At 38.4% G+C, this 72,089-nt stretch overlaps 1 protein-coding gene across 1 annotated transcript; it reads right to left on the reverse strand.

Moving 5' to 3' along the window:
- Positions 1–9,480: 9,480 nt before the first annotated feature.
- Positions 9,481–58,788, reverse strand: FAM91A1 (family with sequence similarity 91, member A1). The gene is made up of 24 exons (XM_011949273.1): positions 58,452–58,788; positions 53,088–53,172; positions 51,957–52,108; positions 49,938–49,995; positions 49,183–49,250; positions 48,503–48,616; positions 47,224–47,314; positions 46,752–46,814; positions 41,150–41,256; positions 40,600–40,638; positions 39,986–40,098; positions 38,807–38,922; positions 38,044–38,156; positions 37,664–37,750; positions 35,660–35,792; positions 26,750–26,898; positions 25,315–25,449; positions 25,086–25,199; positions 19,564–19,636; positions 18,675–18,824; positions 16,552–16,656; positions 15,903–16,026; positions 14,559–14,628; positions 9,481–12,413 (listed from the first exon to the last, which is right to left on the reverse strand). Exons 1-24 carry the CDS (start codon positions 58,521–58,523, stop codon positions 12,228–12,230), a joined length of 2,517 nt encoding a protein of 838 aa, XP_011804663.1. The 5' UTR covers positions 58,524–58,788; the 3' UTR covers positions 9,481–12,227.
- Between the last annotated feature and the right edge of the window lie 13,301 nt (positions 58,789–72,089).

A 72,089-nucleotide genomic window follows, 5' to 3' on the forward strand; every position in this document is an offset into this window, starting at 1 on the left:
AGGAAAGGGAATAAATCAGCAACTGAAATCACTCATTCATCCACTTCCACATACTGTTCTAGATAGTGAACATGCAGCAGAGAGAAAAGCGATGAAAACTGCTGACCTTATGGAGCTTACATCCTACGCGGGGAGGCTAACAATCAGCAAGACACAGAAGTGAAACACATGCCATACCAGGCGGGGACAAGTGCTAAGCAGGAGTGGCAGGGCAGTCGCAAGGGGAGGTTTCAGTCAGCGGCTAGCTGTCTAGTTTCCTAGGGCTGCTGGAACCAAGAGCCACAAACAGAAATTGGTCCATCTAAGAGTTCAGAAGGCCGAAAGACTAAAATCAAGGTGTCAACAGGGTCGGTTCCTTCTGGAGGCTCTGGGGAGAGTCCCTTTGCTTTATGCCTCTGTGTTAGTCCATTTTCATACTGCTAAAAAGAACTGCCCAAGACTTGGTAATTTATAAACAAAAGAGATTTAACTGACTCACAGTTCTGCATGGCTGAGGAGTCCTCCGGAAACTTAAGTGCATGGCATGGGAAGTAAGACACCTTCTTCACAAGGCAGCAGGAAGGAGAAGTGCCAAATGAAGGGGGAAGAGCCCCTTATGAGACCATCAGATCTCATGAGAACTCACTAACTATCACGAGAACAGCATGGGGGAAACTGCCTCCATGATTCAATTACCTCCACCTGGTCTCTCCCTTGACACGTAGGGATAATGGGGATTATAATTCAAGATGAGATTTGGCTGGGGACGCAACACCTAACCATATCAGTCTCTCTCGCAGCTTCCGAGGTTCCCATAAATCCCTGGCGTTCCTTGGCTATTGGCAGCACAACTCTATTCTCTGCCTCTGTCATACACAGCCTTCTTCCCTGTGTCCCTGCGAGTCCTCTCCTTTTCCTTCAAGAACACAGTCATTGGATGTAGAGCTCACTCTACTCCAGTCTTAACTAATGACATCTGCAAAAACCCTATTTCCAAATAAGGTCACATTCTGAGGTTCCAGATGGACATGAACTGGAAGTGGAGGCAGGCTGGGGGTGGGGTGAGGTTACATGACTCTACCCCAATACTGCAACATTTTATTTTGTAAAGACCCGAAGCGAGGAAACAATCATGGCCTCAGCCGGGAGAGAGTATTCCAGACAGGGAAAAGAGGGAATGCCAAGACTCTGAGTGAGTGGGTGCCTGGCAATCCCTTTGGAAAGGAAGTGAATAAAATGGAGACTCCTCCGGGTTGCGCTGTGCAGAGTTGTGGGGATTCGAGGGAGAAGGAAGACTCTACAACTTCCCCATCATCACCACCTCTCCATCTGAAATTAGAAGTAATTTTCAGAATAAATCAGGTAGAAAGAAGAGGCAGAGGATGCTGAGTAGACCAACAAAATGGCCCACCTTAATCATGCCACCCAAATCCGTTCAAGTCACTTTCCGAGAACGTTCCCATGGTATCCTACATGCAGACACTCCCGGGATAGGGCACTTTCCCCTGGAAGTGTGTTCACCATCAACCTGTCCTGTTAAGTCCTGATGTTCTCCAAGTTTCCAGGTGAACTCACCAATGGGTTAACAAGACTGGGGAAGGAGTGGTAGGGAGGTGAAGGGAGTGGAAATATAAATGAATTCTGCTTAAGAAAAATCTATGCTAGGCTCATGCAAATTGAGAAGTCCCTGATAGAAACGAGGGTTAAAAAGTGAAATACTGGCTGGGCACGGTGGCTCATACCTGTAAATCCCAGCACTTTGGGAGGCCAAGGCAGGCAGATCACAAGGTCAGGAGATCGAGACCATCCTGGCTAACATAATGAAACCCCATCTCTATTAAAAATATAAAAAACTAGCCAGGCATGGTGGCAGGCACCTGTAGTCCTAGCTACTCAGGAGGCTGAGGCAGGAGAATTGCTTGAATCCCGGAAGCGGAGGTTGCAGTGAGCTGAGATCACGCCACTGCACTCCAGCCTGGAAACAGAGTGAGACTGTCGCAAAAAAAAGAAAAGAAAAAGTGAAATACTGCCACCCACCGGAAGAGAAAAGGCTGCAAACGGAAGGAAGGACAGAGATGAGGGCTTCCCAAGCTGCTATAATCCCCAGATCCTAAGCTGTCAACAGAAACATTGGCACCTTGCCAGAGTCCTCACCCCAACAAGCCAGGGAGTTGGACGGTGACATTTTTTAAACCAGCGATAAGAGATAGAATTTTTTAAAAAAGTTTAATCGGGTAATTGTGCCCTCTTGGTACTTCTCTTGGTTGATTAACAACACCGTTGTAAATCAATGGTGTTGCTCGAAGAACAGAGAGCAGCAATAATGTAAAGATACATTGCTATTTCAAACTTCTGCCTAGAATTAAGTGGATGCCTGCTTGGAAAACTAAAACTATGCATTGGTTTCTCTCTTACGTAAAACAGACAAAAACAACAAAACACTTTAAAGAGACTTAGAATTTACAGAGCTTTATCCCTTTTCTCAGACACTAAGAAAAATCACACATTTGATGATTTAAGCCTAAACAATGAGCCTCGAAAGATTTATTCAGACCAAAGTTCATTATACTTTAATCTGGAGACTTTTGTATTAAGAAAATGAGCGACTCATTCATAGACTTTATTTTAAAATAGAACAACTTTTATTTTATTCTGTTGGGATTAGGATGCCACTAATCTTCAAGATCTTTGAAGACAATTTACTTGGCTGGAGCTCATAGAATACAAGGTATATTAATAAAAAAAATTTTCTGTCAACTTTTAAAGTACAAAATACTTGATATATTTTTTAAAACTAACTTAATTTTCCTGACTAAATTCTAACTTTATTTCTGTAAAGTGGAAAAAGCCAGAGATCAAGCTTCACATAGAGTATTCTAAATTGTTTCAGGTGTTGACGTGTGCCTGTGCATTTCTGTTTTTGTATGTGGGTAGGGATCACTGGGGGAAAAGTGCTGCATAGAAATGCACCAAAATGTTTATCTCTGAGTAGCAAAATTATGGTTGATATTTTCTTCCTTTTTTTTTCATTTTGCAATTTGTCTATACTGACTGCTAATTATTTCACAGTCAAAAGAACTCTGTAACTTAACAAGCTTTCTAAAAATAAAAAACTTAAAGTAATTGTGTAGGCCATGGCTGATGGCAATTTTTAAATATTTGCACATTCCTAATTGCTGAAACAGCCAGAATTGAAGGTGAACAGTTCTCAAACATTTTGGTCTCAGGATTCCTTTACCAGCTTACGAATTATTGATTATCCCAAAGAGCTTCTGTTTGAGTGAGTTATAACCACTGTTATTTACTGCACTAGAAATTAAAACTGAGAAAATGTGTTAAAATATTTAATTTAGTTAAAAATTACAAGAAACCCATTACATCACGTTACCTAAACAACATATTTTATGAAAAATAACCATATTTTCCAAAGCAAAAGTAACTTCATGAGAAGAACAGCGTTGTTCTACATCTTTGCAAATCTCTTCAATGTTTGGTTTACTAGAAGATGGGGATTCTTATCCACTTCTGCATTTCATCTGTTGGGATATGTGATTTTGATTGACATATGTGAAGAATATCTGACCTCATAACAAATATGTATTTGTAAAAGGCAGGAATAATTTAGTAACCCTTTCAGATAACTCCGGATCTTTCTTTCTTCCTTCCTTTCTTTCTTTCTCTTTCTTTCTTTCTTCTTTCTTTCTTTTTCTTTTTCTTTCTTTCTCTCTCTTTCTTTTTCTTCCTTTCTTTCCTTTCTCTCTCTCTCCCTTTTTTTTTTTCTCTTTTTTTTCAGAGTTTTGCTCCTGTTGCCCAGGCTGCAGTGCAATGGTACAATCCTGGCTCACTGCAACCTCTGCCTCCTGGGTTAAAGCGATTCCCCTGCCTCAGCCTCCCAAGTAGCTGGGATTACAGGCATGCACCACCATGTCCAGCTAATTTTGGAATTTTTTTAAATTATACTTTAAGTTCTGGGGTACATGTGCAGAACATGCAGTTTTGTTACATAGGTATACACATGCCACGGTGGTTTGCTGCACCCATCAACCTGTCACCTACATTAGGTATTTCTCCTAATGCTCTCCTTCCCCGAGTCACCCACCCTCCAACAGGTCCTGGTGTGTGATGTTCCCCTCCCTGTGTCCATGTGTCCTCATTGTTCAACTCCCGCTTATGAGTTGAACATGCAGTGTTTGGTTTTCTGTCCTTGTGTTAGTTTGCTGGATAAAGAAAATGTGGCATGTATACAACATGGTGTACTATACAGTCATGAAAAAGGATGAGTTCATGTCCTTTGCAGGGACATGGATGAAGCTGGAAACCATCATTCTCAGTAATTTTGTATTTTTAGTAGAGACAGGGTTTCACCACGTTGGCCAGGGTGATCTCGAACTCATGGCCTCAGGTGATCCACCCATCTTGGCCTCCCAAACTGTTGAGATTACAGGCGTGAGCCACCACGCCCAGCCGGATATTCTTTTTTTACTACACCACTGTAGGGTCACTACACATTCATGTCTGTCCCAGGCCAAAGGTGGGGTGGAAGGGAAGTCTACTCACTGAGGTCACAGGGCACCCAGGCTGATGAGGCACCCATCATCTTAAATGTTGCCAGTCACCTCCCTAGAGGGAAAGGAGAGTTCTAGAGGATCTCATATTGGTAATTCAATCTTTTGTCCAGAAATGACACCATTACTTCTACTCCTACCATAGGAATCACTTGGCCACATCTAACTACACAAGACTGGACCACCTACCATGGCTCAGGAAGGGCAACAATTGGAAATAGTTGGCAACTAGTCCTAATGGCCATCACGACTGTATTTCAAACGAATTTTCATGATTATATATGTGTATATACATATATATAACAATTAATTGTTGGAAAAGGTACCCAAACCGAAGCGATCTGATAAAATTAAAGCCACATCCTTTGCCCTCCCAACTGAATCGAACACCCTCCCCAGAGATAACAACGCTAGTGTCCATGAACTCTCTCAGTACTTACTCTATTCAAGACCAGATTCACCATCCAGCAGCAACAAGGGTGGTTATCTGGCAACCTCCCACTGTTCATTCCTTCAGGATTGGCCTCAGCTTTCCAGCCTGGGCCAGTCTTCCCAGGGTAGTCCCCAGCCAATGACTGAGCCAGAGGAAAGAGGATCCAAAGAGAGTAGGAATGAGATGGGCACTCTATGTCCAAGCAGAAGGCAGAGAGGGCCAAGTGGAAGGTAGAGACAGCCCACAGGCATGCCATCCCACAGGCATGCCAACCCTCTGATCCCGGAGGCTCCATCCAGCACATCCACCACCCCAGTGCCAGTGGCTTTCTCTGAGAGTGGAACTGCTGTCCCCCGAGGAAAGAGGAGGGAAGGAAGGTGGCGAGCCTGTGCTTTCCTTAGGGAGCCCTGAGTCTCCAGGACAGGACTGCCCTCACAGGCCGTCCTAGTAGGAAGTTTATTGGTGTGGGAGGTCCACATCCTGGTCCCACGGCTCTCCATGCAGACTCTGCTCCTTCCCTCTTCCTTCCCAGACGCTACTCCCCAGCAAACCTCCCGCACTCTTAACTCTGTCCCAACATCTGCTTCCTGGAGAACTCGACCTGTGACAGGAAGAAAATTAGTCCATGTCGTATCCAGAAAATATTTTATCTCAGGTTGAAGATTTTCTTCTGACTCCATTTACAGAGTTCTGGCAGGAGGTTTCATTTTTATTTAGTAGTCATTACCAGTTTTCTTTTTAAATCTTCTGGGGTTGGTGTCATCCTTTAAAAAGTCTTTTTGTATGCCAAACCTATGAAAAACAACACGTTTCCACTTTTATGTTAACATTTTAAAATATTTAAACCTTGATCCCTCTTTAAGTTTTTGGTGTAAGGATTGTGGCAGAATTCCCCCTGTATTTTCCCCAAATATCTGCCAGTTATCCCCAAACCAGTTACTAAATGATCCACAGACATTCCTGGATACCAATCTGAAATGCCACATTTGGATTCTTGTGTGTTTAGTTCTGGTTTTTAGTTTTCTGCCTGTATCTGAATAATCTGTCTGTATCTGAATTAGTACCATACCGTTTAATCACTTTAGGCTTATAATACATTTGATTACACCTGCTGGGATACTTTTAGATTTTTCTTTTACCTTTAAGTCTCCACTGTTTCTTCTTCCAGGTTGAGCTTTAGAATCATTTTGCCAAGTTCCAAAGTTGAAAGACGAAAACAAACAAACAAAAAACCACCCACTGGTATTCTGAAGGAAATTGTGCTTAATTCATAATATATTTAGGGGGCATTGATAACCTGACAATATTGAGGCTGCCTCTCAAGAACAGTTCTGATTTTCTACACATTCAGGTTTTCTTTTTTTGTCCTTCAGGAGTGCTTGAAAGTGTTCCTCAAGGATATCTTGCAAATTTCTCACTAAGCTTCTTGTCAGGTGCTGTGATCTGAACGTGTCACCCCAAAATTCATACATTGAAATCATAACCCTCAACTTGATGGTATTACGAGGTGGGGCCTTCAGAAGGTGATTAGGTCATGAGGGCAGAGCTCTAATGAGTGAGATTGGTGCTCTTATGAAAGAGGCTTGAGGGAGTTCATTTGACCCTTCCACCGCGTGAGGACACATTGAGGAGATGGCCATCTATGAACTGGGAAACAGGACCCTCATCAGACCCTGACTGTGCCAGAGCCTTGACCGTGGACTTCCTAGCCTCCAGAACTGTGAGAGAAAAATGTTTGTTGCTTCTAAGCAACTGTGGACTTTTGTCTACCTGAACTAAACTGAACAAACTAAGACATCCAGTATTTCACTTTATTTTATATTTATGCATGGGTACATATTTATTGAGATTTTTGTTCTATTAAGATGTTTTTCTTTCATTATATATATAATTTTTGCTATTAAGGTAGCTGTTTTCTTTCATATCAACAATATAACTGGCTACTTACTGAAGTCTCTGTTTCTAATGTTTCAGATAACTTCTGCATCTTCCTAGTACACAAGTATCTGGAAAATTGTAGTTTTTCTCCAACCCTTTAAATGTGACTACCTCTTATTTTATTCTTTTGCCTAATTTCATCAGCTACTAATTCCAATGTTACATGCCTAGTAATGGTTTGGTGGGGATATTTGTGCTTTTGTGTCCTGGGAGACTACTGATTCCAGAAATTCAGAGTTAAAAATGATTCTGAATTGTTTACAGAGTAAACTATGTGGTATCCAAATTTTGCCTTAAAATAATCTAGTGGTTGGGGAAATAGTATTGTGTGTATGTTTATACACAAACATAGATACACATATAAGTAGTCTGTTTTGTATATATGAAATGAGGGGGCTACACATGAATCACTGTGGAAACTGGGTGATGGAATGCATGAAGCTTCACTATACTATTCTCCCTTCTTTTGTACATGTTCCTTAATAAAAAGAAATAAAAACATGAGGCTGGGAGGATTTCTGCTTTGAAAATGTTTAAGAACTTTCTGCTCTTCTCCTCTTGGCAACCACCCACTAAAACCACAAGGAGAATCATAAACAGAAACAATCACTGATAAAACTACGAGGGGTTTGTAATCCAAACCACAAGACATGAAGACGGAAAGCAGATACCTTCAACTGGAAGATGGCTTTGCAGAGCACAGGAAGAGGAATTTAGCAGAAAATAAGAGTTCATTATTAAGAGCATTTAATTCCCTAAATCCCACCTCTTCTCCATCCAGCTAGGATACTAAGGGAAAGCTGAACCAGAGAGGCTGAAACGGAGTGAGGCACAGGACTGGAAAGTGAAAACACTGAAGCTGTACCTGTGTTCTTTTTAAATTATAACATGTTTTATATGTATGTGTGTATATATATTAACGTTTAAAATATATATATAATTAAAATATAACATGTTAAATTTAAATTATAACATCCATTTAATGGATGGTTACAGTATTTTCTAGTTTCTAGTGCTCCCAGCTGTGCTGGGAGTGCTCCTTACTGACATGTAGGCTTGGGTACAGACTGCGGAGACTTCATTTCCCTCCCCAGATCCCAGAATTTTGTAGCTGTTCTTAGAATGCCTGGAAAAGGAAGCCAAAGGCTCCCTCCTTGATGTCTCCCTTAGCCTAGGAAGAGCACAAATACCCCGCATTATACCATTCTTATGGACATCGCCTGGACCCATGTGACACCTGCAGATTGTAACAGCTGGGAGCACCAGAAACTAGAAAATATTGTAACCATCCATTAAATGGATGTTATAATTTAAAAAGAACACAGCTATAGCTTCAATGTTTTCACTTCTGAAGTGTATCTAAATATCTACATATAAATGTAACACAATCATTTGTTCATTCTTCTATTTTATGTTCTAAATTTTTAATCGATTTTTTTAGAGCTGAGCTCTTGCTATATTGCCCAGGGTAGCCTCAAACTCCTGGGCACAAAGGAGTTCTATCTTCAGCCTCCTGAGTAGCTGGGACTACAGGTGCACGCCATCATACCCGGTTCTCCTTTCTATTGACTTTTGGATTGTTTCCAACGTTTTGCTACAATTACACATGATGCTGCTACTTGCCTCTTAAGACTTTCTTAGGATCAGAACTGCTGGACCTCAGGATATGCAAATGCTCAACTTTACAAGATTATGCCAAACTGTTTTCTACAGAGCTTAAACCAACTTATAACTCACCAGCAATAACAATTTATAGCTCTCTCAGCTCCGAGAGTCTCACACATGTGTATATCTGGGGATCTATCTTAGAGCTATTATACGGTATATGCCTTGAATCAGTGACCAGCAAATGGTGCTGCCTCTCCAGGTATTCTCCATAGCCGGAATACACAGGCTCAGCAATAGAAATGGGAGGATCTTACAGTGGAAAAACCTAGCAAATACCATCTTACCCAATAAAGAAACATCACCAGTGATATTGACATCATGTACCCTATGATATGTTGTACTGGTGGGAAGGGCACATCACCTTTGTAGTATCCTTTCTGATAAAACATAGCCTCAATCTGATCACACGGAAACATCAGACAAACCTACATTGAAGGACGTCTTACAAAATAACTGACCGGTACCCTTTCTAATGTCAAGGTCATGAAAGACTGAGAAACTGTTACATACATTGGAGGAGATTAATGAGGCACTGATGACTAAATTCATGCAATGTGGTATCCTGGACTGGGTCTTGACAACAAAGAGACATCAGCGGGAAAACTAGTAAAAGCCAAATCAAGTATACAGTTTAGAAAATACTAGTACCAGTGTTAATTTCTGAGTTTTCACAGACCTGCCACAGTTTACAGAAGGTGTCCATATTAGGGGAAGCTCAGTGACGGGTACAAGGAACATCTATCTTTGCCACTTTCTGTAAATCTGAAATTACTACAAAATAATTAAGTTTTTTGTGGGTTTTTGTTTGTTTTGTTTTTTTTAAGTACAGGAAAGCCACAGCACCAAATCATGGTTGTATTTAAAATTAAGACAGGAACTTTCAGAAAATTAAACACATTTTCATAGTAACTTGATCAACACCACAATTTATTTGTAAACATGTTATATGTGTCAATAATCAAATTGACAACACTTTATAGATTTCATTGTATAATATTAACATCCTAACAGAAAATGATCCACTGTACTCAAGTTACAGTTTGGTATTTTAAAATCCTTAAATACAAATTGTATTTGAAACACTGAACACAAAAAAGAAACATGAATGGCAGAGAAAACTGAAAACATCAAGTAAAAGAAACCAAGATTCCGTCCCCCAGCAAGAAATATAAAATCATCTGATTACACAATTTAAAAAAGAAATAAAAGGAAATCAGATATTTTTTAATGATATAAAGTTGCATTTCTTCAAACCCATTTTAGACGTGAAATTGTACCATATTAAATTCTATATCTTTTTTGATATTTGTTCTTTTTTTTCTCTTGGTTTCTAAAGAATGTTTGCCAGGGTTTAAATTACATTAAAGAAGTGGGGAAAGAAAGGAAGGAACGTGGTAAAAAGTCAAATGAAATTAACTATTTGCAAAATAATTGGATATAAATTTTTCATGAAATTTCTTTGGCAAGTAACAAAATCTGCATTTTCAATTTACCTTTTTGTTGAAATGGATCAATACTTGTAAGAGTTAAGAGATTACATGAGTTAATGTATAAGTAAAACAAAGCCAAATTCACAAAGCAAAGCGCAAATATCAGTTTTTCACATTTTGCTAAAAGCTCTAAAAATGCACTCTCCCTCCTTAAGAGTACGAGAGGTCTTCAGCTCGGAATCAGATGACTGCTCTTGCCTCATTCAACACAAGAAACCAGAGGGGACCCCAAGGTTTTTCAGTACTTTCCCTAAAATTCATGATCACTATTAGGTTCTATTTCTTCCTCCTTTATCTCTCAAAGGAAATATAGCAGCAAAACACTCCCATATTTTAGACTTTAAATTCACAAACAACTGGGGTCACTGCCAACAACTACAAATGTTCAATTGTTTATTAGTGTACATGTCATTACAGTTGGTTTAGATGGTTAATATAGGAATAAATAAAATAACTACATTCAAACAAAGGAAATTAAAATGAGATTAAAGAGCCCTGATCAAAAAAAAAAACACTTACAACTTTCAGCTGAAAAACTGTAAAAGTTACACACATACATACCTAATGGCACTAGGAATGTACAATATCAATTATTGGAAAAATAAGTGAGTGACTCAGAGTCATAAGAAATTATTTAATATTAGTATTTTTTCTTTTATAGACAAACATAACATACACATGGTTTCTACCTTTATAAGACAAAGTAGAAAAACCGTTACTGCATTTACCTCAAACACAGCACTGACTGTGCCACAGATACCATGGTCCAAAATATTCAATTCTATAGATAGGCCATGGTATTGAACGCATGGTTAAGTTTTAGGAAAGGCATATATTTCCAGAAGTAAGTATGTTAAATACACAAATATCTATAAATAACAAAAAGTTATCAGCAAAAACGTTTAGGTTATAACATTCCCAAACTTCCTAACATTTTAAGTGTTTTAGATATATGTTGTCTGACCAGTTCGTTTGGTTACAGTTTTAAACTAGCAAACCATTACCCTACAGGAGGAGCTAAACTAAACTATAACACTGCACAAACTTCCCAAGGAAGGTAACTTGAAAAGTCTAAAAAGTGATTCCAATTATTCTAATTAACACTTGAGATGCTAAAAGAATCAATGACTCAAGAAACACTTTGAAATAATTCCATTTTTCTTTATCATTTTCTAAAAAAGTACTCACACAAATTTAAGATCCAGATTGCTTAAGAGTATGTTTTCAAAGTAGGTTTATCACTAAAGCATTCTGATCCAAAGACATAGTCTTAATGCTTCCAATATGTAATTCTAACCTAAAATCACAATCCTTGGTTTGAAAACATCGAAGCTAAGAAACAAAACAATAAATCAGGGTGAAAATGTGCAGCAGCTATAGCTACAAGAGTGGAAAATAAACTCTATTTTTTTCATAAAGACTCTATGAAAATATAAAGCCCAAAGTCAGTGACAACAGAAGCCCACATATAAATGGTGTTTAAAAATAGAAAGTTTTCTAAAGCGTCTCATGAGATGTCAATGAATAGTCATAATCTGAGTTAAGACCTTAAAAATCAAGGTTAAGTTATTACATAACTATGCTGATTTACATACCTTCTACAATGTCCAACTGACATACATAATTTACAGACACCCACAGGAATTCATAATGCCCTATCATATCATCTCTCAATACTGGATGTTTATTGTTTTATAGTTTTACTACTTTAAGTACCAAGAAGCCTTTTCAGAGGAAGAGTTCCATCTCTTCCCTTGATCCCCCAAAGTATAGGTAACAAAATATAAAATTAAACAAGATTTATGTTTGATAAACTAACATACAAAATTACCATTGCAATTTTCATAGTGACTGCTTATAAACATAACAGTCATCATAAAGCCTATAAAGTATATACTTAGTTTTATAAAAGAAATGCAGATTGTCTCAAGGTAAAAAACATAGTGCTGGCTGCTAAAAAGCACTTTGTTGCAATAAGATGTGCAATAATGAGCAAAACTTCAGAAAACATGAATATGTTCCCCAAACTTTTTAATATTAGTTAAGCAAGAATTGCACTGCAGCAGCAGGATGCTTTTTAGTGGCTGACACTATAAAGCTAACGTTAAGAAAGAAAAAAGGCAGAAAGTGTGAGCAACAAATGGTGTAACCAAATTATTGCAAATGGAGATTAGCAATAAGAAGTGAGGAAGGTGACCGTCCACTCCATTCTGATAAGACACCATCTTTAAATATTAAGTTTTTCGCAGGAAGTGGAACACCCATATCAGCATACGATGACTGTGAAAGCAAACTTGAAAAACCAGGCTCTGTGTGAATATCCAATGTTGAAGCACCTTCCTAAAAGATCAAGAAACAAGAGAAATGATATTTAATACTTTACCAAAACCACTTAACTTATGAGAAAGAGAGACCTTGATTACCTGAGAAGTGTTAATGGATTACAAAGCAGTCCAGGAGATGCACAGATCTACACTGTGAGCCCAAAGCAATCAATGACAGGTATGAATATGTGCAAAAATGACTAGCAAAGTAAAACTACAGTAAGTCCTTTTAAATAGAAACAAGAGGCTATGAGACTGTGGAAAAAGCCAAAGTTCATTTTTAGAAGACCTGACCTACCCCAAAGTGTTACCTAACAGGAGAAAAGTCTCTTTAAAAAAAAAAAAAAACTTAACAAAGGCCAGGTGCAGTGGCTTGTGCGCCTGTAATCCCAGCACTTTGGGAGGCTGAGGCGGGTGAATCACTTGAGGTCAGGAGTTCAAGACCAGCCTGGCCAACACGGTGAAACCCCTTCCTACTAAAAATACAAAAAAAATAGCTGGGCATGGTGGCAGATGCCTGTGATACCAGTTACTCGAGAGGCTGAGGCAGGAGAATGGCTTGAACCCAGGAAGCAAAGGTTGCAGTGAGCCGAGATCGTGCCACTGCACTCCAGCCTGGGCGACACTGTCAGACTCCATCTTGGGGAAAAAATAAACAAACAAAAAAACCTTACAAAACACTAAGCACCAGAATAATCCATCTACTCCACACTTCTCAGATTCATATACTCTGCACAGATCTCTCCCCAGGACTCCAGGCTCAAACATCCACCTATCTGACACTTCGTTTCAGATGCTTCCCCATGCACTCTATACTTAGCATGCCCATCACTGAACTCTCAAATTTTTCCCTCACCTCTTCCTCCCCAGTCTTCTCTATTCACATATCCAGCTAATCAAGAAACACAAGAATCATTCATGATCCCTCCCCTTCCTTCCCTTCACAGCCCTAATCTTTTCCTCACATTTAATCACCATCAAGTTTTATCAACCTATCTCCAAAATATATCCAAATTAGTTTACTTTATTATGGCCAAGGCCTTCACTGCCACAACAGACAGCCCAGTATTGACAGAATTTTGAAATTTTTCAATTTATTGCATCCTTATAAAACTTCCATTTTTGCCTATTTTTATAAAATAGTCCATCAGAAATAGCATTTCTCCCCTGGTTAAAAGTCTTCAATCATTTCTCTTTGCACTCAGTGTAAAATGCAAGTTCTCTAACATATGCCAGAAGGCCCTGCACACCGTGCCCTGGCCCTCTTCTTCAACCTCACTTCTTGCTTCTACCTCTCTTTCATAAGGTTTCTGCCACACTGGCCTTCATTTGTTTCTTTGTTCACTGGACATTTCCCAGACACAGGATGTACAGATCTAAGTTCTGCCGGAATATTCTTTTCCAACTTTTTGGATTTAGCTTGTATGTTATCCTGTACCTACTGAAATTAGTTCTACCTGCAGACTTCATCTCAGTTGGCTCCTTCAAAGTACTTATTAAAATCTTTTAGAACTTATGTATCTTAATATTTATCTGATTACTGTCTCCCACAACACTCTAAGGTCCATTAGTATTTTACACATCACTGTTTCCACAGCAGTCAGCAAAGAGTCTGGCATAGGTCAGAGTCAAGCATTTACCAACTGAATGAATGAAGTAAAACTCCAAAATATTGATTTCATAATGTTGAATCAGATATTCTGAATAGAAACATTCTATTCTAAAAGTTTACCTATAAATCAAATCTAGAATATTCTTTCTTTCCTTGGGGACGGGGGGAAGACAAAAAGTCCAGAGCACTGGCCTTCGCTGCCACAACAGACAGCCCATCCTGGCAGCGGAGACTCACTTTAGTTATTGGGAAGTGCACTATAACCAAAAACTGGCACCTAGCATGGTACACGGCCCATAACAGACACTTAACACATTTCTGTTGAATAAAGCACCAGCACAGAACAAAGAGATCAAGCTTTGGTCTCCAAAGACCTGGCCAGTGAAATGTGCAAGTAAATTAACTTCCTGAATCTCAATGTCTTCATTTGTACAATAAAATTAATGTTTATTTCATATCTTGCTGCTGTGGTGATCAAAAACAAACAGAAGTGTTGTGCATACTTAAAGCTCTGTACAAGTACCATTTGGACTTTTTGGTTTTTGTTACCTGGAATGAGTGAACAAAGTTAAGGACTTGCAGAGAGAGTTTTCTACTGGAATGTAAGAGGTTTTGAAGGCTGGAAAAAAAAGGCAAGAAAAAGTTTAAACATAAAGGCAAGAATGAGTTTCTCAGAAGAGTTTAATTTTTAGCAATTTAAATGCATCTATACATCCTGACCAATCACAAAACATTTTAAAAAACAATTTCAATGTTTCTTATCAATGAAATTTTTGCTTGTTTTAACAATAGGGAGTAGTCATACATCAAAAGTCCATTTTGAAATAAAACATATAATGTAACTGAAATCAAAGTTATTGTTTTAAAAAAATTCAACTATTAGTAAACACAAATGTTAAATGAAAGAAAACTTTTCAAATGAAGATTCAGGCACTCTGAGGAATGACAACTACGACATAACCTTCAAACAACCAAAGTAATTGCAAAAGACAGCCTGATAACAGATTAAACACACACCAACCCACCTAAATATTTTTCAAATATGTAAGTCAGTAAAAATTATAGTGGTAATCTTTAAAGTTCTATAGTATTTCCATTTTTTATTTATGTATATTATTTTGTTTTCAGAGAATAGACGTTGAAATTGTCAACTGAGTACTCTTCATTTTCTGATAAAAGCTACATTACGCCACTTAAATGAATTATTGTCCAACTTCATTTTCTGAAATAAGTCAAGAAGATATTGACTTGTGGATTTCACCTCTCCAAGCCACCTATCGTGACAATTAGATTCCATTATATTCTTTCCTGCTAACCCAGTTTGCCTCAGAACCTTTACAACATTGCCTCTTAGCAGCTACTCACAACAGATATGTGCTGGCATGTAAGATAAAACCTACATGTCATCTTTAAGGAAGAATACATATTCATTTTAGAAAATGTAGAAAGTGAAGCAAATTTTGTAAAGTCACCATAATTCCACCTCAAAAACCAATCACTATTAACAGAATATAACATGAGTGTGTGTATGTTAGGATTGAGACAAATGCAGAGACATTTTCTGCAGACATACATTTTTTAAAACTTAGGTTCATACTCCACATCGGCATGCCCATTCCACCACACCCTCACCTCACCTAGATTACTAAATAAATATAATCAAAACATGTGCCCAAAATGTTTGCCTGTGACTAATTTCTGATCTAGTGAAATTTAATTTTGAAAAATACAGCAAAACCCTTAAACTAGTGATCTCTATTCAATCAACAAATATATACAGAACAATTACTGTGTTCATGTGTGGAATAAAAGAAAGTAAAGATATAGTAACTATTCGCTGACAACTTAAAAACTGATATGAAAATATGACAGTGAATATAAGCAAGCCCTCACCTCTCTTTTCTGCAAAGGCCATGTGTAGCAATTTTCCTACAAACTTTCCGGTTTAATTCAGAACTGAACAGTGGAATTCCAAAGCACAGCTCAAGAGGAACCCAATCTGCTTCTGTTGTGGCACCTAAGAAAGGATACATAAATTTACTTTTTTATCATATATATCTACTTATATATATTATATATAACTGACAAGGGTTTCTTAACCTGAGGTTCATAGATTACTCCTGCCCCACTGATATCTACCAGTGGGCTTGGCAGGGGAGGAAGAAATTGGAAGGGGCCAGTTAATCTCTAAACAGGACAGGCATATTTTGGGTATAAACATGTCTGAGAAGGTACACAGCTTTCATCCAATGTTCAAAGTAGTCATTTGCCCAAAAAAGAGTATTGCAAGACATCTGTAAGATGAGAGAATGAATCAAAACATTTACCACAGGAATAAGGTTATTAATAAGTTATTTTCAAGTCATAATTTTATAATACTTGAATTATTTTTCTAAGTATGTAAAAAGGCTTCCTAGAAAACTCTTATTTAAAAATCTATTATGAATAATAAAAACAGACAAATGGCATGCAAATATCTTAACATAAAAGTTAAACCTCAGAAATTAGTCCAATAAAATTGCAAAAAGTTTTAGCACCATACCAGAGGTTTGCTTCGTTGCTGACTCTATAGCTGCTTCCTCAATGACCATTTCAAATGACTCTGTACTCCCATTTACATCTGAGCCAGAAGCCAAATCAGGTTCTCCTTAAAATTAAAGTACACACACAATATTAGGATTCTAGCAGTTAGCAGAAGCTGCCAATAAATCAGTCTTAACATGGAAAAGACTTCAGACAATAATAATGATGACAGAAAGAAAATGCATAATCCTTGGCTTAAAGAAGTGGTTTTAAACAGGGGAGCAATCTTGATCCCCAAGGGACATGAATGAAGACACGGATGCTATTCAATGAATGCTAAACATCCGACCATACACAGGACAATCCTCCACAAAAAAGAATTATCCAGCTCAAACTGCACATAGTGCTGAGGTTGAGAAACCCCAGCCTAAAGAAACCAAAATTCAAAAAGAAGGACACAAGTTACTGAAGCCATTTGCACCCCTGTGGAAATACATAGCCTGATTATGTTATTACTCTTCAAAGTTCTTTTCTGACTTGTATCTTTAGCACAGAAGATCCTCCAAGACCCCTCAGACCTTACCTACTTCTCTACTCTGATATTCTACTACTGTACAACAAATTCTTTCTTTTGGCCACAATGAACTACTGTTTCCTAATTCCCTCTGCCTGAAAGGCTGCCATCCTCCAAAAACACATTATCTTTTGTCTACCTAACTCTTCAATTTTCAAAACTCAAACTTCACCTTCTCTAGGAGGCCTTCTCTGTGCTGTGTTAGCGCTTTATGCAGACCCCATCATAGTCAGTAACACCACACTGTATACTGACTCATGCATCTCCTCTCTAGGGTTTTAATTCTTGGAACAACATTGTCTTTTTTATTTCTTTTTTGTGTGTGTTTGTAGAGACAGGGTCTTGCTATATTGCCCAGGCTGGTCTCAAACTCCTAGACTCAAGCAATACTCCTGCTTTGGCTCTCACAGAGGACTGGGATTACAGGCGTGAGCCTGTACCTGGCCTGGTCTTATTAAATTGCTCCAGTACCTAAGCAAGTATTCCATAAATGTTTGTGGAATGAATGACATAAAAAAGGACAGCTGTAATAGACATACTTTGAAATGACTGCTTAATTAATAGTCCTCTTCTCTAGAAAATGCCCCTACAATATTTGGCAGTCAACTATTTGGCCAAAGACAAATGAGATGGGGTAAGTACCTACCTCGACGGGAGCCAATCCAATCTACTGGATGGCAAGTAATCAATCACATTTTCTCAGAATTTCAAACTAAGAGGCTCATGAAATACTGTCAATCAATGGGAGATAATGAAAGATCTCCCAAAGTCAATGGACAAGAACTGGCACCATGACAACCCAAACCACATATATGCCAATATTATGCCAGAGCAGAAACAACTAGTAAGCATGAGAAGGTGATTTGGAAATGGATTTTCAAATTAAAAAAAAAAAAAGTAAGTGGTATCTAAGAAAAATTAGCTATTGTCAATACGTAGGACAGATTGGAGATAGAAAGGAGAGGCCGGAAAGGCTAAGCAGGGAACGGTTGCAACAGCAAATGTTAAAGGTTTAAACTTCAAGACCCAGACAAGAAGAGCAGTCATAGAGAATTTAAAATGAAGAGAAAGGGGATGAAATGGACATGAGAGACTTATCTAAAGCCTAATCCACAGAACTTGGAAACTAACTGAACATAGTGGAAAAAAGGAAAGAATGCGACAAAGGTAAGATTTTAGACCTAGATAATTAAGACAATGGTGCCTTTTGACAGAAAAAGGTGAAAGGGAAAACTATTAAGTCAATTTTGGAAACATTTGTATAAAGAGACTAGAGTTTTGAAACCATCACCCTATAAAGCTAACTTAATGCAAAGCCTTATAAACACAGATATGACAGTAAAGCGCCCAAAAACCCCAAACCATTCTGTACCCCAATCCTATTTTCTTCATTTGAACAACTGATATTTGTCCAAATGATGTTCTAAAATATTTCCTCATGCTTCAGTGAAAGAATATTGAGTATTCAATAACTCAACATCCTCACAAAGGTCTGCAGCTTTTCATATAACACTGGGTTAAACTCAAAACCAATTATCTTAATTCAAAGAATCCAACTATTGGCTAACCTCTCTCATCAGAAGCATCACTGAGTTTTCTATTTGCAAGTTGGCTGGAAGCATTCAACATGGTGACATATCCACAGAGATGCTGTAAGTCCACTCTGTTCCTTAGTATCTGCAATGCTTTATGAACACCCATATTGACATGAGTGAACTCTACGAACAGAATGGACATCACATTAGTGAACAGTTTCTAATAACACGCCAACAGCTTAAACATACTTTATTAAACAACTCTTAGAACTACTTTTATACTTTAATACATCATAATTGATTCCAATAAAGAAGTATATAAAGTTGTTATTCTTACTGAAACTAAAGCTAACAATGTACTTGAAATCACATGCCTAAATTAATTGTATCTTAACTCAAGTTCTCATAAATATGTGAACTTATAAAAAAGAAAAATGCTCTATATTCAAATATAAAGAAATCTCTTTTTTATAATTCACACAATAATCCCCCATGGCAAAGGATCTACTAAGCAGTTTTTGAGATTTTATAAATTTTCAGATCCTGTTGTCACTATCTGCATCTCCAGGTAAACAATTATTTTTTTTCCTTAGACTTTATGAAGTATTAGACAGTTGTGTGAATGATAAAAAAGGAGAAATAGAGAAAAGTCTTCCGTCTAGGCAGATACCTACTTATTCTCTTTACTCCCAAGACAGACTAGTAGTCTTTCAAAAATCCTAAATGGGTCTTATTCTAACAGTTCTTTGTGGAGAGCAAAGCACACGACAAAAAACTACCTTTTGCCAACACTCTTTAATAGCAAAGAACCTAGAACCTAAAAATTTTAAGATTTCCTGCCATGTTTTCCACCAAACTGTTGACATGAGTAATAATTTAAAAAAAAAAAAAAAAAAGTCAATAGATACAATTCAAAAGGTACCTCCTTGTAGTTCTGTTTCATCAAATGGAAATGGGACATGGACAGTTTCTCCTATCCCATGCAAACCATGCCCCTAAACATAAACAAAAGTTAAAAGGTATACAAGAAACCTTCACTTCCAATCACTGATACTCAAAAGTAAATAAGATTGTGTCACATAATAGTATATTCCATATTAATACCTCATCAAAATTCTTTCAACAATTTTCTATTTTTCTACAGCAAGCAGTGATAATCTTACATGTGTAATAACCTACAAGGCAATGTTTCTCAAATTGAATGTATAGGCCAATGCAAAAAAAGGAGGCTAATTTAACAGGTAAATCAGGTGTTAGCCAAGTGAAGAGTGAATGAGACCAAGTTTATTCACACAAAGGTTAGCTAGAGTTCTAAGAAGGAAAAGTGGCAGAAGAATCTCCATAATCACATAGCGTACCACAGGTTAAGAGTGCAAAACTCAAAAACCTGCCCTGAAATAAAATATATTCAGAATTACTTGCTACAATATTATAATTACATAAAATTGGAAACAACCAAAATGTCGACCAACAGGGGACTGGTTAATTAAATTAGGAGACATAACTTCAGTGGAGGTGCATAAATGAAAGAAAACTATGACCTGCAATGGAAAGATCTCCAGCTGCTAAATGGAAAAGGTAAGGAGCATATCTGTGTGCAGATACTTGCATATGCATAAAGACACACTGGAAGGATACAGGAGAAATGAACAGATGAAATTATCTGATTTGGAAGAGAGATGGGGAGTGGAAACTTGGTAGACAGGGTTAGCAGGGGAGTAATACTTTGTTTTTTTAAAACAGAGTCTTGCTCTGCTACCCAGGCTGGAGTGCAATGGCACAATTTTGGCTCACTGCAACCTCCACCTCCCAGCTTCAAGCAATTATCCTGCCTCAGCCTCCTGAGTAGCTAAGATTACAGGCACCCGCCACCACACCCGGCTAACTTTTTTTTGTATTTTTAGTAGAGACTGGGTTTGTCCATGTTGACCTGGCTGATCTCAAACTCCTGACTTCAGGTGATCCACCTGCCTCAGCCTCCCAAAGTACTGGGATTACAGGTGTGAGCCACTGCACCTGGGCTCTATACCTTTTAATAATATTTTATTTTTGAATCATGTGAACGTACTATTAGTTCAAAAATTAAAAAATCTGAGTCTACCCACTTCACTCTCATGTTGCAAATGGTAACTCAGTTTCATGTATCACATTCAATTAATATTGTTCATTTGAGTTTTGTTTTAAAGCTTTGCTTATATTTAATTCCAAAATTTGACTTGAATTTGTAGTTGTGTAATAACAACAAGCATGAAGAATTTAACAACGTCTACATGTATTTAGAACTGTTATAACAGAAATTTAATACTGAGGATCTGTAAATTTTTCCCTTTAAGAGAGACCCATACATTATTCAAGTTCAAGAAACCCTGATATATCCGAAGGAAAGCATACTCTTTCCGTTGTTTCATATAACAATTTAAATATATTTCTCAGAGCTTTCTTTGATTCCCTAAACCAGATGGCTACAATAAATTATGGTTTTAACTAAAAATCTTAAATTTGTAACACGTTTAAAATTCCAATAAGGTAAATTTATTTCCATCAAATTTAATTAAAAAGGCATTTTTCTTTAGCAAAAGCAAAACTCCTTAATAAACACTTTAAAAACAGTACTGTCAGCCTGGTGTGGTGGCTCACACCTATAAGCTCAGCACATTTGGAGGTCAAGGCAGGTGGATCACTTGAGCCCAGGAGCTCAAGACCAGCCTGGGCAACATGGTGAAACCCTGTCTCTATAAAAAGTTAGCCAGGCATGGTGGTGTGAGATTGCAGTCCCAGTTACCACGGAGGCTAAGGCAGGAGGATCTCTTGAGTCTGGGGAAGTCAAGGCTGCAGTGAGCTGTGATCATGCCACTGACTTCAGCCTAGGTGACAAAGTGAGACCCTGTCTCAAAAAAATAAATAAAAACAGGTACTGTCTGCTGATTTGGTTGTTTTTCTATCCATATTTTGCATTAGCCCCCACCCAAAAAAAAAAAAAAAAAACACCTAATTTAGCTTGACCTACAGAGTACCACCTACAGAAATGACCTTGGCAACCACCACTCTCATTTTACTTTATTCAAAAAAAGATTTGTTACTATAAATTAAGACAGGGTTTCACTATGTTACCCATGTTGATCTCCAACTTTTGGACTCAAGCAATTCACCTCAGCCTTCCAAAGTGCTGAAATTACAGGTGTGAGCCACTACACCCAGCGACCCTTCATTTTAAAGGTAAGGAAAACTGAAGCTCATAGAATCACCCATTGTTCCTTCACTCTACTTCTACTGCCACTACTAACACAGTAACATTTTCTGAGATCCTCTCATGTGCTAAACACAGTGCTCAAGTCATTCTTTTCAAAAACCTTAACAAGATAGGAACTTTATCTCCAGTTTATAGGTAAAGACACAAAAGGTATTTAACTTGCCCAAGATTACTAGTAAATGATGGAACCAAGATCTGAGTTTAGGCAGTCTGACTTAAGTCCATGTCTAGCCCATTCTATGATGCTATCTCCCATGACTACCCCATACTACATATTTTCCCTAGCTAATTTCATCCTCTCATGGTTTCAACTACCATCTACCAGCTGATGCTGACACACTTCATCACTCTTGTCTAACCTCTCATTTGAATTTCAGAGTATTTCCAATTATCACAGGCACCACATAAACACAATGCATCAACTGCCCCATAAATGTGCTCCTCCTCCTGTGTTCCCTACAGTAGTGGTATCACCACCTCCCGTGATATCACTACCTCCCATGTTCCCTAGAGTAGTGGTATCGTGGTAACACCACCTTCCGTGATATCACCTCCTCCCGTGTTCCCTAGAGTAGTGGTATTACCACCTCCCGTGTTCGCTAGAGTAATGGTATCACCACCTCCCGTGATATCACCTCCTCCCGTGTTCCCTAGAGTAGTGGTATTACCACCTCCCGTGTTCGCTAGAGTAATGGTATCACCACCTCCCGTGATATCACCTCCTCCCGTGTTCCCTAGAGTAGTGGTATCACCACCCTTCTACTGTCACAAGCCAAATACCTCAGAATCTTTCTTCCCTCTTCCCATCTCTTTCTCAGATACCTGATCAATTCTACTAATTGTATATTTGCAGTAGTTCTTAAATCCATTTTTCCTTTCAATTCTTATTACCATGTCCTTGATCCAGGCTATCTTTATCTCTTATCTAAACTACTACACACAGTCCTAACCGGTCTTCTTGTTTCAGGTGTCTCCCCACTCCCTTCCATTCTCAATATCATCCCAAGGTTGATTCCTAAAACACATTTGACCATGTTAATCCCAGTTACCCCCCTGCAATTGCTACCATCAATCTACAGGTCAACGTCTCAGCTCCACAGAACACTCAAGGCATGTGGCACTGCAGGGCCCACCTACTTCTTCAGACTCATCTCTGACCATAACTCCCTCATGCTCCAACTCACCCCTCAAAAACACTGAACAGCTATTGCCCCTGGCATGCTATGTCACTTCATATTCTTATTTATTTATTCCACAAACACTAACTGGACAACTACTATGACCTAAGCACTGTGCTGGGCACTAGAAAAATAGCAGCAAATTAAAAAAAAAAAAAATTCTTGCCCAGAGATTTAATCATCCTGACCCCTCCTTTTGTATTCAGCCTGGGTCTCACTTTCTCTAAGGAACCTCCCCTAAGCCCTTCTCCTTGCCCCAAGGCTGGACTGGATACTTCTTTTTAAGTCTTCCACTATATGTAATTCTATTCGATAAACTGAAACTGAGTGCTTATGCGCCTTTTCCCACCATCCTTAAATTCCTTGAAGATGGTAGGCCCTGTCCTATTTGCATATTCACATTAATTAGCACAAAATAAGCACATTCAATTGTTAAGATGAACTGACGAAATCTTTACAGAGAACCTATTATGTGCCAGAAAGTGTGCTACACATTTGATACGTACATTTTCATTTCATTCTCTCAATTCTATGAGCATAAACTGCCTACCCTACCATTAGTGGCTATTATTGTGTTTGTTATTATACAATAGATATTGGTATCTCCACGTTATAGGTGGGAAATAAAGTGTAAGCTTTATCACAAAAATGCCACACAGCCCAATAAGCACATGCAAAGAGGCTCAACATCATTAGCCACAGGGAAAACGTAAATCAAAACTATAATGAGATACCACTCCACACCCCCTAGGGTGGTTATCATCAAAAAGCCACATAATATCAAGTGTCTGTGGGAATGTAAAATGACGCAGCCACTTTGCAAGACAGTCTGGCAGTTCCTTAAATGCTTAAACATAGAATTAGCATATGACCCAGTAATTCCATCCCTATATATATATAGCCAAGAGAAATGAAAACATATGTCCACAGAAAAACTTGTACACAAATGTTTATGACTGCATTCTTCATAATGGCCAAAAGGTGAAAACAACCCACATGTCCACCAACTGATGGAGGAATAAACAAAACATGGCATATCCATACAATGGAACATTATTTGGCCATAAAAAGGAATGAAGTATTGATACAACAACACGATGAACCTTGAAAACATTATGTTAAATGAAGGAAGCCAGTCACAAAAGACCACATGTTATATATGATTCCATGCATATAAATGCCCAGATTAGGAAAATCTGTAGAGACAAGCAGATTAGTGTTGTTTAAGACTGGGGGGAAGGAGGGGAGTAGCAGGGAGAAAATAGAAGAGTGATCACGAAAGGATGCAGGGTTTCTTTCTAAGGTAATGAAATGTGCTAAAATTGAGTGTGGTGATGGCTGTACGTATCTGTGAACACACTAAAACCCACTAAACTGCACAATTTAAACTGGTGAGTTGTACAGCACGTGAATTATATACTCAATACAGTAGTCCCCTTTTATCTGAGGTTTTGCTTTCCATGGTTTTAGTTATTATCTGTGGTCAACCAAGGTCTGAAAATAGCTGAGTATAGTATATAACAAGATATTTTGAGAGAGACCACATTCATATAACTTGTATTACAGTATGCTATTTTCTTATTAGTAACTGTTAATCTCTTACTGTGTCTGATTCATAAATGAAACTTTATCATAGGTATGTATGTACAGGAAAACACATACTATATATAGGGTTACTATTGGTGGTTTCAGGCATCCCCTGGGGGTCCTGGAATATATCCCCCCCAGATGGGGAAACTACTGTAAAGCTATTATTAAAAAAAAAAAATCATTGTCACGCAGCTAGCAGAAGTTAGGCTGCAATGCAAACCTGGGTCTAACCTCAAAGTTCATGTTATTTCTGCCACTCCCACACTGCCAAAGGGCCAGGACTAAAATCCACATCTCTGATTTTTTACATTCAATTTTATAAATTTCAAATGACTGATATTTTATTACAACTCAATATAGAAAGCTAGAAAAATTATCTTTATAATAAAAAGTCAAAACTGATTATTTCAAATAAGATGAATGTACCTGAATTAAAACTGCAGAATGTGTTAAAGCATCATTCAACATCGTGAGCACATTTGAGGTAGGAACTACTCCAGGATCATGACCCCAAGATGTTATTAGCAATCGATCATAACTCTATTGAAAAGAAATTAACAGGTAAAATGGCATTCAGAAATAAGGAAAATATTAAGAAGTTATCTAGCGTACTGCTCATATACACAAAAAAATCATCCAAACCTCACACACATACCTGAAATATATCTGGCAGTTTTCGAAGTCTTGTACCTTTGGACAATAAAAGGGATGGTGGTCCCTGTCCAGTGATATGATAAATGTACAGTTTAAACCAGACAGAGCTGACTTCTGGGATAGCTGGTCCAATATGCTACAATCATAGAACAGTTAAGATAAAGTTATAATAAAGTGTTACATAAGTGACCAAGAACAGTCTTACAAACAGCAAATCCCTTCACATAAAGGTTAACTGTAATTATCCTCATGAAAGTAAATTTTAAATGTTTCATTAATAGTTTCAATTTTATACTGGAATTAAGAAATTATGTCTTGTCACTTCAATTAAGAGAATGGACTCTGGAGAAGGCTGCCTAGTTTGGAATCTTGGTTTTATCCATCCAGCCTTAAGCAGCCTTTATCCATATCACCTTAAGAAGATTACTTAAGCTCTCTGTGCCTCATTTTGCTCAATCTATAAAATAGCAATAAAGAATCTACCTCAAGAGGATGTTGTAAGGTTGTTGAAAAAGCTTAAAATAGTACCTGGAATATAATAAACTTGATATTAAAGTGTTAGCTATTATTATCATTAATCACATAGAATTTTCACAAAAGGAATCACCTACCCTTCCATCCATTTTACCATTTATTTGGCAGTTCATGGATTCCTACCATGTCTGGAGGTTGTGTTAAAGAATTGGAGGAGGTTGGGGGGTGTGCACAAAGAATTATTTTAAAAAGGTTAGTTAGATGCAAATCTCTTGCTGAATATTAAAGACAAAATTGGTGTGAAGACAGGATCCTCACTGAGGCAGCTAGAACATAGGCAAATTAACTGTGTACAAGAATCCCTTCCTTTCTGCTACACCATTAAACCCTGCATTATCTAGGAAACCAGGTAAGATGTAGCACTGAAGAACAGCAACATAATCTCCACTCTGAAAATGGCACAGGCCACAACTTCCTTGTTAAGTATACATATGAATGCAACTGATATATATATATATTTATCTTAAGTAAAAGTCCAGAAGGAATTTTCACATATAAATTATACAGTCAGCCAGAGTTCTAGCTTTCAAGCACCATCTTTTCTTTTCAGCTTATTCAGAATCACAGCCCCACTTCGAAGACATTTAACTTTTCCTAATTAAATTTATCTGATCCCTCAAAATGATGCCAGCTTCCTTTTTGGAGCATCCTAAAACCTTCCCTTTAAAATATTCTGTAAATGAATAAATTTTAATCTAATGTGTCACAAGTCACTAGGTGATACATATATAAAATATATCAATCACACTCCACAAATTGAACATATCATCTTATAAAGACATAAAATACAAAATTGCTTTCTATGATTCAGTGATTTTAATAGTTGGTATCTGCAGATAGAGAACAAAACAAAACTGACGGGACTCATGACACTACCAAGTGTCCTCCAAGTAGGTCTTTACCTGAGGGGTGCAGCTGCTGACAGGCCGGATTTCATTGGTGAGGGGAGCCATGGAAACAAGCAGTGTGTAATTTTTGTTTAGAACTCTGCTGCAAGTTGCAGGGTCCAGACCAAGAAGGCTTTCACAGCGTAAGAGATCCAGAGGAAAACCTGAGTTATGATCAAGCACACACAGAGAATAAAAGACTGACAGTGTGAAACAAAAATGCTGAAGATGCAATATTGATAACCGACTTAAGATTTTAAATTTTCTTTTTAAGGTAGAGTAACTCTATTAAGAAGTACCAAATTTCCTAGGAGACCACCAAGATACTTTAAGATGCAAAGCTAAAACATTTTATTCTTTGGTCTAGACAGACAATCATCTACTTCAGGTTACTTTTTACTGCAACAAGATGTACTTGTTTTATCGTACTTCCTCTCTCCATCCAGAGCCACTCTACAACAGTGGCATACCACTGACCCTCGAACAGAGGAGTTACAGATGCTGATCCCTGGCACAGTCAAAAATCTGTATATAACTTCACACTTTCCAATGACTTAACTACTAATAGCCTACTGCTGACTGGAAGCCTTACCAATAACATGAACAGTTGATTAATACATATTTTATATGTTATATGTACTATATGCTATATTCTTACAATAAAGCTAGAAAAAAATCATAAGGAAGAAAAAATATATTACTATTAAGTGGAAGTGGATCATCATAAAGGTCTTTATCCTCGTCTTCACAGCGAATAGGCTGAAGAGGAGGAAGAAGAGGAAGGGCTGGGCTTGTTGTCTCCGAGGTGACAGAGGCAGAAGAGGTGGAAGGGGAGGCAGGAGAGGCAGGCATGCTCAGCATAACTTTATGGAAACACACTGTAAGTTCCCTCTAACTTTCTTGTTTCTTAATGTATCTAAAAATGTCTCTATACAGTACCAATTCTTTTTCTGCCATCTGCTTTAGTTTCAGTGTCTGTATCATAGAAGAGTGCACAGAAGTCAAAAGCAGTCTTGAATAATCAGAACCCTGCCAGATGCTCTAATGTTGATTTGTTTTCTGGCACTGCTTTTTCTATGTCTTCCTCATTGTCTGGCAGTCATTTGGAAGCACCCATCTCCAACAAGTGTCTATCTATTAGCTCTTGAATTTCAAGACCCATATCTTTTTTTTTTTTTTTTTTTGAGACGGAGTCTCTCCGTCGCCAGGCTGGAGTGCAGTGGCACCATTTCAGCTCACTGCAACCTCTGCCTCCCAGGTTCAAGTGATTCTCCTGCCTCAGTCTCCCGAGTAGCTGGGACTACAGGCGCCACCACCACGCCCAGGTAATTTTTGTATTTTTAGTAAAGACAGGGTTTTACTATGTTGGCTAGGATGGTCTCTATCTCCTGACCTCAGTATCTGCCCGCCTCGGCCTCCCAAAGTGTTGGGATTACAGAGTGAGCCACCACGCCCAGCCAAGACTGGTATCTTAAAACGCTTCAGGCTGGGCACAGTGACTCACGCCTGTAATCCCAGCACTCTGGGAGGCCAAGGTGGGCGCATCATGAGGTCAGGAGATGGAGACCATCCTAGTCTACATGGTGAAACCCCGTCTCTACTAAAATACAAAAAATTAGCCGGGTGTGGTAGCACATACCCGTCGTCCCAGCTACTCGGGAGGCTGAGGCAGCGGAATCGGTTGACCCGGGAGGCAGAGGTCGCAGTGAGCCAAGGTTGTGCCACTGCACTCCAACCTGGATAACAGAGTGAGACTCCATCTCCAAAAAAAAAAAAAAAGCGCTTCACTCCCCACCTTTTAGCCATATCCAAAATCTCTTTCATTATTTCCTAGATTAGCTCTGTTGTAAATCCTGTGAAGTCAGGTACAACATCTAGACAGTTTTCTCCAGCAGAAATTTATTATTTTAGGCTTGATGGCTTTCACAGTTTTTTCTAAAACAATGATGGCATCTTCAGTGGTGTAATTCTTCCAGACTTTCATGAGGTTCTATTGGAGTTCTCTTCCATAGCGCAGACAATCCTTTCTATAGAGTACTGTGTGTAAAGAGCCTTAAAGGTCACTATGACCCCCTGATTTAGAGGCTGAATCAGAGACACTGTGTTTGGGGCAAGCAGATCACTTTAATGCCTTCAGTGTTGAACTCATGCGGGTTCTGCGTGGGTTAACCAGGACCACTGTCCAGTACCAAAAGAACTTTAAAAGGCAGTCCCTTACTGGCAAGGTACTTCCTGACTTCAGGGACAAAACATCAAAGGAACTAGTCCAGAAAAAGGGTTCTTATTGCCCAGGCCCTTTTGCTGTATAGCCAAAAGACTGGCAGCTGGCATTTATCTTTTCCCTTCAAGGCTCAGCAGCTTTTTTTTGAGACAGAGTCTGGCTCTGTCGCCCAGGCTGGAGTACAGTGGCCGGATCTCAGCTCACTGCAAGCTCCGCCTCCCGGGTTCACGCCATTCTCCTGCCTCAGCCTCCTGAGTGGCTGGGACTACAGGTGCCTGCCAACACGCCCGGCTAGTTTTTTGTATTTTTTTTTTTAGTAGAGACGGGGTTTCACGGTGTTAGCCAGGATGGTCTCGATCTCCTGACCTGGTGATCCGCCCGTCTCGGCCTCCCAAAGTGCTGGGATTACAGGCTTGAGCCACCCCGCCCGGCCTCACCAGCTTTATAGATAAGGGCAGTCCTGACCAGAAACCTGACTACATTTGCACAAAACAGTAGTAAGCCTGTCCCTTCCTGCCTTAAATCCTGGTGCTCATTTCTCTTCCTTACTAATAAATGACCTTTATACCATTTTTTTCCAGAATAGGACACTTTTGCATGCATTAAAGACCTCTTCAGGCAGATATCCCTTCTCCTCAATGATTTTCTTAATGGAATCTGTATTACTCCATTCTTGCATTGCTATAAAGAAATACCTCAGACTGGGTAATTTATGAAGAAAATAGGTTTAATTGGTTCATGGTTCTGCAGGCTGTACAGGAAGCAGAATGGCCTCTGCTTCTGAGGAGGCCTTAGGAAGCTGACAATCATGGCAGAAGGTGAAAGGGAAGCAGGCACATCTTAACATGGCCGGAGCAGGAGGAAGAGAGAGATGGGGAAGATGCACACACTTTTTAACGATCAGATCTTGTGAGAACTCACTATCGTGATGACAGCTTTGGTGGGCGGGGGGGGGGGTGGTGTTAAACCATGAGAAACTGCCCCCATGATCCAACAACCTCCCACCAAGCCCCACCTCCAACACTGGGGATTACAATTAGACATGAGATTTGGGTGGGGACACAGATCAAAGCATACTAGCATCTGGGAACTCATCTGCTGCCTCTCGGTCAACAGAAACTGCTTCTCCTGCTATCTTAACATTTTTTAAGCCAAACCTCTTAAAATTACTAAACCATCCTTTGCTAGCATTAAATTCTCCAGCTTAAGAGAATATTAATTATCTTTCATTTGCTTTGTCATAATGACTTTGCTTTTTCTCAAATCATATTAGAGTCTATAGGTATGCCTTTCTTACAGCAATCCTGCACTAACATAAAAGCTGTATTTTCAGTATGAGAAAAAGAAAGTATTTTGCAAAAAGTGCAATGTTTTCATGCCTGTTGGCACAGATGTACAAACAGCTTCATAAATTTCCTTCTCTTATTTAACAATCGTCTTTTACACTGATTTACTTATCCTGAAATGATGGGCAACTGCAGCTGCAGAGCTCAATCTGCAGTACATACCATGCAACTCAACTTTTTCTTGTAATGTTACGACTTTTCTCTGCTTCTTGGGAGAATTTCCAGCATCACTAGTGGCTCTCTGTACGGCTCCCCTAGTGTTATTTGCGGTTTATGGTACTGCACTAAATTGATGAAAAATATGAGAGAACCACGAGAGATCACTTTTAACTGTGATGGGCAATTTAACGTAAAGACACATTGCTCACCCAGAGAAGATCAGTGTCAGAGTATTTTAAGCAGGCACTCAAGTAGATAAAACACTTGAGCTCACCACAAGAGCAACAAGAGATACCTACAAAATTATTACAGTAGTATAATATGTACTACAGGTAATTTTATGCAGTTATGGCTTAATACTATATGTTTCCACTTATTTACATTTCTCTCAACTGCAATGTCGCTGTGCAATCTGTAAATGTGTGCATTAAGTTCTGATATGTTTGAATGTTTTATAATGGATCTGTATATATTTTATGGTAATAAATGACAAAATAGACTAGTATCTACATGTATTTTATACATACATGATACATCTAACTTTTCCTTAACTTCTTCGACATCTGGTTTGCCTGCAAGTTTTTTCAAATTATCACAAATTTCCAAAAATTTTCTAATACATTTACTCATAAAAATCAGCCCATAAGTGGATGTGTGCAATTCATAGCCATGTTGTTCACTTGTCAACTGTATTACGAAAGCCTAAGTCCCAGGAGAAGCCATGTGCTTCTCTCCTCCAGTTTCCGATCTGTACAAAGAGAATCATGGCCAAGTCCTCATTTTAGTATAGGGGCAAGAGCTCCTCATTTGGAAATGTGTACCCTAGATTTCCGGTCCATAACGCATGAACTCATTCAACATACAACAGATTTTAAGCATCCTTATTCTTAATCCTTTTGAAAAATAGCAAATCCTATTGCTCTCTAAAAAGAGATATTTAACGTTAAAAGAAACTTCCCAAGATCAAGGTAGCTATCTCCTCCTTCAAGCAAGAATACATCTAAAAATACAGATACATATACATATATAACGGCCTCCTGAAAATGCCTAGAAGCAACGAGCACAACTAACACCAGTATCTTGGTCTCTAATAGCAACCCCTAGTAAAAGAAATTAGGCTCCTAGGACAAACGGCTGATTCCAGGACTGAGGCAGAATAAACACACAGTAAGTAAGATCTTATTGCTTGGCTAGAAAGTAAAGAATTGCTTAGGGGAGAAAACTGGAGACATGTCATAAGGAGAAAGGAGACAGGAGCAAGCTTAAAGGAAATTCTCACGGCAAAATCTGAGAAAACTGGGGCACAAAAATAATTGAGAGGCAATAATGACTAATCACAGACTACTGAAAAAATAAGAATTCCTAAATTTATACAGAGAATACGAGAGAATGCCTTACAACTGTTAAATACGGCAGAAGTGCTAAAGTGGGGGAAAAATTACCAATCTCCAACCATCGAAGTGCAGAATGGTTCAGGCAAGAACCACCAATGGATTCTAAATCTAGGAGGAAACACTGATGAGGAGTGGGATATCTGCATGGCCTCAAAGTATCTCCCCACAGATTGCTTATCAGTTGTGAGGGAAAAAAATAGTTGACTATACAGTTGAAAAATCAGACAATCCATTAACTGGGTGATCAAAATTAACATCACCAATGAAGGGTAGATGGAAAGCATTGGGTGTGAGGAAGGGGGATGACAGAGTGAGGTACAGGATAGCAGATCACAGAATGTTTAACCATAAGGTCAGCATATTTTCTGGGCGGGGTCCTAAAGCAAGGGATACACCCTGCTCAGGTTGAGGGTGAGACAAAGTTCATGGGGCTAGAAGGACAGAAGCTTAAACAAGCTTTGGCTAACAAGCATTTTGTTCTGACTGATAATTCAGAACAGGCAGTTGAGCCCACAGCTTATGAGGCAAAGCAAGGGAATCTGGAGGATCTGTTTCTGACCTTGTCACAGGTGAACGGAAAGGAGCGGGGAATTCACCTGTGAATCTCATCTAAGTCATATGGGGAAAAAGTGTGTCCTTGCACTAAGCCCCTTCCCAAAACACAGAAGGGTGAGGGGATGTCTTAACTTTCAGGCAAAATTCAACATTATCAATGTCAAGTATAGATAATACTTAATGTATACTAAAACAGGGAAAGTAAGAAGTCTAAAGATTTCATGGTGGTTAGAACACATTTCTGATAGCTTTACAACTGTGATTGCTTTCCTACAAATGTGGTTTAATTCCTAAACATTTCCACAGTAGTAGGCTGCCAAATTATAAACAGTGGTTTTTATGTCTGACTTACACTAATCACAGTTAAACAATGTCTTTTTAAAGACAAAGATATCTGGGGGGGAAATCATGCTTATAAAATGAGAAAAAAATAGACCAAACATCACTTTTATTTATAAGTAGTGCCCCATGCTATTTGAAATCAAGGGATTAAGGACTCTTAGGACTAAGAGACTAGTTCCATGTATAACAGAGTTTGCTTGTATAATATCACAGTGCTTTTGTTTTATAGTGGATAACAAGTACTACATGATATACTCAAAGTATAAATTATTAGTAACATAAAAAGAAAATTCCTTTTACTCAAACAAGATGCTTAAAACACCAACACTAGAGAATTTCTTTTTTTTCTTCTGAGACGGAGTCTGTCTGTTGCCTAGGCTGGAGTGCAGTGGCACCATCTCAGCTCACTGCAACCTCAGCCTCCCAGGTTCAAGCAATTCTCCTGCCTCAGCCTCCCGAATAGCTGGGATTACAGGTGCCTGCCACCACACTTGGCTAATTTTTATATCTTTAGTAAAGAGGGGTTTCACCATGTTGGTCAGTCTGGTCTCAAACTCCTGACCTCAAGTGATCTGCCCACCTCGAGCTCCCAAAGTGCTGGTATTATAGGCATGAGCCACCACGCCCGGCAGAGAATTTCTTTTCTAAAAAAGAGTAAGGTTCAGTTACCAAGCCCAGTACCTGCAGAAAGCAACATTTCTCAACAGGGTGAGCACGAAGCCTTAATGCCCTAAGATAACCTCTATATGGAACGAATGACCTTTTTCATGCATTGAGAATGGTACTAATGTGCACCATCATGAGAAAAACTGAGAAATAGTCATGGCAATCAGTTTCCATGTTCTGCAATTCAGATGAGGAGCTCAGCTAAGAAGTGCTGGTAGCAAAAATGAAATTTCATAAATAATTGCAGGTTTGGTCTTAAGGGGAGGCATTCATCAAATTTAACTTTGGAGACCCAGCAATTATTCTAAGCAATTAAATCTCCAACTAGTGTCAGGAACAGTCTAACATTAAACCCACCTTAAAGGTTAGGATTGCACGGGACTATTTTCATAGAGAATAGCTTTAGATTTACCATTTAACTTACTTCATGGTACACTGACTATTCATGGGGGAAAAGTTTAGCCCAGATTACTACGCAATAAATGTTTGAGTAAATCAATACAAAGCTTAGCGTTCAAGAGAAGGTAATACAAGGGACAGGGCAATGGAAAAAAATTCAACAGACACGGATTCAAGTCTTCCATTCCTGGCTCTTCCATTTACTAATAATATGGGCTTTGATGACTAAAAACAAGCAGAAGATTTAGCTAATATAAACTCCAATTTCTTTATCTATAATAGGATTTACACTTCACGGCTCACCAGTACTCTCTAACATTCTCAGATTCTGTGATAGGCAGCAAAGGACAATGTATTTCAAGACAGCTTTAACAGAATATTTCAAATCATCTAACGCATTACGTCCATAAAGCACTAAAAAGTCCCAGAAATTCCAGGAATTTTATATCCAAAGACATCTTCAAGACTGTGCCACTCACCACTGCTTCATCACATGATTTATTATTTATTAACCAAAAATGGTTATCCACCAACAAATGCCTACCCATAAGTGCTTCAGACTCTTGGCATTTGGTGATTTAATATTCTCAGTTTAAACTATTTATGAATAATCTCAAAAAGAGCCCCAGTATGCAACAATTTGTAATTCTTCAGATAAGGCATATTAAGGCTGCAGAAGTGTATCACTTGATACCAAGTGAGTCTAGCCTCACTCAAGTAAACTACCCAGCATGTGCTTCTCCTTCACCAGTGCTCTGAACCTAAACCAAGAGAAAATAGACTTTGCAACAAAACTACCACTTTTATGCCATTCACTCTAATAATCATATAATAGAGATATAAGACTTTATTCAAAAGTAGTAAATCAAAAACTATGTGACAGCTTGTGAAGTAACAGCTGAATCCTCTCTCAATATTAAAAACTGAGCTGAAAAGAAAGCCAGATGCTAATGAGAGAATAAATGAAAATGGAGATGATTAAGAAACTGATGTTCTTGGCTAGAAAAATAGTCTTTAGGTAAATGAAACTAAGCAAAATTAAATGTTACAGTGGTATTGAGGACCCATGAAGCCCCAAGACACAACAACTCTTGTGAATGTCTAAGAACTTGGGCCAAGTGCTCATGCGGTGGTGCCCAAGCCTAGCTGAGCACTGGAATCATCTTTCAAAAACACAAATTCCTGGGGGCCACGCCACACCTCAAAACCGACTGAATCCAAATCCCCATCTGGGTAGAAATTCTGACACCATCAATTCAAGTAAAGTTTGGGAACCCACAACTATCACAAAACCAAGAGTGCCCAGTAGGGCAACAGCTCCATTAAAGTTCATCAATACCTTAAAATTGCCACTACTTCTTTTACTCTTTAAAAGGAATTATCTATTTCCTTTTTAAAAGTAAAATCTTTTGGTAAGTATTATAGTAGCATTTGAACAGAAGGCTCCTCTTTATTCTTTTCATTATGATGGAATCTTTCATTCTTGAAATTTTATGCTTCCTACATTAACTAAATGTGTGCCCTTGTTCACCCCTCAGAGCTGATGCCTGTTCTAAATTCCATCCAGCTACTTACATAAATTAACATTCTAACACTTTTGTAGGTACTGAACAGATTTAAATACTACAAATGTTAGTGGCACATGAGAAGAGAAAAACTAAAATAAGGTTAAGAAATAGTTAACAAGCAAGAAATTCACAAAACAGGTCTCTAGTTTTAAATTCAATATGTTATCTATACAAGATATATAAGTGATGATTATATAAGTGAGCATGATCTGTTTAATTTCTTAGAAAAAGGTTTCATATGATCATGTCTTCAAAATTAAATATATTTATCATACCATAATTGGGTTGGTCTGGCTGTGCAGTTTGCGCAACGAGGTCTTTGTTATGACGCAGAAACAGTATTGTGTTTCTCAGAGTAAGTGCATGATCAAAATATCTCTGTGCTTCTCCTTCACCAGTGCTCTGAACCTAAACCAAGAGAAAACAGATTCTGCAACAAAAATACCACTTTTATGCCATTCACTCTAATAATCATGTAATAGAAATATAAGACATTATTCAAAAGTAGTGTATCAAAAATTTGCCCAGGCAATACCGAAGCAAGTTATTAACCTCAGTTTTGGTTGAGTTCCCAATTTTACTGCATCTATGAAGACAGAAATTACTTCAATTAAGACTAACAATTTTAGCAATTGAATAATGCTAAGTTATAGCATTATATGTTACGTGTTCCATATAGGATTCAAACAGAGTGCCTGAACAACTCTAAAACCCATATTCTGCTCCATCTAGGAAAGTACCCCAATCCAAGGTCACCAGTTTTACCTATAATTCTCATCACTTTGTTCACAATTCTGCATTACCAGTTACTAAGGACACTGGAGTCTGTGATTCAACAAAGCTGTTTACCATTGCTGAACACACAGCTTAAATTCACTCAACAAAGATTTACTTAGTGCCTCCTATGAACGATGACCTCCCTAGGAGTAAGGATAGAGTAATGGACAAAACCCCTGCCTTCGTTGGCCTTATAGTTCAATGCATGCTCTTCTGAGTAAGGCACCTCTTAATATGTAGAGACACATATATCCCAGAAACAACACAGAAAATGGAATGATAGGTCTACCAACGGGAAAATAACTATATTAGATTTGCATAAATTTTAAAAAATCAATCTTAATCAAGATCAGACTACTTAAAAAATAGCTAAGAATCCACTTTAAAAACTAAGCCTCAGACTGAAAGGCTTTCCCCAAGAATGACTTTGTGATGAAAAAGAACATAGACTTATGCGTGAGTACAAGAGCAGAAGTGATCTTACAATTTGCTACATTTGATAAAAGACTAGCTGAGGTGAAAAAAAGAAAAAAATCAGGAAACCAGGACTTGAAATGTGCAGTAACATAGTAAGAAATTTATTAGTAAAAGATAATATACAATAAGAAATGGGATTAACAAATAAAGAAGCATGAAGAAATAAATGGCAGTATAAAGGTAAAAGTAAAAGAGACCAATTAATAGGAAAGGATTATCTCACACATATTTCTGCACTTATAAAAGTAAAAATCCTACAGAGGAAGAGCAGTGAAAAATGTTACGGTCTTTTTTTTTAAGATATAAAAGGAATTACAGAATCATTACAAATTCTCTAAACAGCACATTTAATATACAAAGTTCATCACTAAAGCACAAAAGGCACCAAAATTATTAGTCAAGGAACAGATTAGGCACACAAACTATTTGAATACAAAGAGGACAGAATAAAATATCCAAAGAATGAAAAACACCAATAAAGGGCAATCAGATTTATTTAGAGCTAAGGAAAACTAGGGCTGTACTCACGGGGAAAAAGGTGGTTAAGAGCAAATATGGCTGAAGTCTTCAAGATGCTAAAAGGGATAGTGAGAGCGGACATAAATATGATACCCAGGGACATTGTTCCAGATTCAAGGTAAATGGAACAAAAACTTCAAATCAAACTGCTTAAGAGGTGATCTTAGAGAGTCATACCAGAAAAAAAATTGAAAAGCTATTTTAGAAAAAAGTCAACTTAAAAAATTACAGACTAAAACTTCCATACCCCATTTCTTCATTATATCAAATTACGTTAAGAATTAGATGAGGTAGACATATCACTTTAAAAATCACAAAATCAATTCACCCACTCAATATGTTTAAGTCTAAATGACTGTCAGAGTACTAAGTTGGGGAATGAGGTAGGAACGAGCAAGAATACACCAAAAGCCCATCCAAATCAATAGACTGCATAACTGGCATTCTGCCAAGCAAGGAAAGATTCCAAATGCCCTAACATCCCCTAACATGCAATCTAGATTTACCTTTTCCAGTTCTATGAGAAAGCTGTCCAGAGACTCATCTGAGAGTTTGCCTACTTCAAACATTGTGACTGCATGACTTTTCAAGTTCTAAAAAAAAGAAACAAAATATTAAAGTTTTACCTCTCCCTTTTTATGCTAAGCAAAATATCTAATATTTATATTATCCTTTCAAATATATTTAAACTTAACGATCGGGGTGGGGGTGAGGGGCTAATTCTTCCAATTACAAAAGGACCCTCCCGAAAGTTATCATACTCCTTTAAGCCAGTTGTGCTTCAGGAATAAATGTAGTACTTTAAAAAAGATATAAAAGCATTAAATTATTTTATATCTAATATCTACTTTAAACACCTTCATATTTAAACAAGAATTGGGCTTACTGGTGAAAGATTTCCCATCATTAAGAAGGCAGTAAGAGTGGAGTCAAACAGGAATGCGATGCGCTTCGTGTGTCCTGTAGACAGACTCAGGCTGCTTACACTGGCTGTGTCAGCTGAAAAACACCGTAATTTAAAATCAAGTAAAAGGAAATTACTCTTTGCTTACCATCTGGAGTGAAAGTATTTAATTTCAGCTTTATTTGATAACCAGAAAGTACATAATTTTAAAAAGGCACTAGTATAGTCATAAGAGGTTCCAGCCATACCTATTTTGAAGTGCAAAGAATATTAAAAAGCATTTAATCCTAGGCCTTGTCCACTATGCTATATTTCCCTTTGGGCTTAGCCTCACTATTCCCTTGGGCTGAAATGGCTTTCCTTCACTGACCAGCTGGCAGGTTCTTCTTCATTCTTAGCTCAAATAATATCTTCTCTGTGAAGGCTTCCCAAACCTCTCTAGCCAATTAAGGGTCTCTTCCTCTTTGCATCCTACAAGCATCATAACTGGTGCCCGTATTGTTGTAATTTGTTTGGTCATATTCTATTCTCTCTCCTTAGACTTAATGCTTAGAAGAAAGATACCATATTCTCGTCAATTGTAGACACCTAGGACTTAGCACAGTGCCCAAAACACAGTGAAATACTCGAAGACTGCATATTGAATAAAATCTAAAACAAAACTAGAAGACAACTATAAGAGTGTATGTCCGGAAATGTGCCGTACCTACAGACAGGCTCTATGTTAAACTGAGTTGCTACTAACCTGGATCTTCTTGACTATTTGTATCGGTGTCAGTTGCCGATGAAGCTTCTTGTACAGGACTCCTACTTTCCCCTCCATCCCATGACAAGAGCATCTTCTGTGGATCTAAGGTACTCCTATTAATGGAGAATGCATTTGCTTTTTAAAAATCATATAAATGACCTTACATTAAAATATCTACTGAAGTTAAGACTTAAATTATGAACAATCCATCGAAATCCAGTCTTATATTCAAGCCCAAACCTAAGACGCAGCCCAAAAATGCTCTGCCTACATACAAGTGTTCCTAACTAAGATCCATGGATAGGCTTCAAAAAATTCAAGAACCCTTCAAGATTTTATGTAAAATATGTATTTGTTTTTTCTCTGGGAAAAGGCTTCTTAGTTTTCATAAGATTCCAAAAAAGATCCATAACACACACAAGATCAAAAATCACTAATATATAGGGCTCACCTCAACTGACAGGTTGAATAAATAAAATGTCTGGGCCAGGCGCAGTGGCTCACACCTGTAATCCCAACACTTTGGGAGGCCAAGGCGGGTAGATCTGTTGGGGCCAGGAGTTCGACACCAGCCTGGCCAACATGGTGAAACCCCACCTCCACCAGAAATACAAAAATCAGATGGGCATGGTGGTGCATGCCTATAGTCCCAACTACTCAGGATGCTGAGGCATGAAAACCGCTTGAGGCCGGGCGCGGTGGCTCAAGCCTGTAATCCCAGCACTTTGGGAGGCCGAGATAGGCGGATTACGAGGTCAGGAGATCGAGACCATCCTGGCTAACATGGTGAAACCCCGTCTCTACTAAAAAATACAAAAAACTAGCCAGGCGAGGTGGCGGGCGCCTGTAGTCCCAGCTACTCTGGAGGCTGAGGCAGGAGAATGGCGTAAACCTGGGAGATAGAGCTTGCAGTGAGCTGAGATCCGGCCACTGCACTCCAGCCTGGGTGACAGAGCAAGACTCCGTCTCAAAAAAAAAAAAAAAAAAAAATTGCTTGAAACGGGAAAGTGCAAGAAGTTGCAGGAAGCCAAGATCGCGCCACCGCACTCCAGCGTGAGTGACAGAGCGAGACTTTCTCTCAATAAATAAATAAACAAATAAATAAATTTCTGTATGTAAAATTAAATGTCTTTTCAAAAGGAAACTCTAATATCTCATACTGAATAAATAAGTTACTTTAATCTGTTTACGGATGGAACATTCTTCCATGATGAATGAAGTTGATCCAAATTTATTACTTGTCCCTTCTTATGGGCAAAGCCCAATCGGCAATACATTGAAACAGCATTCTGAAAGGAATATAAAGGTAACTAATTAGCATTTAAAATAAACTAGACATCAGAATATTTGTAGAGAAAAAAATAGTGTAATAGACTAATAGTGATTCTCAAACATTTTCAGCCCATAACTGGAAACTATTTTCAGTAGACCTGCTCCTCTCTTAAGGTCTTCATAAACGTATAGGAGGAAATGTTTCCAACTCTCTGGCCTTGCCCTCCCTACATCTACCCCTAATGAAGCAGGAGTTGTTGCTTTAATGGACCTCACTACAAGATACCGTTTGGGCTGCTTCTTGCATGAGTGCTCTCTTTTCAGTCCATGTGTTTGAATCCCAATTCAGGGCCCCTTATCCTGCTCTTTACAAGTGCCCCTTTACTGTGTACACTCTCTCAGACAGCTAACAACAATCTCAATGCCTTTGTTTCTCAGTAGCTTATCAAGATAAAAATCTACTAGTAAAATCCACTCAGTTATCACATCACAAATAAACCAGCACAAAAATAACATACCTTAACCAGGGATAAATCAATCTCAAGGACATTTGCAAGCTGGAAGATAAAATTAAAATTTATTTTTACATTATTAGAATCAACAGCACATTACACAGTTGTAATAGACCAATATAATCATAATTAGCAAAATTTTAAAATTATGAATAATTAGAAGACTGAATAAATTTTGAATTCAGAACTTTCTTCTTTCCCTATCTCTAAGATCTTTATAGTACAAATCCAGGCAGTGACCACAACAATTTAAGATTCCTTACACTTTAATTTTGTCTCATTTAAAATAAAATTCCTGGATAGATCAATACAGTCTACAATACTTAAGTATAAAAAGTCATATAGAAAGTTAACCAAATTATAAATTATTAACTTAAATTTTAATATACATTTATAAGAATTAACATAAGAATAATGACATTTAAGTGTAATAATGGTATAATCTCCCCACCTGGAGATTTTAAAAACATATTACCATATTAAATAATTTTATTACTTGCTTTATACAAATTTACAATCTTGAGATTATATTTTCATGAGACGTTGTCAAACTTACCTCTGCAACATTTGTGTGCTCATCTATTGAAACAAATATCTTATAGAGTAGAGTTTCAAAATAATCACCTTGCACTCGATTCATTACAAAACCTTCAAGAGGTGGAACTAAAACAGAAGAGATTTTTCTCAGTGATACAATTTTATAAAACAAGAAAGTATAATTTACATATCTAATTAAAAAAAGAAACCTCTAACTTAGGGACTGAATGCAGCTTTTGATTTATTTATCCACTCCACAGCAAGTTTTCTGAAACTCTACAACAATACCTAAACAGAGAAGACTCTGAAGGTAGACACAAAATCCACAGAGTTCATTTAATTCACCACAAAACTCTGAGAGTTACTGAGACAGGTAACTCAGAAATGCTGGATGACACGGACTTAGTAGAAGGGCGAGGGAACAGGGGCTGCTTCAGAAAGGGGGAGCCTGCAAAGGGTTTCTGATACATTGTTTTTGATGCAGCACGGGTGCATAGGCAGCAGGGGTGAGTGGGCCAAAGCTGAAAAGCAAATGATTGCAAGAAAGAGTTGCTATGCTATACGAAAACCAGGTGGATGCAAAGTATTGGCTCTGTCTGCCCATCATCCCTCCTCCATCCTAAAAAGGGAAATTCATTTGCATGACCGTCACATTTACCAGGAGTCACTGGGCTAACTTGTTCTCTGGGGCTTTCTATTCTGGTATCCTCTCCAGTGGGCCTCAGTGGCAACAGGGTCAAGATCCCCTCGAGCACAGTGGGCAGCCCAACCATCACTCTCCACCCGAATGTTCATTCATACTCACTTCTATCTCTTTGGTCCAAATGTTCTAATCTGATTTACCAAAGTGCTCTGCCCAGCCAATAAAAAACAAGCTCTGTGCTTTCCTTTGCCATTCTCCCCTGTGCGTGCATTTACCCTGAAAATATCCTGAGAAGGAGGAATGTCTTGGCCATAGTAGCATTTGGGTATCCTTATGTCCCCTGGCCCTAATATCATCTAATTGTACCCGAAAACTTAAAAAAAAAGACAAAATTCAAATGGTCAAAATTAAGACACTGAAAAACTACAATGTACATACATTTGAGGATAGGTTATTCACTTGACAGATCTGGCTCATGTAATTTTCTAATTTAGTACTACCTATATTTCTAGTCATCTAGGTACTTGTAATGATCAATGGTTTCTTTTTAGAAATATTTTAGAAATTCCATATTTGACAACATTAATTATTTCCCTACACTATCAGCTATGTAAATAATAATGGCATTTATTGAATGTTTACTAAGTGCTAGGCTATTACCAAGTACTTTATATATACATTTTCATTTAATCCTCCTAACTCCATGAGTTACATGGTAGTATAATTATCCCTATTTTTAAATGTATTTATTTATTCATTCATTGGCTTATTTATTTATTTATTGAGACAGGGTCTCACTCTGTCACCCAGGCTGGAGTGCAGTGAGGGGATCATGGCTTACTGCAGCTTTAACCTCCCAGGCTCAACTCTTGCCCCAATCTCCCAAGTAGCTGGGACTACAGTCACAAGCCAACACGCATGACTAATTATTTTTATTTTTATTTTTGTAGAGCAGGAGTCCCTTTATATTGGCCAGGCTGGTCTCCAACTCCGGGGCTCAAGCGATCCTATGCCTTGGCTTCCCAAAGTACTGGGATTACAGGTGTGAGCCACTGTGCTTGGCCAGTTACCCCATTTTGAGAGATCAAGAAACCAAGGCACTACGCGATTAGAAATTTTCCTAGGTCAAAGTTTATATCTAAGCAAAAAGAGTAAGGTGACTCTACATGAAGAAATTTGAAATAGTCTCTAATTCATATTAAATTTCTTTTAAAAGTCTAGAGTACACCATCTGTGTAAAAATACATATATGATACTTCTAGAAGGAAACAGAAGAAACTTAACAGTGGCTGCTGAAAGAGAATTGGGTGGCTAACCACAGAAGTGGAAGGCAGACTTTTTTATACCCCTTTGTAAATTTAGAATTTTGTATCATAATTATTGCCTACTGAAAAATATATTAATAAATTTTTCTTTAATTATAAAAAAATGGCTTGAAGGTTCCTAAAAAAACTAAAAATAGAACTATCGTATGACCCAGTAATCCCACTTCTGGGTATATATCCAAAGGAACTGAAATCACTGTCTCAAAGGGATATCTGCATTTCCACATTCACTGCAGCATAAGTCACAACAGCCAAGACATGGAAACAACCTAAGTGTCCATCAACAGACAAACAGATTAAAATGTGGTATATATACACAATGGAATACTATTCAGCCATAAAAAAGGAGAAATCCTGTCATTTGCAACGACACGAATAATACTGGAGGAAATTATGCTAAGTGAAATAAGCCAGGCACAGAAAGGCAAATATTGCATGATCTCACTCATATGTGGAATCTAATAAAGCTGAACTCACAGGAGCAGAGAGTAGGAAGATGGCTACCAGAGGCTGCGGGAGTAGAGAAGGAGGGAATGAGGAGTTGTTGATAAAAGGGTACAGTTTCAGACAGAGGAATGGGCAGCTGTTAAGCATATTAAGTTTCAGACAGATGGAATCAGTTTTGAGATTTATTGCACACCACAGTGACTACAGTCAATAAAAATGTATTAAGTATTTCAGAATAAGAGTAAATTTCAGTTGTCTCACCATTAAAAAAATGACAGATGAGGTGATGAATATGTCAATTAGTTTGATTTAATCATGTCACATTATACACATACATCAAAACATCACATTGTACTCCATAAATGCACACAACTATAATATATATAATATAAATAATATATATACATGTATACACACACACACACACACACACACACACACACACATATAAATGCCTTGGAATAGCCAAGAAAGTTACTAAAAAAAGACTTACAAGGAAAGCTAGCCATAACTAATATTAAAAGTTACTCTAAGTTACAATAATCAAAACAATATTGTAGGCTGGGCACAGTGGCTCACACCTATTAATCCCAGCACTTTGGGAGGCCAAGGTGGGCAGATCACCTGAGGTCAGGAGTCCGAGACCAACCTAACCAACATGGAGAAACCCTGTCTCTACAAAAAATACAAAAATTAGCCTGGTGCAGTGGCAGGCACCTGTAGTCCCAGCTACTCGGGAGGGTGAGGCTGGAGAATCGCTTGAACCCAGGAGGCGGAGGTTGCAGTGAGCCGAGATCGCACCACTGCACTCCAGCTTGGGTGACAAAGCAGGACACAGTCTCAGAGGAAAAAACAAACAAACTTGTATCAGCAGAAGAAAAAGGGGTATCAAAATTAGATCCAATATACAGTGGAATTTAGCATACAACAAAAGTTATGCCTCCATTCAGCAGTAATGAGTTATCGAAAAAACAGTGTTAGCATTTGTCCAAATGCTATTGGTTATTCAAAGAGAAGAAAAATAAGTTGAACCCTTACTCCACATCAAATATGAAAATAAGTTCCAAACAAACTACAAATTTAAATATATACAACGAAAGTTCTCAAGATTTTCAGACTATTTCTATATTCTACAGGTATTCCATTCAAGCATAACAGAAATCAGGAAGCTATAAAAGACACACAAAATACAGTTAGAAAATTTGATGAATAATGGAATAAATTTCTTTAATAAAAGAGCCTTTCATGATTACTCCCTTAAAAGTATTTCTAACCTCCATTTATATTTGTATCACCAACCATAGTGCTTGTTTCTTTTGTCGTTGAAATGTATGTGAAATGCCTCTTTTGAAATCACCTTGAGGTATTATTTGTACTGAATTTGATGCCTTCCACATTGTCAAACTGCTTTTATGTGTTTATTCTAAAGTGCGGAACAGCCAAAGAGGTAACATGGTGACAAGGGTAAGTTCAGCACTTAGCATCCCATGGGTCTGTGTGTACCACCAAATGACAGCAGCTACTAAGTGAAGTACGGTAGAACACACCCACGTAATGGGGCACCATCCATCTGGCCCTTCTCTGACATGAATTTAGTTTAGCCGTAAGTAATATTAAAAGTTACTCTAATGTGAGTCAGTTCAAACTGACAGTCAAACTGGACTGAAACGAACTAGTCAAAGACTAATCTTTTTATTAAAAGGTGGATCTTAAATGAATCAACACCAGCCTATCTGATCAGAGTAGGCAATAGAGTAATACTTTCATATTTTCCAACTGTGACAGGAAACCACGACCACCTCTGTCTTCAGAAATCATTTCCTTGTCAAAATCTTTCTCATTTTAAAACTAGTATTTTGTTATAGCATCAACTATACAAACCCAAATTAGTATTTCCTTTACTTTTTAAGGAGTCTTTCCAAGCTTAAAATAGGACGCAGGCCGGGCATGGTGGGTCACGCCTGTAATCCCAGCACTTTGGGAGGCCGAGGTGGGCAAATCGCTGGAGGTCAGGAGTTCAAGACTGGCCTGGCCAAAATGGTGAAACCCTGTCTCTATGGGTTTTACCTGTAGAGTAAATTAGCCAGGTGCAGTGGTGGGTGCCTATAATCCCAGCTACTCAGGAGACTGAGGCAGGAGAATCGCTTGAACCCAGGAGGCAGAGGTTGCAGTGAGCCAAAATCATGCCACTGCACTCCAGCCTGGGTGATAGAGCTATACTCCGTCTCAAAAAAAAAAAAGAAAAAGAAAAAGAAAAAGAAAAAGAAAAAAGAATTCACATATGCACAAGGTTTAAAATGTGTTATTAAAGAATCACAAACATATGCCAACCCAAAGGTCTGGACATGCTAGAGCATGATATCTTGTCAAGATTCAACACTGATATAAAGAAGCATTTCTGCAATAAACCCTATCACCACTACTTTGTTAATATTAGGGTCATTTTCTGAAATTTTTTGACACTTTATATTTGATTACACAAATATTCAATATTTAAGTATGATAAAAACACAAGAACAATAGTTAAAAGATATGCCACAAGACATACTTGTAACATATAACTTGAACACAGTAAGTGTTTCTATAAATTGGTAAGAAATCTAACCTACAGAAAAAAAAGGACCACTCTGTGTTCAAGGATATTGAACATATCAGTATTGTAGTGGCAAAAAACTGGAAATAATCTAAATTACCAGAAATACAAAATGGTTTAATAAACTGATACATCCATAAAGTGTATGACAAATATACAAGGCTCTTAATATTGGTTTAACTCGGAGAAGCAAGTAAAGGAAGAAGGGAAAAGGAAATAGACAAAAAGACTACAGTAACATGAAAAAATAATGCACTAGCACATTAAGGGAAAATGAGAACATACAATTGTATGAGATTACCGAACACATGTAAAAACAGCTACACAATGAACAAGGATTAAAAGGCAACACAAATTTATAAAAATATTGATTTCATTCGGGATTGTTAGAAATTTACCTTGGGTTTCTATTATGTTAGTGCAGTGTGTACACCAAATACAAAAATGAGAATAAGGAATTTAAGTAAAACCATCATACTGTGTTAAAATGTAATAAAGAAGAAATATTTTTCTTGAAATATCCTAACATCTAAGATCCTAGAATGGATGATATGCAGTGCTTAGTACCTGATATCCATTCCAAACACAGTGAAAAATGTTAGCACAGACTTACCTGCTATACAACTGTCATCAGATATTGGTACATCCAGATAAATAAATCCTTTGTTATACAAACCTAAAGAAACAAAAGCACCTTGTTTTAGATGGAACACTACACAACAGTGATTTTTTTTAAAAAAAAAAACTAACTCCTGGCTTTCTGTAAAGATTCTAACAAATGAATGCTATGTGACGAAAAAAGAAGTAAAATAGAAGAGAAAAAGAATTAAAGTTTTTAAATCTCGGTTTCCTGCATATGCTCAGAAGTACAAAATTTTTCTTAACATTCAGTTGCATAAATTTCTAGTGTATGTGACTAATTATAGTCACACTGGAAAACAAAAGACTAAGGTCACATTTCAAACAGTAACATGCCTTAGAAAATAGCACTATTTGTACCTACTTGATAAGTAATTGCTAGTAATTATTGATGGTTTAAAACAAGTTTTTATGTTGACAAAAGACCATTTCTACTAACCACTTACTATGTACTACATTGTAATCTAGTGATCCAGAGAGTTGAGGGCCTGAATCGATGATCTTATCAATAGCGCATTTCTCAGGCAAAGTGCATATCTAAGAAAAGCAAAATATTTTTAATTAAGTTCTGTCCAAATTAACTAATTTACATGTCTCCTGAAATGTATTTATGTTGAAACCAGTGATTACATGTCATTAGCTCAATGAACTACATATTTATCACTCTATAATTCAAACAAAAAACTATGCACATAGCCATCAATTAAGGTGCCAAAATATGCAACATACCAACAGAATGTAGAGAACAAACTTACTGTAAGTACCAACATTTGCTGGTGAGTAATATTTGTTCCTTGTCATTGAATTGGAATTAGATCCATCTGCCAATTCAGAATCTCTCTAATCAGAAGTTGAGTTAAACTGCACATGAATATTGTCAGTAAAAGGAAAGTTCACTAGCTTATTTGAGAGCTCCATTAGGAGGTACTTTAGACTGAAGTAAAATTTCTAAGCCTTTCGCTCATTGGATTTAGTACGTACTCTGGAGAAAAATTAAATGCAGACTAAAAAGAAGCCTACATACTCATTTACATTGCTTCAGCTACACATAAATACAACCTGGTCTCTAGATGCCCTCATTACTCCACCCCTTTCCTCTAAATCAATATCCCTTCCAAGATGTGGTCTGACCACTAGGAATATCAACTCTCTTGATCTTGACACTATCGCCCCATAAAAGCACCTATTGCCTCAGTACAACAGTTGTTCGCAGTGATTAAGAGTATAAGTTTCATGGCAAACAGCCAAAAAATCCTGGACCTTTACTACTGCTAAGATTTGAGGTGTTACTTAATCGTTCTGGGCTCACTTTCTTCATCTGTGAAATGGGGGTGCAAATAATACATATTAAGTAAGACAATATAAAAAGCACTTGCAACACAGCCTGGCACATCTAGCACACAGCAGGTGTTCAAAAGTGTTAGCCAACATTATTGTTAGTGGTAGCTGTGGCATTATATGTTACTTTACATGAAGCTTCTACCTAATTAACATCCCCAGATAACTGTACTTGAACCACATCAAGTCTCCCTCACCATTAAAGAGTATCTCTGAAACTCACCAATATTCTAGTCTACTAAGATCATTTTAAATTTCAAATGTAAGTTTCACTTTCTTCAGGACAACAAAATAATGTTACTTTTTTAAAAAGTATAAGCTATAATTAAAAATTGTGAAATAAACTAAAAAATAAAAATTCTTTGTTTAACTTTTAAAGATTTCTACCTTGATGTCATCTTCTGTGATATATCCAGCCTGCACCACCCACCATGCCTCTATGGCAATTTCCACCGGCTTTATTGGTAGAAGATCACGGGCTGTTTTCCTTCTGAAGAATTTCTGCAATGGTACAAACACTTGAGAATTTACAATCTGAAAGTATCACTTTCTTCTTTCATCAATCATATCATAAGATTGTTTGTAATGGACTAAATAAATATCTTCTTAAACCTTCATGTTTTAAAATCTTAATAACTCTAGATATTAACATATTGTATGAAGAAAGTCATTCTTAAATTGTTTCAAAATATATTATTTCAAAACACTAATTGTTAAATCCAGATTGACTTCCAGAAACTCAAGTGAAACTCAAGCAGTGAAAACGGCATTTGAAAATGCGAACACTTATTTCACCCATTAAGTGAACTCTACAAGTAGAATGAGCAAATAAAAAGACTTAAGAGAATAAAAATAATTTTTAAAAATAAATGTTTTATGCATTAAAAATTTTAAATAATCATTTAAGCTATAACCTGGAGAATACTGAGTTCTTTTTGTATTGTTTCTGTGTTAAGTACATTTTATTTGGTCAAAGACAAACAATTCATTTCTACCGCTTAAAAAAACTAATCAAACTGTGTGATGAGGCCAAAACAATGAAAAAGAAAGGGAAAGTACTAACTTACTTTTGATGATCTACATTGATTCATAAGATCAATATACTGGTTTCTTCCTATGCCAAGAAGCCTTAGACCTGAAAAAAAGTCTTTTCTTTAAAAACATTTAATATATCTTGAAATCTCAACACACTCACAAGTGACTGTAGGAAAAACCTGAGCTTATGTTCATCTTTCAATTACTAATCAAATATCAATATCAAATTAAAAGGAAGTCTTCAAACAAAACATAAAAGCTAAACTTTGGGAGAGATGAAATCAAGCTGACACTTTTAACAAATAAAAACATTTTTAAAAAGCAGAAGTCCTGCCAATTTTAGGAAGTCAAAATGTAATTCTCAGCGAAAGCTTCTTAAACAACAGAACTATGACACATTCAAAATACACACTTTGCCAATGTAAGCATAATAAAACAGCAGCAAGTTACTAAAAACTGACTTGCAAAAATACTGGTACAAGTTTTCCTCCCACATTTAATACACACACAGCCCAAGTATCAGAAAGAACTTCATTCTCTGGAAATATATAGATTAGTCCTATTTTTCTGATTCTACCACTCTCAAATATTCCTCTCTTAGACATTTAGAGTAAATCTTACACATGCGTCTGGTATCATTTGATAAAATTCCCACTAATTATGTTGCTTACTGTTTTCATTTTTCACGTATTTCAGGATAAAAACACACATTACAATATTAACAGATGATGGGATGCACAAAGACCCAACCTAAACATTACCTTCTTCAGCACAATTAAATACTTACAGTCAGCAGCAGTAAAATTGGGCAATGAATCATAACTTTTCTCACTGTTCATAATATCCTTTTAAAAAGAAAAAAATTTTTAATTTGAAATCTAAGATGTCCTTAAATAAAAATGTGTATAACTACAATATTATTACAGCCAATAACAATGATTATCACAGGAAGCAGTGAGATCATAGTTTGGCTACCTAGAGCATACATGCCACCCTGTGGCACTTCCCACACGTGTTCCCAACCTGGTAATTAAAGGGCAGATTTTCAGGTCTGGGTTTCTTACGAGGCTCTCTACGAATCCCAGACAGCTGCCCCATAACCTCTGCCCTGTGGAAGCTATGTAAGTAATACCTCTATTAGAGCTCAGGGTTCCAGCCTCTCCACACTTCATACCTGATCCTAGATCCACACCATGAGAGCGAGCCAATATGTGCCACAGCGCCATCAACATGCACTACCAATAAAGACTGTAACCTCTTAGTGGCCTTTGATCCTATAAGTCCCAATTCGTAGAAGACTTAAACTTTGTATCCAGCTTTTTCTACTCCAATCTGTTTTTCCAATAACAAACCCACTGCTTCCTGTGGGGACAAGGCCCATTTTGAACCCAGGAACTATACCCAATGATATAAGAACAGAAACCAGAATGCAGCAACCATGTGGATGTAACTGAAATGAAGGCTGGTAAATGAAACAAAAACTCCACCTATTTTGGCTCCCAAATGTGTGGACTACACTAGAAAAATACAGAGACAGCAGTAACTATTCTACTTCCTGATTAGCTGCCACCTTCATTGTGCCACCCTGGGTCTTCACTAAGGTACCTGGGCTATCGGGCCTCTCGCTTTCCTCTAGTATTTCCTCCAAAAGAGGAACAAGGGATGCATGGGACTGCAGAAGCAGCCCACAAAGGAGAGGCTTTTGTAGATAAGCGAAGGGAGCAAACAGCAAAGGACACATCATAAGCGGGGCTAACCTCATGTTACCATAGGTTCCCAACTCCTTTAGTTCTAGGCTCCTCTCTGCTCTTCAAGTGGCTAGTGAGCCCCAAACAGAAGCACTCAAACATAAATAAAGAGCAAATGAATACTAAATAAATACTGCCAATCTTTCATAAAGCTCACTTGAAAACAGTATACAACTAGTATTAAAGTTATCCAAGACAAGCCTAAAGGCTGTCTTTGGAAAAAGGCTAAAAACTAAAAGTTAGTAATTATAGAGAGAGATTAACAACCAAGACTACTAACATATTTCTCTTTTCTGGTACCTGTATTATATAATATTGGGTCTATGTCATCATTCATTTGTTAGACAGTTAGTGAATACGTAAATATATTAATTTTCTTTTTTTTTTTTTTTTGAGACAGAGTCTCGCTCTGTCGCCCAGGATGGTGTGCAGTGGCGCTGTCTCGGCTCACTGCAAGCTCCATCTCCCAGGTTCAAGCGATTCTCCCACCTCAGCCTCCCAAGTAGCTGGGATTACAGGTGCACACCACCACGGCTGGCTAATTTTTGTACTTTTAGTAGAGATGAGGTTTCACTCTGTTGGCCAGGTAGTCTTGATCTCCTGACCTTGTGATCCACCCACCTTGGCCTCCCAAAGTGCTGGGATTACAGGCTTGAGCCACTGCGCCCGGCCTAAATACATTAATTTTCTCAGAGCCTAATGTTCAATTCTGTCACCCACATTTTCAACCTTAATCATGTCTTAAAAAGCAATAAATTTTACACAGATTCTGCTAATATAAATGACTGATCAGTGCTACAACAGCACAAAGGGTCAACAGCACCTTCAAGAACCAGAATAGAAACAGACACCTTCCCAATGTAAAAACATCAATAAGGATAAGTACTTGTACAGTGTGGCTCAAACAGTTAACTTGCCAAAAAGAGTCCTTTTTACACTTATAGTTCAGAAAGAGTGTCCACTGTAGATGACAGCTGAAGAGTTGGTGCACACCTGAAAAAGTCTGAGACATGTAGTCCCATCCCATTCCCAATGGTTCACCCACACTATAAACTCACCTCCATAATCCCAGTATAATATGAAAATGGTGTTATCCTCAAGCCCTTCACCATAATATCCGATAGATGGTAAGGGTACAGCATGAGATGATCTCGGCTGTACTTCAGCAGTTCCTCATAGTATCTGCGTTCATCTTTCTTGACATGTTTAACTGCACAAAAGAGGGAAATTGTCCAGTTTTTTTTTCAGGTTTCTTACAGTTATATATTAACTATAAATACTTCACAAATCAACAGTAGTTTAAAAGAAAAGTATGTAAGTTACAAGAGAACAAAATATTCTAAGTTGGAACAAAGAAATAATTATATCACATGAAATAGATTTTAGAGTACAGAAGTAAAATGTATAATAGGACAGATTAGTAGAGAATAATTCTTGCCAAACGAGAAAACAAGCAGGGAACTACCAGCATGCTCCCCCAAAAGGTACAAAACAGAGGTTTATTGAATTGTATTCTATTACAAGAGAGCCAAACTGAATGCTAGTTTTCAATGAAGTCAAATCTGTTTTTTAAAATTACGTGCTGTTTTTTCCGTTTTTAAATGTAAAAAGCCCTCTGACTTTCATGGAAAATGTTCAGGAAAAAAAACAATATCAGAAATATTATGCTTAAAATAAGAGTAACAAACAGGAGTGAAAGACTACCAGGGCAACAGAATAGACTAACCAAAATAATCTGATAAACAATTTTTTTTTAGAAAGAAGAAAAAAAAACCATGGAATGAACTATGTTTTAAAATGTGTCCCAATTTTTATGGAAAGAGTTTTTCACATTATTTGGAAAATTTATGAAGACAACTCAAAGTCAAAAATTACTAAGAACTAGTATACTTTTTCTTTTACGGCATATTTTCTTGCCTCAGGCAAAAAGAGGACATTTGAATTAGGATTATTTTATAAATAAAATGAGTCTTTAAACAGTACTCTAAAAATAATTTTTATCAGAATTAGAATGAAAAATCTACTTGCTAATACAAATTGTTGTTAGGTGGAATGGATCAGTGTAGAGTTTCTTAAAGTCTGTACATGGAATAATTTCAGTATTACAAAATATGTATTGAAAAGAAAGATTCACGAATGTGATAAAGCAATGGTCAGTTCCACCCCAATATAAACATGCCTCTACTTACCTAAGTTATTTCTATATCGTAACTGATTGCGGATACTGTACAGGACAACCTGCTTTTCATATTCTCTCTGTGAATTTCCAAGACTCTAGAAGAAATTTCAGAAAGATTTTAAACAACTTCCAAACTGACCAATAGTACTATTTTTCCCATAGCACTTTAAAACCATGACCCCCAGTTTTATCCTGGCATCTCTAATTTCCAGAATTAAATAAAAAATATTTTCTTAAATATTATTCTACTACCTTTACTGCTACAGTATTCAGAGCAAAAATTTAACGTATTTTCAGTCTGCCTTCAAGAGTTTACTAAAATTATCCTAAGTATTTAATATCAGATAAAAACCAGTAGGTGAGTATAACTTGACTTTAGTTAATACAGAGCTAAGTTCTGCTTATAAAGATTTCCTTCCTGACTGCTATGTTAAGAGGTCAGATAGATGGTTTCCTGCCCCTACATTTATTTAAATTTAAGAATGGCAACTAAGGACAGATACATCCCTCTTTGCTAATTGTTTGTAACTGAGGGTTACAATTATTAAAGATTAGGATTTCTGGAGAATTTACATTTAAATGTACATAAGATTGTTTCTTAAAAATGCAATGTCCTCTGGCCTCATTAGAAAGCATTCAGACAATTTTAGAATTCTGATCTATTTTTAATAAGCTAAAGTCTTTCTAGTTATGCACTTAGTGTTTTGTTGCAGTGTTCATGAAAGCAAACAAGTTTGTCTGATTACAGTTAACATTATTATTCACTGTGTATTATTCACCGTGTATATGTACTATTCATTGTGAGACCATAAACTTAATTTAATATATGACTGCTATCCCCCTTCTAATTTCTAGGTATGGTCTTTCCAACATGCTATAAAATGAAATTGGACATCTTAGGAAAGCAATGATAGAAAGATCAGAGGATTTAGTTCATCATATTTCTTACTCATAGGTAAGCCAAAACCAAAGAAAGGTCCCTACATCTTTCACTTAAGGCAATCTTCACAATAAGACAGACGAAACTCACATCTAAGTAAACTGACCCATAAGTGGACCCATTTGTAGGTAATATTTTAAGAAAAATGGAACATGTGTCATATTTTAACTGTACAATTATGTGCGGGTGGCCCTTGGACAACATGGGTTTGAACTGCATAGGTCCACTTACACTGGGATTTTCTTCCTCCTCTGCCACCCTGAACAGCAAGACCAACGTTACTTCCTGTATTTCCTCCTCCTCAGCCTACTTGATGTGAAGACAAGGATGAAGACCTCCATGATGAGCCCTCTCCTCTTAATGACTAGAAAATACTATGATTTTCATAACAGCCTTTTCTTTTCTCTAGCTTATTTTATTACATTAGAGTATATATTAACAATATATACAACATACAAAATGTGTTCATCAACTGTGTTATGGCTGAGGCTTCCAGTCAACAGTGTAGACTATTAGTAGTTAAGTTTTGGGAAAGTCAAAAGTTATACATGGATTTTCAACTGCACAGGGGTGCAGCACCCCTAACCCCATGTTGTTCAAGGGTGAGCTTTCTTCCTGCATCTAGCTTAGTTTATCACAGGCTAAGCCAGAACTCACAGTAGAACCAGAATGTATGTGCTTATCTTATTTTCATCTGTCTTAACACTATAAGGGGTTAAGAGTAGATCTCATTGTACAGAAACCACTCTACCATCCTCTTTGTAGCATCAATGCCAGGATCGTTGTACTGACAATATTTAGAGGATTCAAAATAGCATACTTTTAAAGGTTTTCTCTGTCTCTACTACTAAATGAAAGTCTCTTTCTCAGGGACCACAAAAACACATGCATACCACACAACCATACAATTTTGCTAAAATCTAACTTGAGGTTTTGCTCTTCTGTTTCAAAATAAGTCTCTTAATACACTACCTATCCAGTTTGTAAGCTTTGACTTTCAGCATTAAGCAATGACTGATCCTGAACGTATCAATTAATACACGAGTGAACACAAATTTCTAAAACCCACATTAAAAGTTGGCTTTATTCTTCACTAGCCAAGTATGTAATATAAATTGCTTTATTCTGAGATTCTTGGGCTCCCCTCCTACTCCTACCCCACATCTCCCACCATTCAAATTTTAAAACACTATTGCCACTAGAGAGGGTAACTTTTTAAAAGGAAGAAAAAAAAAAGGTATTTTACCCCGAGACAACTCTAGCCCTGCAGAAATACTGACCAGGTCTGACAAATGAAGCTGGGCTGCATATAAAAGGAACTACATCAGATGAAACTGCGATATAAGAATAAGACACTAGCTCTAAAGCCCCCATCACAGATTATGCTAAAAGCACAAAGATTTTCTGAAAACTTTGCTCCTACAGACTCCAATCCCAGCATATACAGCCCCAAGTACACCCCCGAGCTCCATCAAAAAATTTTTAAAACTGACCCTTCTTGGATGATACAGAATCTTATTACAAGATTTCCCTTAAAATAAAAGGACTATTAATTATTTTGAATAAAGAATACATGACATTGGTAAACTACAGAAAAATCCTGATATAATGGCCCCATCTACAATTTTTAATATATTTTTTAAAAGTTTATCATGACCCATACCACGTTTTTTAAAATGTCCTCTCATCCACATAAAAATGAATTAGCTTAAAATACATTTTTTAAAAATCTAAATCACCTGTCCCCAGGTTACAGAACTGGAAAATGAGTCATTTCCAAAGTAAACCCATCAAAACTTACTGGAAATGACATCAAAGTATCTAAAAATCTATAATGCCAAAAGACAAATTCTTTCCACACAAGGAATATTGCCCAAGTTTAACTGACTGAGCTTTAGGTGCTCAGCCACAAATACGTACTAAAAGCCAAGTATATGAGTATATGTGCTCAAGGTACAAAAGCAAAGCCAGCATTGTAACCAGAAAATGCACCACAGTGGGGTAAGCTCTAATGGGTGAGGAATACAATGCAATGGTAAGATAGCCTAGGGGCAACCACCACAGATTTAGGTCAGGGAAACCTCCCAGGAGCAGTATCTGAGTGAGAACCAAAATAAGCTATTAATATAAGCAATATAAAGGAGACAGGCAGTAATAAGGTTGGGTCTGCATTTCAGAAACCTCAACCCCAGAATAGCATGAAGAATGCAGGAGAAAGTCCTATTCTAAGAGCAAGAGACCAGAGAGAAGGCTGATATAGTAATCTCAGATGGAGCTCAGCCTAGGGAAACAGTGATTAGACTACAGAAGGTCCTTGGAAGTAAACTTGTACAGACGGGTTTTGCAACATCTACAAACGGCCAACCTTATCCTAAGCTAAAATAGCCACTGTTTCAAGTGACCTTAAAAACAAAAACATACTTAATTTCACATTTAGACCTAATTTTAACTGTCTTGTGATTATTTTTAAATAGTCATGACTACGTTTTAGAAATTCTTTTGCCAATACTAATTAAAGTCAAATATTCATGTTGGATATAATCTCATCACTCACCTTTCTTCCAGTATGCTACATTTATTCTGATGAAGAGTACAGAAAAAACAGAAACAAAGAAAAGAAGAATTGTTTGTTCTTCTTGTGTCTTTGGATTTGCCACAAAACCCTAAAGTACAAAAGTGTCCTTTAAAGCCTTTATTCAAGATTAACAAAAGATATTTCTTCCTTTAGGTTTAGAGCTTTGTTCTCTCAGTTAAAGATAAAAGCCACACGGGCAGCCACTGACACCCAAGAATTCAAGTTCTTTAAATTTATATTTCTTGCTTTTTGCTGTATTAAAGTGAAAGCATTTTCTTGGCCACATACATGATGCATGACCAGAACCTTAATATTCACTTCCTGGCACTAAACCCCCAAGGGAGGAAGCGAGCAAACTAAACTAAACTATAATAATCCTTACACCAGCTTGGCACTGTGGCTCACGCCTGTAATCCCATCACTTTCGAAGGCCGAGGCAGGCGGATCACGAGGTCAAGATATTGAGACCAGCCTGGCCAACATGGTGAAACTCCGTCTCCACTAAAAATACAAAAATTAGCTGGGCGTGGTGGCGCGCACCTGTAGTACCAGCTACTCGGGAGGCTGAGGCAGGAGAATCGCTTGAACCGGAGATGCAGAGTTTGCAGTGAGCGGAGATCACACCACTGCACTCCAGCCTGGGCAACAGAAGGAGACTCTGTCTCAAAATAATAATAATAATAATAAATATAAATAAATAAATAATCCTTATATACCATCACCACCACCATTCCAAACTTCCCAAAAATGCCACTGCCGAGCGCCAACGGAAAACTGAATTTCACTCTCGACCACATATAATGTGAAGGTCAATCTACGACCAGAGCAGCAGTGCCTTATCTGTAGCCCATATCACTACTTTTGTAAGTCTTAAAACCATCTGCTATGTATTTATTCATTTATTTGTTTACGTCTATCTTTCTTTAGTAAAATGTAAGCTCCATGAAGGCACTCTTTGTCTTGTTGACTGTTGCAAATTGCCTGCACCTAGAGCAACACATAGCACCTAGTAGGTGCTCAATAAATATTAAACAACTGAGTAAAACAGACTAAAAAAATCGAGCATTAACTTTCAAAAACCTCATGTCATTCTTGTTGAAACACCTCTGATAAACCCATCTTGTCTGGAGGATAAAGTCCAACAAAACAAAGCACACGAGCCCCTTCAAAATCTGGCCCTGACCACTTTCCCAAGCTCATCTGCTACCAGCCCCGCGCACTCAAAAAACTTCAACTCCAAACATATCAATCCAAACTTTGGTGATACAGTCACTTGCTACTCAAGAGACATGTTCTTTCACTCATACAAACTTTGTAAAATGACTTTCCCTCCCCACTGGAAAAATCTTTATTCCCTCTTATTTAAAAACTCTTATTCGTCCTCCAAGGCCCAATTTAAGTGCCTGCCTTACAAATTCTTCCAACTCTCCCAGGATAATTTCTCCCTCCCTTTGCTCTCACATACACTACAACGGAGGTGTGTATGAGCTGCTATCACCCTGTATCGTATTCGTTTGTTTCCCATCCCTTTTCCACCATCCTGAAATTTTGGAGATCAAGGACCGTGTTTAAAATCTCTATCGCAGGTGCCCGGCTGAATGGAGGCTGCTGGCAAAGGCACCAGTCGAGTCCTGTGGACACCATGCTATCCCATTTAGCAACGGCCCCGTCCTGGCCCTGTGGTCCCACAACCGTCCCCTCCACGCCCTGAGCTGAGGGTCTGTCTCCCCAAGACCACGAAGGGGTAAAGGAAGGGAGTCAGCCGGGAGCAGCCCGCTCGGGCCCCACGAGCAAGGCAAGCAGGTGACCGCTGGGCGGGCCGAACCCGTCAGGGTCCCAGTCCCAGGTTCCGGCCGTACCTGTCTCACGTTGGCCGGCAACTTGTTCCAGGGGTAGTTGTGCCGGATGTGGAACTCCACGTCTATGTTCATGATGCCGCGGCCAGGGCCGGCGGCGGGGGCCGCGACCGCGACCCACACTACGCCTCCCGCCTGCCCGCCCGCAGCCTGTCAGCGGAGCGCCGCGGGAGGCCCCGTGCCTCACACTGCAGAAGGCCCAGGCTGCCCCATGGCCTAGGCTCCCGACCGTTCTGTGCGGCCCGGGCCAACAGAACACAACAGCAGCAGCGATAGGGAGGCTGGGTCGCCTGAACAGCTCCAAGTTTCTTCCTAGTTTCGGTCCGCCGGAAATGGCTCTGGGCATACGTCACTTCCGCCCGCTGGCGCGCGGCCGGAGGGGCGGGTCGCGGACTGGCCTCTAGTCACGCCCTCTAGTCACGCCCTCTACAGGCTGCGGGGCGGGGCTACGATGAGGTACCCGGAGGTGCGCGGGTGAGCGCCTCGCCTCGCGCCCGCGCGCTTCGTCTCCTGGTTTAAGTCTCTGAGTGAACGGCGATAGTCGCTTGGGTTTGCGTTGCCGTTGCTGATGACCCAGTTTCCTCAAATTGTGAAGCCGGAGGCACTGGGGTCGGTTTTCAGAGAAAAGCGACCTGGGAAGCGGGCCGGCAATGGCTGGCTTTACATTGGAGTGCGGTGAACTCGCGGGGGTTCTCCACAGGCCAGCCCCGAACCCGAGCCAGTGAGACGGGGCGTGGGGGTGCGGGGGACCGGTCCAGGGCCCTGGGGGAAAGAAAGAATCTCTAAGTCAGATCTTGCACCGGGTTGAGCGAGAAGCATGGGCAGTGGGAGAGCAAAGGTCTGGTAAGCCCTCTTCCCTTCCAGGGTGTGCTGCACGTCACTGGGCTCCACTTCCCAAGAACATACATATTCTTACAATGCGGAGATTCAGGGAGCTGAAACTTTAAACGGTGGTGCTGACAGGTGGAGGCAGCCCACAGGCAACCAAGGAGACAGAGACCCTTGCCAACCTTTGTCATGCAGCCTGTCGGTGTCTGCTTTCTTCTGCTCCACACAAATGCCTCCAGAGTCACTTTTTAAAAGCAGAAATCCAGCATGTCTTAATTTCAGATGTAGTGATAAGGTCTTTGGGAGTAATTTCTTCCAGAAGTTGTTACACTGCCTTAGCAAACCCATGACCATTATTCCTGGTAGCAACCAGAGACAAGTTCAGTGTTTCTGCAACTGTTTTTCAGTTTTTAACAATGGTTTTAAATAATGTTTTATTATGCACTAGGAGATGTATACTTAGAACTTTTTGTAAGATACCTAGCTCACACCTCAACAGCTAGCAAGTCTGATGCTTAGCAGAAACCCCATTATGTCTGATGAAACAAAGGTGACAAGTACACACTGCCCTTGTTGAGATGTTTTGGTCTCCTATTATCCAACTATAATAGCCCAAAGATAAGTGCTTTGAATCTTATGTTTACAGACCCTCATCAGCATAGCTAAAGTTAACTGAACTCTAACCCGAGACATTTATTCAACAAATATTGATTACCTGCCCGCCATGTATTAAGCCCTTGACTTGGCAATAGATTGTTATTCCTCACAACCCTGATATTCCTACAACAGTAACCACTGTTACTATCCCAGTTTGATAGAGGAGGAGACTGAGGCTTGGCAGGGCTTGGTGACTTGCTTGCAAGATCACACAGGTAGTACTGACAGAGCCAAACTGGAGCCCAAGGCTATCCTTACTCCAGAGCCATCCTTTCAGTTCCCCAACTCAGGCTCTCACTCCCTGAACTCTTCTACCTCCTATTCCAATTTAGACAATGTTCATTCAAAGTCAACAACATAAACGTCCTCTAAAATAATGCTTTACAGTTCTAAGTGTGGAAGAACCCATATTCTTCCGAAGTCTAACTTAGATCTAATGCAATATAAGTAACAATGAAAATTAAAATCAACTTAGTTTAAAAAATCCCTGTAAACTATTATTTTAGCTAATGATAGCAGTTCAGCAGATGAATGCATGATAAACTCACTATATTGAGTTTAATGAATGCATTAAAAACTATAAAAGTGGACATGGGATAAGTAGAGGTGAACCTACACCCATTAAATTAATAAGGCAAACAGACTTTTGAAAATGCGACCCAGTAACTAGAAAAGGTTCTCACTCAGCAAGTAGCTGAGAAAAGCAAACACATGAAGGAGGAAATGGGAATGAGTCAAAGCTATGTGGATGGGAAGAATTCAAATAACAAGCCTTTATGAGTAGGAACCAGTAATGGGCTTTGGCTTAATACACAGTCTTATTAAAATACTGATCTGCCTCATTTCCCACCAAGGAACAGTCTTTGAGAGGATAGCAGTTCAAAGACGGTAAGTTAACCCACAGGGCTCCATGACCCCCTCTGCTGGGAAGTTCAGAAACAAGACTGCTTCCCCAAGCACCAGAAAGCTGAAAACAGCAGCTCACTGGACTGACTCCACGTGTAACACTCATTACAGCACCTCATCTTTTCATTTAACAATAATGTCCTTCCCTTACGTCCCTGACTGAGGCTCCTGCTAGTGTTTACTTTACTAAACCTTTGGCTTTTCAAATTCCACAGAGTTCAGAAACTGCAGAGTGTTAGAAACTCCATCCCAGAAGCTGCCATTCGAATTAACACTGTGGGTTAAAGGAAAAAAAAAAAAGTGTTCAAAAGCACAAACAAGTACAATGAAATTCAGTGTTATCTGACTTTACCAGATCAGATTGAGGAAAACTGTCCAACTAACTTAGGCAATTGGCCCTTTAGAAAGACTACAAAACTATTTCATTCCCAAAATTCCAACAGAAATAACGAGCGGAAACTACCTGAAAATAGCCATCTAATGACCCCACTCATAGACTCAAGAGTGCCATGCCCTGTGGTAGGAATAATAATAGCCCCCAAAGATGTTCACATCCTAATTCCTAGAACTTGTGAATTTGTCCCTTATATGGTAAAAAGGACTTTGCAGATGCAGTTAAGGATCATGACATGGGAAGATAATCCTGAATTATCGAAATGGGTTCAAAGTAATCACGAGGTCCTTATTAGGGGGAGGTAGGGGGTCAGAGTTAGAGAAGGTGATGTGACAGCAGAAGCAGAAATCAGAGTGATGCAGGGCCACAGGCCAAGGAATGTGAACAGCTTCTAGGAGCTGGAAGAAGAAATGGATTCTCCAAAAGGAGCACAGCCCTGCTGAGCCATTTTGAGCTTCTGATCTCCTGAAATGTAAGATAATAACTGTGTGTGATTTTAAGGCACTAAATTTGTAGTAATTTGTTACATCAGCAATAGGAAATTAATATACTCCCCAACAGTAAAATATTCCAGCACCCAAATAGCTGATGCATCAAATGTTATAATTAAAGTCATTGTGATTCAGATGTAAATGCCCTTAGGAGGAATAATTCCTTTTAAGCCTTATTATTTTTTAAGTATACAAGAGCTGTCACATCCTTTTCTGAGAGCAAGTTTGAAAGAGATAGAGCTCAGGGATGAAATGAGGCTGGGGAAGCACCTGTAGGGGAGGAAATGGTGTCCAGAAAAAAGAGAGGAAAGGGAGTCACTGTAACATTTTTCTGTTTCACAATTTTCCCTGAGTCCGACCTTAGTCGTGGGTTTCCATACCATGTATGCTCTGCTCCGTTCCATGAACCATGTTATCTCCATGCCAGACGCCTTAGCCTCACTTGTTCCCACCTCTCAGTTTTTACCCTTCTAATCCCCTCCACCTTGAATGACTTTCCCCAGACCTTTGCACAGCAGGTTCCTTTCAGTCCACCCGCTGTCACTTAGAGTGGCCTTCTCCAACTACCTTCCCTAGCCACTTCTCCCCCCAACCTCCCTCCAACTTCATTACCACTGTCATTACCTTGTTAATGTCCTTCATTGCAAGGAATTACTGTACAACATTATCCTGTTTGGTTCCTTGCCTGTTGTCTGTCTCTGCATGAAAGGAAGGACTTTGTCTTTCTTGTTCATCAGTATATCTCTAGGACCTAGAATCACGCATCGTATATAATAAGTGCTCAATAAATACCATTGATTGTATTGAATGAATGAACTAGTTATGCGATATCTGAGCTCTGAAGTGCTACTTCTCAGTTAAGCCTTTCCTGACCACCTTATTCAAAATCGTAACATATCTCCAACCCTCTGCATCCTCCTCCCCTGCATTATTTTTCTCCATAAAATGGAGATGGCACTTACTACCATCTAATATAGTCAGTAAATGACTTAATCTTTAACATTGTCTCTCCCATCAGACAGGAAGCTTCCAAACAATAGGGGCTTTTGCCTGTTCTCTGCTGTGTCCTCAGGCTTAGGTCAGTACATAGTAGGCACTCAGTAATATCAAATGAACAATAAATGTTGCATAGGAGCAGAATTTTCATAAAAGTCCAAATTTGGGAATTCTCTTGAAACTTTAGAAAGTCCTGCAGCATCGCCCTCCTTCATACCAGACAGTGAAGCTGAGAAGAGGCTGTCTCGCTTAGGACCCAGGCTTTCCCAGGGGCCGTATTCCCCACTACTCCCTACTGCCTCCCTTTCATGGAAGCTGTCAGTTATGCTTTCTTTATTTTGGAGTGAAAAATAATTTTGTAGCCTTGTCTTCGTGGAAAGTAAAGAAAGCTTTTTAGCTAGGCTGGAAAGTTCGGGTGTCCATTGTCTCTTGACTCACACACTTCAGAAAGACTAAGACATTTGCAGTCCCCCTAAACATGCCCTACGGTTTAATCCCTTTGAATCTCTGCATATAGAATACCAGTTTCTGGAATGCTTATCCCTCCTTCTTTACCTGGAAAACTTTTCATCTGGACACTGAGTGGAATTCTGAAGAATGGAGATGTGAGGACGCAGAGATTGGAAGGGGCAAGAAAATGCAGGGACATTTTTCTTTACACTAAAGAGTTTCTAGGACTTTATTTTGCAATTGATGGAAAACAACTGAAAAACTACAAGCTTGTTTTAGAGAGTCAGAGAGATGCCCTGCCACAGAGCCCTTTGAAAGATTAACATTCTGTATCCATGTATACTACAGAGAACGTTATATTTCTGCTATTTGAAATCAGTTTATGTTTAGGACACTTGTGCTCTGAGTTGGTGGAAATGAACATTCCAATATCAAGCCCCACCACCTCTACACAAATGCCGAACAATTGTAATAGTTAAGGTGACCACCAGGGGCTGATCTCACACAACAATTCTATATTTAAAACCTGCAAATTCCACTTTCCCGTATCTAACTGTTGACTTTAACCCAAGCCATTGCCTCAGGCTTTAAAGTCCATGAAATTCATTTTCTAATTTGTCTACAGTATCTAATAATCCTTGTTATACTTAGGCCCGCCCACTGTGAAGTGATCCAATTGAGGTTTGTACAATCCCAAGGTCACCATTTGTGCCCCTTCATAGCTCAGGTAGACAGGATAAGTTGGTCAACTACAAAGCATGATTTATCCTTAATTGAAAATGTTGTCACAGTATCCATGACAAGGAGTAAAATCACATTTTTAGTGAATAGGGAGGTATTCCACATCGGTACTCAGTTTTATTTTATTTTTATTATCCATTTATTTATTTTTGAAACAGGGTCTCATCCTGTAGCCCACGCTGGAGTGCAGTGGTGCGATCTTGGCTCACTACAACCTCCGCCTCCCAGGTTCAAGCGAGTCTCCTGCCTCAGCCTCCCAAGTAGCTGGGATTACAGGCGCCTGCCTCCACGCACCTAATATTTTGTATTTTTAGTAGAGACAGGGTTTCACCATGTTGGCCAGGCTGGTTTCAAACTGCTGACCTGGTGATCTGCCCGCGTCAGCCTCCCAAAGTGCTGGAATTACAGGCATGAGCCCCCACACCTGGCCGTCAATTTTATTTTTTAGAAAAGGTTGGACTAGCTGGAAAAACAGAGGCAAAAGGCATGATGAAGCCCAGTGGAAGTGAATACCTTCTGGAGACTTCTCATATTTTTTTACATTTCTTCCTCAAATTAGTTAATGTAAGTATATGGGTAATCTTGAAGGGATAAGATGCAGAATGAATAACTTGAATGCCAGTTTTTTTAAAGGGTGGAGGTAGTACTAGGAGCATAAGAATTGCCTGAAAAGTTGTTTAAACTACAAATGTCTAGGTCTCAGAGTAGATCAACTCTGTCAGAGTTTCTGGGGTTAAAGTCTAGGTGCTGCATTTTTTTTGGGGGGGGATTGCAGAAATTTATTAAAATTGGAAGACATTGTTTAATTAATCTTCTCTGCCATGATACTCCATCAGGCTGTCTACAAAGACCACTGGGAGGCTGAGGTTCACTTGCGCTCAGGAGTTTGAGACTGTAATGAGCCTCAAAGGGCCACTGCACTCCAGTTCAGGTGACAGAGCGAAACCTTTCCAAGGGATGAGCTGGGTGCTGCATTTTTAAAAAATATCCCCAGGTAATTCCAATGTACAACAAAAGTTGACCACCATTTATCAGGCCTCTTTGGGCCTCAGGTACTCAATAAGCATTTGCTAAAATGAATTTGTAAAATGAGGAGACTGAACAAGGATAACTTCTAATGTCCAGTCCTAACTCTACAACTTAGTAATTCCATGATAGCATATAATAAGTTTTGCATATGCAAAACAATTACCCAGTCTAAGCTTTTAGTGTAAGAAATAAGCAGCCATCTATTCAACATTTATGTAGACCAAGGACATAATTTCTCTACCCCTTGATAACAATCAGGAAAACTGGGAGATAAAGAAAGAATTACACACTATTGGACCAATATGGAAATCATCTGAGTATGTGTTACACAGATGGCACTGGGCCACCTTGGATCTTTTTAACTTATTTGGGTATATTGTTACAATGCCTTGGAACTTGGCTAAAATGAAATTGTTTTTGTTTCCTTCTACATTACACCATTCAAAGTTTACACCTTTAGCAACACGTAATCTCTTAACTGTCTAACAAGAAATACAAATTTGTCTACTAGCTTAAACTGTGATTAGGGATTAAGTTCAAGTAGAGTAGGATTGTTTCATGGCCTCTATAAACAAGATGTGAGTGAGAGATAGGACACTTCCTTGGCTACAACTACAACTAATCCTGGAAAAAGATAAATTGGCTATTTCTTGGCCAGGTCTATGTAAGCATTTGTTCTCTCTGAAGAACAGAAATGTTGACTTCTCTTTCTTTTAGATTTAACAAAGTTATTAATTACCACGTGTTTTTAGAAATGATATAGCCTTAATGGACGATATTTTCTCTTTTCTTTTTTTTTTAGGGATATAGAAAGCTAGCTGAATTGTGTACCTGGTAAAAGTAGGCCCAGGAAAACAAAAGTCAGAAAAAGATTAATCAAGAAGCCAGAGACATCTATTTGTCTTTGAGAAAATGAGGGTTATTACAAAGAAAGCCCAAGAGGAAGTCAAAGTTCAGCTTTTGAAATACAACCTAGGATTTTTGAGTCTGAGCAAGACAGTACTCTTAAAAACCAGGCTTTGTTGAGAAAGGGTTTTCTGAATTCTTTTAGCTCCCATTGGCATATCTTGGGGAGAAACAGGGTAGGAAGTTGAAATCTTCGAGACAGCATCTCCCAGTAGAAACCATAGTCCCAGTGAGATGACTATATTTAAACAGAAAGCGGCCAAATAAAAGTCTTTCAATTGATAGATTTAAGCTTCCCCCGACTCCCACCACTAGCCAGTGTAGTGAGAGTATAAGAATGATTAGGTCCACCTCAGGAAATAAAGCAGGTGCATGTTCTTTGTGTATACGATTAGTCACATACAAACATTTTCAACCCAAAACAACTACCAGCTTTAGTCTGAAGCAAGACCTATTTTCTGCACATGGGAGATAAGGAGCAAGACTGAATTGGAGTGATAATCCCTCGCTATCTGCCTGCTAAGATAGCATCAGTATCCACACATTAGCATCCCTGGCTGTCACACAGCAGAGCCTGTCATGAGGTGAAGGAAAGCAGGCTTTCACGGATCACTCAGAAAGATAAATAACCAAGAGGACCAAAACTGTTACTTACTGAAGAGCCTATCTCTGATGGGAACTGTGAATCTTTTAAAGGATCAAAGTTTTGGTGGGATTATTTGAGGCAGATAATTCTGATCCAGGCTAAAAAGAGTATAGGGATAAAGATTGCTTCATGGACTCCACCACTGAAATGAATACCAACGATTGTGATTAATTCTCAAGTGTGAAGGAGACAGAAAGCAGTTAAATAAATATTTAGGGCTAAAGAAAAATCCCAGAGGAAAATCTCTTACTCTATAAATAAGGGAAGAGGATGGAGAGGTTGACAGTGAGATCCCCCCATAACCCTGATTCTCAGAGTCCAACAACAGAAATAGTGTTTGCAACTGATTATGGCTTGCTGCCAAATATTGATTTCTGATTCTAGAAATCTGAAATCAATCTGAGAAGGATTAATTTAACAAAATGATACCTTATTTCAGGACTGAATGGTTTCTATGTTCCAGGTGCTACATTAAGCATTTGGGAACACAGAAATGAACAAGGCATGATCTTTACCCTTAAATAATGTACGGTATAGTAGGGTTGAAAATCCAGGTATATAACCCAATGGAATATAAAGTAGAAAGTAATGATTGGTACAAGATGCTAGTAGAAGGAAAGGGAGCTTCTCAGTAAGGATTTTGGAAGCAATTATGAAAGAGGTGACTTTTATGCTGGGTTTTTAACACAGGATAGATCTGAAGGGACTGGAGGAAAAGGTGTTTTGGCTGCCAGAGACTATATGGGCAGTGTAAGGGAACAAAAATGTACACTAAAATAAAAAGAATAAAGTGACGTTCTTGCTAGACTCTGGTGTTAATGACCAGAAAGCTCCACCTATGTGATAATTTATCCTTTTATTTTTTAGCTCTTCAGTGTTTTATGATATATTATTATATCATGACCATTGTTTTAATCTTTGTCTTTAAAATCCTGATGAACATATTTAAATATGGAGAGTGTACCAAGTTTATAATCTGTCCTATGTTTACATAGAACAAAAAAAAATCCAAATATGACAAAACACCAAGTCAGGGAAAGAAATGTGGACTGGCTTAAATATTTAAAGAGATTGAGGACTTGCAGAGTTTCCTGCTCTGTGTGTGGCCACTGTATTCAAGGGAAGTAAGAAGCTTATTGTTCCATTGATAAGCAAGCCATAAAGTTAAAGATTCACCACACATTGCATGAAAAACAAATAGCTGGTACAAGCTAGTACCATATATTTATTTCTGATATGAGAAGCTAAGCACACCTGCTGTTAACAGATAATGACATGATACTGCGAGAGAATACACAAGGACACATACCAGAGCAACTTAGTCACACCATTGCATTATGCTGACGATTGTTAGTGGACACTTCACTAAGACACTTCAGAACTCCCTAAACCAGTAGTTCTCAACTTGGGGCAGTTTTGTCCCCAGGGGACATTTGGCTCTGTCCAGAGACATTTTTGGTTATTACAACTGGAGAAGGTGCTACTGGCATCTGATGGATAGGGGTCAGGGATGCTCTGCTACAGTGCATAGGACAGTCCCCCACAATCAAGAGCATCTGGCCCAAAATGTCAATAGAGCTAAGGATGAGAGCCCTACTCTAGATGACAAACCACTTGGCATGAAAATGTACCGTAAAAGCATTCACTTTATGCTTCTGCCCCCTAATCTCAGTTGGTGCTGAAGATATTAGGTGCAATAATAATTGTGCAGGAACCCATGTCCAATCTATTCATGTCGTCGTCAGGTAGAAAGTAGTGGCCTGAATTCACCTCTGCATTTGACTGTGTACTGAGCAACTTCTGGTTAATTGTTTTGTGCCTCAGGTTCCTTATTTGTAAAATGGGGATAATAATAGTAACTATCTCATAAGGTTGGTGTGATGTTAAAAAAAAAAAAAAAATCATGTAAACCACTTAGAAGAAAATCTGGCCCACAACACTAAAAAGTATAAAGTTTTGTTATCACTGTTATCATCATCAGTATTACTATTACTTGGCACAAAAAGGAATTTAGAGATTCACGTTTACCTAGACCAGTTTCCAAAACCTCAGTCATTTGAAGAATAATACAATTTTTTTAGTATCATCTAAACTATCATTTACCTAAGACTCTTTAAATTGTCACACTTTGTACAAATCTTTTGTGTCATTCACAAGTTTGATATCTTAATTGTATTTTCCTAAAATACATGAAATAATGCAGTGCTATCAAAGTAAAGTTTTTTGTATGTTCCAACTAAAATCATCTCACATGTGATCGATTGGCAGACATGCAGCAATTATTGAAAGTCAGTGGCATGCACAGCCTCAGATTTAGAAAGGAACCTAGATATCCAACCCCTTTCTACTGGATTTTTGCCATTCATTTGGCTGAGCCCACTGCCCTATAAATGTCAAATATTCTCACTCCCAGCTACCTTTGCACCTAACACCTAAGCATGTGACCTCAGCTGCATTGAGCAGACATGCTCGTGCTGGAGTCTGAATCTGAAGCTGGTGCTGAAAAGAAGCAGGGACTGTGTGAATCTTCTCAGTCCCAATAAGATGTGCTTCTGGGGCTGCAGGGACATCCAGCCCTGAGCAGCTGAGGTGGCAGTGATTTTCTCACTTATTCAATGGTTTTTGGTGGTGTTCCTGACTCTGAAGTTCCAGACCTAGTTCTATAGCCTTCTCAGAAGTTTGTTGAGAGATCCTATGTTGCTTAATAAATCTTTTTTCAAAAATCCTTAATTCAGCCAGCACCAGTTCCTATTGTTTGCAAATAAAACCCTGGCAGATACACTTTTACTTTATAGATGAGGAAACTGAGATCCACAAAAGTTGTGTTCTGCACAACACAGCCATGGCTAGGTCAGGATTAGAACCCAGGCCAGTGCCTTTTTGACTTTAGCATAGTGTATTTCTAGCTCGTTTATGCTGGGTCAAATCTTGACAAAATTGAGTCTGAAAAAAAAAAGTTGGCTCTTCAAAAAAATTTTTTCAATTAACACATAATAATTGTACATATTTATAGGGTACAATGTGATGTTTCAATACATGTATATATTGTGTAATGATCAAATCAGGGTAATTAGCATATCCATCACCTCAAACATTTGTCATTTCTTTGTGTTAATATTCAAAACCCTCTTCTAGCTATTTTGAAATATGCATCATTGTTTGCTATAATCACCATAGTGTGCAATAGAACAGCAGAACTTATTCCTTCTATCTACCTGGACCAACCTCTCCCATCTCCCTCTCCTCTCTCCAGCCTCAGATAACCACTGTTCTACTCTTTACCTCTACAGGATGAACTTCTTTAGATTCATATATGGATATGTCTGAGGTCATCCAGTATTTGTCCTTCTGTTCATAGCTTATTTCACTTAACATAATGTCCTCTAGGTCCATTCATGTTGTTGCAAATGACAGGATCTCATTCTTCTTTATGGCTGAATAGGGTTCCATTGTATATATTTTTAAAATTTATTTTTCCATTGATATGGTTTGGCCATGTCCCCACCCAAATCTCAAATTGTAGCTCCCATAATTCCCATGTGTTATGGGAGAGACCTGGTAGGAAGTCATTGAATCCTGAGGGCAGGTCTTTCCCATGCTGTTCTTGTGATAGTGAATAAGTCTCACAAGATCAGATGGTTTTATAGAGAGGAGCTCCCCTGCACAGGCTCTCTCCTGCCTGCCACCGTGTAAGATGTGCCTTTCACCTTCTGCCATGATTGTGAGTCCTCCCCAGCCACGTGGAACTATGAGTCCATTAAACCTCTTTTTCTTTATAAATTACCCAGTCCTGGGTATGTCTTTATTAGCATTGTGAGAACAGACTAATACATCCATTGATGGACACTTAGGTTGATTTTACATCTTGGCTATTATGAATAGTGCTGTAATAAGCATGGGAGTGCAGTTATCTCTTTGTCAAACTGATTTTATTTCCTTTCGATATGTATCCACTAGTGGGATTGTTGGATTATATGGTACTTCTATTTTTAACTTTTTGATGAACCTCCATGCTGTTTTCCATAGTAGCTGTACTAATTGACATTCCCACCAACAGTGTATAAGACTTCTCCTTTCTCCACATCCTTGCCAGCATTTATTTTTTGTCTTTTGGTAATAGGTATTCTGACTGGGGTGAGGTTATATCTCATTGTGATTTTGACTTGCATTTCCCCGATGGCGAATTATGTTGAGCAATTTTTCATATACCTGTTGGCCATTTGTGTATCTTCCTTTGAGATATGTCTAGTCAGATCTTTTGCCCATTTTTTAATCTGATTATTTTTATTTTTTGTTTTGCTATTGAGTTAAGCTTGTTATGTATTCTAGATATTAACCATTCTGTAAGTTGTCTCCTTACTATGTTGATTATTTCCTTGCTGTGCAGAAGCTTCTTAGCTTGATGTAATCTAATACATCTATTTTTACTTTTGTTCCCTGTGCTTTTGAGGTCTTACCCAAAAAAATTCTTCCCCAGACCAATGTCATAAAGCATTTCCCCTGTTTTCTTCTAATAGTTTATTAGTTTCTGGTCTTACATGTAGGTCTTTAATCCATTTGAAGTTGATTTTTTCAGCAGTGAGAGATAGCAATCTAGTTTCATTCTCCTGCATATGGCTAATTCAGTTTTCCCAGCACTGTTTATTAAAGAGACTGTCCTTTCCCCGTGTGTGCACTTGGCAGTGTGTGTGTTGGCTATAAAAATGTGGATTTATTTCTGTTTAATTTAAATTTTAAATTTTTATTGATAATAACTGAACCTCTTTATAAGGTACATGTGATATTTTGATATGTACATTTATTGTGTCATGATTAAATCAGAGTAATAAGGGATATCCATTGCCTCAAACATTTATTGCTTCTTTGTGTTGGAAACATTTCAAATCTTCTCTTCCAGCTATTTGAAGTATACAGTGAATTATTGTTAACTATTGTCACCCTAACGTGAACTTATTCCCATTATCTGACTGTATTTTTGTACCCATTAGCCAACCTCTTTTGTGTGAATTTACTTCTGGGTTATCTATTCTGTCCTATTGATCCATGTGACTGATTTTATGCCAGTGGTGGTAGTAGTGGCCTGTCTGGAGCAGCAGCTGTGAGGATGCTAGCTGCAGCAGGGGAAGCATGGCAGGGGCTGTGCACAGAGCTCTGTGGAGCCAGTAAGGGCAAAACAGGTGGGAGCCAACCCCCTAATGAGTTAAAGGGATGGAAATCCCATGTTCCCTGTTACAGCTGAAGCCATCCAGCTGCAGCTTCGGACCTTGGCATCCCTGCTCTCTCAGGGGCCTGGTAAGCCCCACTTCCCCCACAGGCTTAGAAGTGCCTGCTTCCTTTCCCTGGCCTCTCGTGGCTTCCTGCACCTACTCTGATTTCAGAGCAAAGTTGTGGCCCAGCCTGGGCACTGTCACAACCTGGCCAAGTGTGCATGCACTCAGGGTGGTACTGACACGCCAGCCTCTTGCCGCCTCAGCTCCCTCTGGACTTTGGGCACTGACCAGCACAGGACAGAGACTGAGGGGGGCTGAGGGTAGCTTGGCATGGGGCTACAGGCACCCCTATGCACGAACAGCCTGGGTACCATGGACAACCTGTCA

The sequence above is a fragment of the Colobus angolensis genome, unplaced genomic scaffold, assembly GCF_000951035.1.
Source record: "Colobus angolensis palliatus isolate OR3802 unplaced genomic scaffold, Cang.pa_1.0 Scaffold295, whole genome shotgun sequence".
Lineage (NCBI taxonomy): Eukaryota > Metazoa > Chordata > Mammalia > Primates > Cercopithecidae > Colobus > Colobus angolensis.

Bases quoted from the DNA above. Each gene is read 5' to 3' on its own strand.
- FAM91A1 (XM_011949273.1), bottom strand. From the start codon at position 58,523: ATGAACATAGACGTGGAGTTCCACATCCGGCACAACTACCCCTGGAAC. The intron at 40,639-41,149 runs GTAAGTTTGACA...TTTATCTTCCAG, and splicing joins AGCACACAAATGTTGCAGAG to CTTGCAAATGTCCTTGAGAT. The intron at 14,629-15,902 runs GTGAGGGCTTGC...TTTTTTTTCCAG, and splicing joins GGCCTTTGCAGAAAAGAGAG to CCTTCAAAACCTCTTACATT.